This window comes from Apteryx mantelli, chromosome 3, assembly GCF_036417845.1.
Source record: "Apteryx mantelli isolate bAptMan1 chromosome 3, bAptMan1.hap1, whole genome shotgun sequence".
Taxonomy (NCBI): Eukaryota; Metazoa; Chordata; class Aves; order Apterygiformes; family Apterygidae; genus Apteryx; species Apteryx mantelli.
In genome coordinates, this window is record NC_089980.1 from 63,033,450 (window position 1) to 63,105,356 (window position 71,907).

The window sequence follows — 71,907 nt, forward strand, 5'->3', positions numbered from 1 at the left end:
TTTTTAAAGTACTATACTTACTAGTAAACTTAAGTCCAGTTTCAGCACTTGTACTTGAAAACCTCTTTATTATCTGATGACTAACAAAATTATTCTAGTGGTTTTATAGGAGAGACAAAAATTATAAGTAACTGCTTATAGCTTTGCAATTCACTCTGGAGGAGACATTGAGACTCCTGTTTGAAAGCTGTATTTAGTTCTAGGAGATATCTGGGTGTGTGTTAACTTTAAATTACAGTGTTGTAATAAATTCCTAGATGAAAAATGGTACTGTAGAAAACCTTTTATAAGCGGCATATTATATGAAAATTAGCATCTGCAGTAGTATTGTCCAAGACAAAGGGATGTAATTTACTATCAGTTGCTGTCTTGTATGTTAGAAACATGCTAGTCTATATACCACTGCTACTTTAATTTCATAGGGCTTATAAGTGTGTTAAAATTAGTTTGTATTTCTCACCAGAAGCATAAATCCCACTGGGAATACCTGGTGGTTTCCTGAACATTACTTTAGCCTCCACTCTCTGAAAAATGGCAGTTCCAAGTTGAATGCCTGAAAGGGAAGGTATTATCAGACTTTATCTGATAATACAGATAGTAACAAGCCTTGTAGTGAAATTTACGGTGGTGGTTCAAAACTCAGTTTGAAACTCATGCCAAGAAAAGGGTAAACCTCTTTTCACCTGCTATAAATACAGGGAATCATAAAATATCACCTGGGTTAGAGTAATTGCCATTAATTTGTTTTATGGTTAAAAATGCGTAGCTTTCAAGCAGTGACAACTTGCCACTTACATCTGTCAGTTACTATATTGGGACGTTCATGTTTTAAAACCTCATATAAAGATAATTTGAGTAGTTTATTTTCTCAGTAGGAAGTGGGGCAAAATTTTTAGACAGTGAACCATTTTAAAACAGATAAATATATTTATTTTTTAGTTACACTGTTCTTAGAATAAAAGCTGGCTTAAGCTCGTATAGGAAAATAATTGTAAGACAAGATAAGCCATTCCCCTTTTCATTTTCTACTCACATGGTGTCTTCTAAATAAGCTGGCTGGGGTGTTTTGTTTGCTTGATTTATCCAAAATGAAAGCAACCCAGCAATTCCATCAGTTAATAACCAAAAAAACCCCAACCAACCAACAACATACAACTGGCTTGCTTCCTGAACATTTGCTGCAAAGCATTAGGGAATTACAGTCTAACAGTGCATATAGAAATGCTAACTATAATGTTACTGTTCTTGGCTGTTCATCAATGAATACTTGCAGCTTATATTATGACATGTTTAATAATCCTAAAGGTAATTAGTTCATTTTAACAGAAGACCAAATTTAATCAATTACCTATAGATATAACATATTTCTCTTTAAAACTAGATACTGCATAATCTTGCTGTATAGGTCTTAAGCATTTGGGGGAAAATCCTATTTCCAAAACTCCTGTTGACTTCAGAGAATTCATCTTTTATCATATGTATTGGCAGAGCAATTCTTATTTTTACTGCTCAGATTTCCAGAGAGTACAGCTGGCTGATAAGAGATACAAAACTAAATTTACATGTTTTTTCTAGGATCATTAAAGAAGGGGACGGGTGGTTCCTACCAACCTATGCATGACAGTTGACTTCAATTCCCTGGATCTCTTCATGTGGATTTCCTGGCAAATACCAAGATGAGGTTTATTTTCAACAAGGTAGTTCAGACCTAATTCCTATTAATTTTTGTAATTTGTGTTTTTGTAGTCTGATAAACATGGGTTCTGTAGGAACTTAATATATACTTGTTAAAAAAAAAAAAAGAGGTTTTTGTGGTAGCCAAGAGGATCCTTCAGTACAATGTAAATTTTATCTGGTGTTTGTCTTGAGTCTGCAGAATGCTTCATAATTTTGAGGGAAGATCTCCCCTCAATGATCTTTCTGGAAAGCTAATTTTTAATGGGTCTTTTAACTCATTTGCCCTAACTATTCAATACTGATTCTTTTATCTGATGAGGTAAAGGTACAAGAATGAAGCTTTCTGGTGAGTGTTAAAGGCAGCTGAATTGCTACTTGGAGGAAAAGAGGTGTTGGGAAACAAGCAGTGAAGTGAGGAAAGGAACAGAAATGAACAGAAAAAAGACAACTTAGCTAAAAAGGTGTTAGGATCAGCAGCACTTGCTATCAGTAGATTGACAGAAACATTTGCTTTGCAAAGCAAGTTTTCATAGCTTAAAATGCTATTTTGTGCTGTTGTGGTATCCTATTTGGTGCAAAATAGCTGTAAAAGAAGCACCTAGTAGAGAATTCCTGGTGGCAGAGCCTTGCCTTATGTTAGTCCTCATACCCACCAACTGAGGTGGTAGGCCCTATGATGTTTGACTTTCTATGGGTATAAAGGATTGTTTGCATGCTGAAGTACAGGCTGTCTTCCTGTATCTGCTTGCAGTAATGAGGCCCTGAGTTTTAGGAAGCTGTTAATGGTTGGTTCCTCTACTGTATGTCTGGACATAACTTGGATGATGTGACAAATGAGGTCAAAGACTTACCTTCACTTTTGATTTAGAACAGTCTATCTAAGAAACTGACTTGCTTTACACAAAAACTGAAACCCATGAAACTGCAAACTGAAAGAGAAATACATGAATGAATTCCTTCCTCGCACCTCTACAAGTTTCTTTTAAGACCTAAAAGAGCAAGGCTATCTAATAGATGTTTATTTAGCCCCCCCATCACTGATTTGCAGCCCTAAAAACACATGACTCTGCATATGTCAGATTCTGTTAGGGATTTATGCAGTTGCAAGTTAGACAATATCTGATTATAAAGGGGAAAATACACCTAGGCACCTGAGGTCAAAAGGAACTGCTGTGGTGTGGACTGGCCTTTTGTACTCAGTGTCTGCTATGTCTGCTGCTGCTAAGCTACGCTCCAGTTGGTTCAAGGCTGAATTTGTCTAACTGCTCCTCCCAGTCATTACTGAGTGTATCACGGCTCTTCTCCAGCAATAAGATTTACATGCAGTAATTTGTTCAGCCTCCTTTTCAAAGAGCAAGGTTAAGCTCTTTAAACTTATGAAACTTTTTTTCACTCCTTTCTAGAATTTCCAGTTTCTACTGGAATGTTATGCTTATTGGTCTCAGCAGTGCTTGCATGGAAAGGTGATCTTGCTTTCCTATTCCTGCCTAATATTAACCTTTGAAACATCTAGTGACTGATCGACTTGTTTTACTGCGGGCATTGCGCTCTGAGTACATGTTGACATATTACATAAACGATTTTTCTTCTCTGAATCAGCTGTAAGCACACATCTATTTTGTGCACAACTTTCATTGTTTGTTCATATACTACCTTTTATTTCAATCAATTTTAATGCATTGATTATCAATCATAGTCCAATTCAGAAGTAGCCTATTCTTTTTTGCTTTCTCATTAGTCTTTGTGTCATCTGCCTACTAGAAAAAATATTCTCAAGGATATTGCTAGCAATTTGGATGTTGGGCCAACACTTGACCCTAAAGGGATAGAATGCTGTTAGTTCTGACCCTATTAGGAAACATCAGTGAACTGCTAGCCTGGTATCTCAGTGAGTTAATCTTTAATCCTATCCATCACGTGCCCTGTTAATGCCATACACAGCAAGTCCTTTAGTCCTCTTTCCAAATAGAAAGTACTAAGTCATTGCCCTGGAAATAGAGAAATCTAAATATGTCATATCAGCACAGTTGCTTTTGTTAACCAGACCTGCAGTCTTGCTAAAAGGATTGCTATGTCTGTCTGAAAAGATCTGCTTTCCATGAAGATGTCCTGCCTGATAATAATTTATGTTTTGCTTCTAATTCTTGGGTGATAAAATTCCTTACCTTAACCCCTTATTTTGTCTACAATTCACAAGAGGTTGATTGACCTTACAGCATTACAGAAGATTCTACTGCTTTTTAAAAATACCGGCATCATTTGGCAGTCCTCCAGTTCTTTGGGATTTTTTGCTTTTCAATAGCAAACTGTTACCAGTGGTTCAGATAATTCAGTTCCTTAATATTCCAGGAGTAAGTTTTAAAGACCTTTTCTGGAACAATTTTAATTAATTTAATTTTAGTGAAAGAAGCCTTATATTCTCCTTCATTACTTCTGCAAGACTTTGTTTTAATATCAATATCACATAAAAGAAATTCATCCTCCCACTTCCTTCTAAAAACAGAACATTAATGTGTTAAATGCTTCCTGACTTTCCTATAACCCTGGTTATGATTCTGCCATCTATATGTATATTTCATTCCTAATATATATTTTAATGACCTTCTATTGCTTTTAACCGCACAAGCAGGAGAGTGACATTAGCCTAAGAGTTAAGGAAGTAATAGCAAACCTTCCATATGTTGTGAGCCAGAAATATTCATTTCTGTCAGGAGCACATGCTATACCAGATCTGTAGTGAGAAGATTTAGCCTATTTGCTCCTTGGTGCAGCACTCTTGCTTACGCTCAGCTCCCGCAGTCTGTCTTGTGAGGTTGGGGCAGAGCAAGAGGTAGGACACTGACAGTGGCACCATCTACCAAATCTGGCATGCACACCAGAGATTCTCTTATCTCAAGATAAGGCACTGGTCTGCTGGGAAAAGCTGTTTTTTCTCCCTTGCTCCCAGGATTACTGTTTCTCAAGAACAATGGTTTTACAGCAGTTACTTCAGCAGAAGGAGCCATGCATGAGCTTCCTTATGAGGAAAAAGTGGTAAATAACCTGTCCTTAAACTTTAGCAGTTGAATGCTAATACCTACACATTCAAATTCACAATTATAATAGTAGCCAACATTATTCCAGCAATTCAGCAGGAAGACTGATTTGTATTTTTTGATCTCCTAGATGTATGTTTTCATACTGCAGTAACACTGAATCACCATCCTTATCCCCTTTACAGGAGTTGTGGGGGTTTGGGGTGGAGGTCACTTTCAAGTTAGGGTCCCACATTTGGTCTGTGTTCCAAAGACTTTTTGCCTGGTACTAAAAGAGTATTACACCTGTCTCCAATGTACTAGGTATTCCTTTTCCATACCTTGATTGTTAGTTGGCAAGAGGAATAGGGAAGGGAGTCTTCAGAAGGAGAAAGGTCCCATCCCTCTCTGAGCATGGTAGGCCTCAAGGTGACAGTTCAAATGCCAAACTTAAGGATACTGCAGGGGTGGAAGTTCTGGAGTGAACTTCCCAGTTCCCTAATGATGATTTCTTCCCCATTTCTCAAGATAGGTCCAGGTTAAAATTGCTTTAGCAATGATCTTCTGGCTACCTGGGAGGTTCCTCAAGGGGCCAGTGCCTGTTCTTCCTCTTGTACTTACGGTACACCTCTCACATGAAATTTTAGGTGTCTCAGGTGTCTCCATAAGTGACTGCATTTCCCAGGCACATTCCTTGGGTTGTGGTGGTTATGAAGCGGCGGGTGGTTGCCAATGCAGCCCTGGAACGGGCGCTGACATGGGGGCACAGTGGTGGCCAGCGAAAGCGCCCCACCGCGCTCCTGCTCAGCCCTTCCTGACCTTGGAAGCAGTCTTGACCCTAGCGGCATAGTCAGAAACAAGGGGCTGGTTTACTGTCCGGCTCCAGACGTGGTGATCACCGCAGGGCTGCCTGATAGCTACCCTACAAAGTACTGGGCACTGATCTGCACACCTTATCTCTTTTCCCATTTCTTGGCCTTCCTTTTCACTGCCCTTGCGTCTCCTTTCCTCCACCTGCCTACTCCCAAACAAGCTCATTTCCCCACTGTTTGCAGTTTTGCTGCATCTGGAATCAAATCTGGTATTTCTGTACTGTTACCTAGGTAATCTCAGCCTTACATGGTATTACTGATATGGTTAGCCAGGCACTTGGTGGCCTTGCAAGATGGTACTCCCCTAAAGGTCCTCAGTACTCCCATCCGCTTATCTGTGAGGCTTGGCTGTTTCTCACGTACCTCCCCCTCAGCCACCGGTGGGCTCCGGCCATCCCTAGGCGCTATCTGCAACTTCTGCCGGCTTCTCACGCTGTTTTATGTTGTTATGCCCCGCTATTTCTCACGTCACGTCGGGCCGTTTTCCACTGCCTCTTCAGTTAGCTTGACCTCAGGCCAGGGCCTAGCCGGCGCCCCACGCGTTTGCCCGCAGCCCCGCGGCGGCTCGCCCCGCACTGCGGTGCGGTGCTGGCACCGAGCAAACACGAGCGGGTGCCCCTGGGCCTCCCCTTCCTGAGCAAGGGGGTCGGGCACCTCCTCCGCCCGAACCAAGACGAGCCTCGCACCGCTGCTCTGAGCTACGCGCTACCCAAACGGCTCGCGCCGCCTCCCGGACCCAGCCCCGGGCGCAGCGCCTGCAGGCGGCGACCTCACACCGGGCGGGACGGCGGTGCCCGGCCGGCGGCGACTGCTGCCTGTGCCACCGGCGCCCAGGAGCCGGGGCTCCGCCGCGCACGGGAAATCCACCCGTCTACAAATCCGCTATCCCACATTTCTCTCCCCCTGCTCTTGCGCTTGCCCCCGTGTTTCCGCCCAGCGCCGCGGGGGGCGGGCGGCGCCGGGGCGGGCGCAGGCGCAGCGCGGAGGGCGGCGGGTAGCGAGCAGCGTTGCGCTGCGCTGTCGGGGGGGTGCTCAGCTGCGAGCCGCCGCCATGTTGTGCCACCTCGCCTCGGCGGGCAGGTGGGAGCCGCGCCGCGCCGCGCCGCGCCGCGGGGGAAGGGGGGAGAAGGCGGCGGCAGCGGCTGCAGCGGGAGCTCAGCGGCAGCCGCGGCGTGAGGCGGTGGCGATACCGCCCTCTTCCTCCATGGCCGGGAGGCGGCGGCGGCGGGGGGCAGCCCGCTCCGCTCCGCTCCCCTCACCGGGGGGGGCGTCGGCTCCCCCCGTCGCGGGGCTCGTCGCCATTTCGGGCGGGCGGAGGCCGCGCGGCTGCTGCCGCCGCTGGCGCCGGGAGTTTGCCGCGGCCTCGCCGGGCGCCTCTCGGCTCTGCCGGCTGTTGTCTTTCAACCGCCTGGGGCTCTGCCCTGCTTGCTGCCCCCAATAAGCCCACGCTCTCCGCGGGGGTGCCGCCGGGCTCCCTCATCTTTGTCAGGCCGCGTCACCCCTGTGTGGGGCCTCCTCCGCTGCGACAGCCGCGCGGATTTTGTTGCTGCAGGGTCTCCTGCTTTATGCCAAGGTCACCTGCGAAAATACAAAAGGGCCTTGGGACCTGAGCTTCCTCCCATCCCAGCAGTTCTCCTTTCATTGCAGTTGCCATGCCTCACCAAAAAGCAAGGGGGAAAAGGGGTAGAGGTTGCCTGAAACGTTGTTTTCTTTGGTGGGCTTCCCCTCCCGCTTTCTGGTCACATAGTGTGTAGTTTCAGGTACCAGCCTTAAGAGCAGTGGAGCACGTGTATTTCTGCTGAAATACGTGGGGCTGCTGGCAGAAGAAAAGTTAATGTTATAACAGTTCTGTCCCAGGACCCCAGTGTCTGTTTAATTTTTCAACTTGTTTATTTTTTTAGTGCAGGGACCACTTAACCATTTTGGATGGTGAGGGAGTGAGATTTACCAGGGACGTTCTGTCTGGCTTCTGTTTAACCCAGTCAGTAAAGACTGGGTGAAGCTTTGAATGTTAGTGAGCTACTGCTGGCTTCCCCTTGCTCCCCCCACCTTTGCCTTGCCTGTTCGCATGTGGGAGGCTGAGTCTTTGTGGTGGCTTTGTGCAACACAGGCTGAGAACTGCAGCTTTACACTGTGAAGCCCTCTGTCTGTGTCCTTCCGGTGAATTCATCTTTGTAGTTAAGCTATAGAGTGTGTAGCTTCCAGCTCTTGAAACAGGAAAATAGGACTTCTTTATCTAAGATACTGCTAAGATATTAAGATGCTTTATCTAAGATACGTGTACTTATAGCAGCTGATCATAACAGTCATGGTTTGTCTAGTTCAGTGTTAAAGCACAAGTACTGAATAAAACTACTTCCTTCTGGGTTTTTCTTTTTTTTTCTCTCTTCCAGGAGCAGTGCTAAGTTGGTAGCGCCATTGGGATGCTTGGTCTCTAGGCAAAAGCACACTCTTCCAGATTTGCCGTATGACTATGGGGCTCTTGAACCTCATATTAATGCAGAAATCATGCAGTTGCACCATAGCAAGCATCATGCTACTTACGTAAACAACCTGAATGTTGCAGAGGAGAAATACAAAGAGGCTCTTGCAAAAGGTTTGTATATTCACAATCAACAGATGAAAGGGAAGCTAGTCAAAATACATGCTATAGGAAAAACAGGTTAACTTTTCTTTCCAGGGGAAATACTTTATTTTAAAAGTTTTGAAATATCTAATTCAAGCTTGCTTTTCTCTTTTTTTACAAAGTGAAATGTTTTAAGGAAAAAAACTTTTACTGTGAGCTTCGGTGGTGCTGATACTTAGAAGCTAGGTGTAGCTAAAAGCATGAATTCTGCCCTCTTTAGTGCTGTAAACCTAGAAGAAACTGCAGTGATTCCTGTGGATTTAGTCTGTATTTGCAGAAGTAACTGGAACCAAAGGCAAGTCAGTAGGAACTTGCAGTCATTTTATGGAACAAATGCTTTGTAATGAAAATGTAGTAACAAAATTATATGAAGCAAAACTTGTGTAACTGGATGGTTTTCACATCAGATGTTCTGTTGATTCTTATAGAATAACCTTTCAGACAGAGGTAAGAGAAAGGTGGTTAATACATATGACATTCAATGAAGAGATCTTAATCTTGCTGCCAGCTATGCCACTGGGTCAAATTAAGGGGTTATCTAGCTCACATGCCAGTGTGAGATGCTAAAATACACAGCAAACCATCTTGGATTTGTTTCTTAACTTCTCAAATTCAATCTTGAGCAACACTGACTTCTCTGAAAACTGTTACAGTCATTCTAGCCAAGTTCTGCTGAAACAGTTAAATGCCTTTTTTTTAATCCTTTCGATGTTTATGGGACTGATGAAAATGAATGAAGAGTGTTATATCTTATTAACAACATGGAAATATTTCCTGTTTTTTTTTCCTATACTTATCTTTCTAAAGATTCTCTACATATATGTGAGAGGTAATCAGTTCATAAATTCAGCTCTGACTGGCTGCCATGTGGTTCCACAGTGTAATTTAATTGCTTGGATGACAGTGAGAATTATGAATATCTGAGTAAACTGGAACCCCGTAGCCCCTGAGAAATAACGGGTGTGCTTGAATAATGAATGTTGATTACTTATGAAAGATTAGAGATTTTCAAGCGTCTAAGTAAGCCTAAAAATATCTTGTGCAGTCTAAATTAAGGAACTAATGAGATTCCATTAAAAATTGTGACATCAAGATTGCTTGTTGCTTTGTCCTGCCATTGATGGATCTAGGAAAGTTGTATTCCAGCGATTAATTAGCGCAAATAGAACTGAGGAGGGAATCTAAACTTGAAGAAATTGGTATACCTGTTGCTGCTGTTATTAGTTATGTTTAGTGCCTAAGGTTTCAATCACTAGTGGTGGCAGAATTATTGGGTAGCAAAGATGTCTGCAGTGTTGTGGATCCTCTGACATATTTTTAACAAATACTACCCTTTGATGAGCTCTCGTAACTTGCTGCTGGACGTAGTGTACCTAGATGGAGAACTTAAATTTTCCTTAAGGATTTTTGTGGGCGTTACTTTGCAAGTGAATAATATATTGGTGGTTATCATGAACATGGTACATATTTGCTTACAGTATGTTTTTTTGTGTTTTGATTTGGCTCTGTTCCTAATTGACATTCCAATGTACTATACATATAATATTTTGACCTTCATTATAAAACCAGGCTTTAGGAAAGAGCAAAGTCTGAACTGCTGCCTAATTCTGTCAGTACTGTTCTTCCATACTTAAAAACTGAGCACAACCAAAATTTTCTGCACCAACGTTCAAAATTGTTTTACACAACGCATTTAATTGTCATTTAATACCTCTTTCAGATAACGCAACCTTGCTATTGGCTTTCGTTCAGCAGTAGAAAATAAATTATTCTTTTCTGATCATCTTTAGCATGTTCTTAATCTATCTACATCTACTTAGGTAACTCAGCTAAAACTCTGGGCTGAGTCCCACGAGCTTATGTTGTCAGCTCTTTTGAAAATCAGTATGCAATTCTGTGTCTGGGACCAACACAGGAAGTAATATCTTTGTTCCAGAAAGCTTTCGGCATAAGCTATTTTACTGAGTGTTGTGTGACACCTGACATCCTTAACTTGATACCTGAATTCAGCATCTACCATTTGTACCAGCTACAAGGGATGCTTTGTTCCCGTCCTGTTTCTGTCTGGTTTTGTTGCTCTGGGTATGATTGTGACTGCAGGTACAGAGACCACACACTAATAACAGCTTTTTTTAAACTCATAGGTTTATTTCTGAATGGGAAAAAATTCAACCTATATTGCACTTAAAAGTGAATTTTTGTAGAGACAAAGTTACTCTTAAGAAAGGTTTATAGAAAATTGTGCTTACCTTCTGTGTCTTAAGGAAACACTTTACTATAACAGTGATCATTTCCAGCAAAAATGAAAAGTCATGGGTGCTTGACTGAGCACTGCTGTGATTTATTTTAACAGAGCTCTGAATGCTGTTTTTTGGGACTTGTGAGTCATTGGAGCTTAACATCTTCAACCAGATGTTTTATTCATAGGAGGCCTACCAAGGCTGTTGTAGTTTCTTACGGGTACGAGGCAATACTGAGAACCTGTAATCCTATGTTAAAACCTTAGAAACAGGTGTGCTACTGCTGCACTCCCTGCCCTCATGTCTTTCTATGACTCATTCACTCCTATAGGAAGACTTCCAGCACTGATTCCTGAAAGTGAGTGGAAGAAACAGTTGTTTGCATTGATTTCGTGTGAGAGAATGTATTGTAGCAGTGGACAAAGCTTCAAAGAACTGCCAAAAAAGCAACAAATTCTTTTAAAGTCAAAATAGCATACAAAACAACGGTACTAAAGTTTCTCTCCTTTAGAGATATAAGGCACCAGTGAATGTTTTAAGGAATGTGACATGTGGAGGGGAAGAAGCACAGGGCTGTCTGATCTTGGGTGACATAAGGATTAGCTATATGCAGAGCTGGAAGCAAAGGTTGGGATTACATGTAAACTACTCGTATGGTCTGTGGAAGCTTCTAAATGGAGTCCTGATGTTTGTTTTTCTCTTGGAGTTAAAAGCCTGCTTGGACTGAGAATAGATGGGGAGTTCACCAATGTTTAACAGTGGTATTTGGAAGAGAGGTTTCTGATGCAAAATTCTGAATGAGGGGAGCTTTTTGTTCATGTATGTACTCACTGTACTCATCGACTTTCTGGAGCACAATCTATTTGCCCTGTGAATATTTTAAGAAGTTTTAAAATTCTTAACTTGCAAATCAATGAAGCTAATGGGCACGCAGTGGTGTTCTTTTGTAGTAATAATACTGGGAAGCTTACAGATGCTAGTCTTTAAAATGTTCTGGTTCCACTAGTTGCTTTATCCTGCTATGGAGTGGCAGTAGATACTTGCATACCCTGTGTGTAGTGTGGGTTGCCTGATAGGTGCAATATTGGCACATCACATATCATTATGGGATAAGAAAAGGTAGTTTGAAATCTTTAACATGGTTTATGACAGTGGCTATTTAAAATATTGATAATCACAACCTCTTTTTTTCCATAGACATGTTATAGGTTTGTAAGACTAATAGGTTTGGACTATAGGTTTGTAAGACAGATTTTGGAGAGCAGTGGGTGCCTAGTTGTTACTTAGTGACTACTGTAGTGATGTTGTTTTTATTAATTTTTTTTATCTTCTGCATCTTTAGGTGATGTTACAGCTCAGGTGTCTCTTCAGCCTGCGATTAAGTTCAATGGTGGGGGTCATATCAATCACACCATCTTCTGGACTAACCTTTCTCCTAATGGAGGAGGAGAGCCTAAAGGTTAGTGTTTGTTATTGTGGTTTATTGAGTCAATTTTAATTGACTGTTAGAACTGATGGTCTTTTCTCTCTTTGGAAGAGTCCAAAGGATCTTTATTTTTCAGAGTTAATTTGCCTTTCTGTGACAATTATCACCGTTCTGAGGAATTCAGGGTCTTTTGGATGAAAGGCAAAATACAAAAACCTGGTCCTGTGCTAAGTATTTTTAATTTCTAACGTTGATTACCTGTACGCTGCAAAATAATTGGCTATTGCTATAAATTATCCCTTCCGTCGTCTTAAGAGAAAATAGTTACCCAAAGCTGTGCTAATAAAGATACGACATACATGTACTCAGTTCACATGGAGATCCAGAGATCATGTACAACCCAGTGTAGTGGCTGGATTGAGTTGTATTAACTGACCACTCACTGCTTTCCATGGTAGCCTACACTCTGGTTTGGGGCATAAACTTTCAGCCCTCTACATTTGACAGCCTGAGGGCTGAGCGACAGATCTTCTGAAGGTTCATCTCAGTTGTTTCCGTGTCTTATTCAGCCATGCTAGCAGTGAAGTGATGCATGTGTTCTTGTGGAACTTTCCAGGAACAAGTTTTTTCGTGAAGCCTGGTGTAGTTAATCATCCCGAAATGTCATGATTGTTACTCTAAGAACAACTTTTTTTCATTATTCTTAACCTGATTAGTGTAGCTGTGCTAATAATTTGGCAAAGAATAGTCCTGCCACTGTAGTACAGTCTAATCCAATAGCAACAGAAAAATCTGAAAAAAACAGAAAAAACAAATGGATGAGCAAAACTGGCTTTGGCATAAATTCTCTGCTTAAGGCGATAATATACAAATGAAATCATGAAATGTAACTTTATGCTCTGTTTTGAGCAGTCAGTAAGCTTTATGTCAATAAAAAGTCAGCCTAAAATACCATCTTTTAGTTTGAACTGAATCATTCAGGGCTTTTGTAGGAGACCTGCTAAAGCCTCTCTGAGATGCACTGGCAGCTATCACCAAGAGACTGACTTTCAAAATCTTCTGTCTGAGGGTTGGAGGGATAAACAATGAGTTCTTCAGCATGGCACTGTATGAAGTATTCTTACGTTGTAATCTTACACAGCTAATGAGCAGCACAGACACCTTCAGGTCTAGAATAAACGTTTATGTATCTGAAAACCAAAAGTGCGCTAGGGTGTAGGGGAGAGGAAATAGTCTGAAAGACTTTGTGTACGTTCATTTATACAGATGTGAAGGACATCTAAATATTTCTTTGTACTAAGACAAAGAAATCACAGCTGTTCTGTGTTGCTCTTTTAGATATGCTGATCAAAAAAGCTTTCTTATCTTTTTTCCTAGACCTCCTCTGTGGTGTTTCCTTGTCTTTTAGACAAGAATGTAAACTCCTGCCTGCCCTGCTGATAGCACCATGGTGGTGTCTTTGACGATGTCATCTGACTACTGCACTAAATTCTTTCCTGTTATCTTGCTCTATTAAGCAGGTCAGGACAGAACTGTTAGTTAATGATGCAACTACCCTGTCTAGAGACTTCCTTCCTTCAGATCCCAAATGCTTCTACTTCTCTCTGTCTTTCATCCTATCTCCAGGAGATGTATGGAAATAGAAGAATGTTAAGTACCTGACGTTCTGCGATGTTCTTGTGTTTTTTTTAGGAGAATTGATGGAAGCCATCAAGCGTGACTTTGGTTCCTTTGCGAACTTCAAGGAGAAGCTGACAGCTGTATCAGTTGGTGTCCAAGGATCAGGCTGGGGATGGCTTGGGTATAACAAAGAGCAGGGACGCCTACAAATTGCAGCCTGTGCAAATCAAGATCCTCTGCAAGGAACAACAGGTCAGGTTTCTCTCCTTCCCCTTCACTTCTCTCTTTGTAGATTTCAGAGACAAGTGTATCTGATCTGAAAAGGCATTTTTAGACAACTGATGAGAAGAAATCACTGGATAAATAGGGCTGGAAACTGTCTGAATATCATTCTAGCAAAAATGAAAAACAGTTGCAGTTTTTAAAACAGCATCTCTACAAACTCTGTGGAGAGTAGTAGGGTTTACAGTCTGTCTAGTGAAAGGGAAAATAAGTGAGGTATATTGTGGAAGCTATCCCTTTTAGGCAATAGTTTTAGCTGAGACTCTTTCAAACTGTTCCTAAGTAACTGGAGTACCTCACCTATGAAGAGTATTGGGAAGATTAAGTTTCTTACCTTTAGATTGTTTCTTCTGACAGAGGAGCTACTCACAGAACCGTTTGCATTAGGCCAGACAACAGAAGAGAAGAAGGTGCATATAATAACTTTTGTTTTGAAATAGGCTAAATTTAAAATGGTAGGCTTATAACATGCTTCCTTTGTCAGTTAAATCAGCCTTGGATGGGGATAATTCTTATGGCTAAGCAAACACAATAATGCTGGCCGTACCCTTTTAAAGGTATTTTTACTTGTATAGAGACATGGGAATGATGATGACAGGCCAGACACTTTCCACAGACAGAAGATCTCATGTCCAATGAGAATCCTGTCCGTGGTGGCTGCTTGTTCAAATCCTATTGCAGATATCTTTAAAACATCCTCTGTGGAATTCACAGAGAATGCCTAGGAATACCATGTATTGTTCATATCTACTGTCAACATCTACAGCAGTCCATGTATTGCTTATTAGTAGGAGAAAAAAAATTTACTACAGGGAAGTACAGCATAAGGCAGGTACATTTCACTCCCCCACCCCTCCAAAAAAACCCCCTCTCAGTTAAACATATTTCTTGTTGACTTTTTTTATCACAAAAGCAAGGAAAGTAATTGGTCACTTAACTGGAAGCAAACTGTTAGGACATGAGACTCTTCTGTGGTGCAATGTTTAAGGAAAATGCTTGCATAACTGTGAAAGATGTAAACTTTTCAAAACAGACTTTATCTAGTTTCAGTCATGTCTTCAAGAAAGTTCTAAAGTACTCATAGGTGTTTATCTTAATCAGCTCATTTGATTCATACAGTGTATGTGCGTTTGGAGAACAAGCAATCTGTAAAATGTAGCAATGAGCACCTGTGTGCTGGAGAGTTCTTTGTCTCCTGCAGATAAAGACTCAGGAATCTAGTGCAACTTGGGGATGCAAAATAATATTTTACATGTAAAGAATGTTTTCATAAATTTACAAATTTTATCCTCCTTTTTTATAGGTCTTATTCCTTTGCTAGGAATTGATGTATGGGAACATGCTTATTATCTTCAGTATAAAAATGTTCGACCTGATTATTTGAAAGCCATCTGGAATGTGATCAACTGGGAGAATGTATCTTCAAGATATGCGTCCTGCAAAAAGTAGAGTGGAATTCTTGCACAGACTACTAAAATGGCACCACTTCTATTTTAATACCACTCTTGTAGTAGTGTCTGTGGCTTACAAATGAGTGGCTCTGCTGCAGAAAACACTTAGCTCATCCAGCAAAAGCATTTCATAATCAAGCAAAATGTGTGCTTGTCTATTCCTGAGAGAGGTATTTACTTAGATTTTTGAAGCTTTAAACTTGTGAGACAGAGAGAGAGACTTTAAATGATTTTTTCCACTGCGTATAGAAACATAACTGACCTTTTTTAAGGTTAATGAGGTAATGGATTTCCTTGTGGCACTTAAATATCAAAGTAGAAACATGTACTTGATGTTGCTATAAACAAATAAAACTCAAAAGAAGAATCTTACCTAACTGTTTAAAACTGACTCATTTTTGGTAATAGTTGGTCCAGTTACTTACTTGCTTTGAAGATGGTTGGAGGAGTGCCTTTTGTAATTTGTTGTATTACAGGCTGTGGAACTTTCCTAGACATTAAGATGGGCATAAGGGAAGGCAGTCATTGCTGTCCCTTCTGAACAGACGTGACTGTCTTCAGTCATCAGAAGAATCCATGTTTTGGACCCTCCCCTTTCCTCGATCTCTTACATGAGATCTTCATTTATTGCACTGATGTACTAACTTTTGAAGTGTTACTTTGAACAAGAGATTACAGTACTGGGTCGGACTAAATGGTTCGGGTAGAAACTTAATGGTGGCATGCAATACTCATTCCATACTAGTTGTTAAAGCATATCCTAAAACACCCTTTAACTTTAGAGACTGATTAGGTGCATCCATCAAGTATAAATTGTCCCCGCATAGCTTTCTTCCTGAAGCAGTTATAACAAGTTAAACTTAATGTTTGAGGCAGGAATGGAATACTGTCTGGTGCAAAGGAGCATGCCTGGATAGGTCTTCAAAAAATATGAGAAAAGGTTAGTGTGTTTGTTTACTCTGCTACTTCTGTCTTAAGTATTTCAGACTGGGTGCTACTGGACTTGCATAGTACCTTGTACATAAGTTTTTCTGAGCTTGCTCAGTATGCTGCTTTACGTTCAGGATGAATTCTGAGAGGAACAAGGAAAAGATTTACTTCATACTTCAAAATTGCAGTCTGGTAATGTAAGATTAAGGGAAGAAGTGTTTTTTAAAAAAAAGAAAATAAATGCCTTTCATCAGGTGATGCAGGAAAACTACCATAGAAGTAATCTCTTGGTCTCCATCCAAAGCTTTAACTAGTTGGATATCTCTGTTGTGAATAAAAGTGAGTTGTGTAAGATGACTTATTTCAAATTTAATGTGTTTTTTTCTACTATGTGATCTTCTTTCTGTATGCCTAGTTCTCATCTCGAATATGCAGTTTGAGCTTCTGCTTAAGTCTGCCTCAAAGCAGGATCTTGTTTAAAACTTAGATTCTTCAGGGCCCTCAGATCCTTCGTCTACTGCTGAGGGGGCATGTGCAGTGATGAAGAAAAGTAAGCCTGCTGGTAATCAATTTGGAAGCTTTCAGTTTCATTTAAAAAAAGCTCAGACTTCAGAAAGGTCCGTATTTACGCTGTCTGCAAAATCCTCTGAAAATCTGGGGAGTTGGTGTTGGAGTGTCTGTATCACAAAATATGCTCAGCTTTTCCTCTTAGAGAGGAGGCCTGGGTTTCTATGAGTAAAACACTAACATCACATACACTTTTTTCCCCTGATAGATGCTTCTGGCAGAAAGAGTTGTACATCCTATGTGGTGGTACTTATGAAGTAAAGCTAAATCTTTGCTGTAGTAGTCTACTGGGGTGATCAGTCTATGTTTTGAAATCCATCTTCCTAACTTAATGCTGCCAACTTCTGTTTTCATGCATTTCCTTCTAAGCATTCCAGAATGCTTAAATTCATGCAAAATACATCATGTAGCCCCTAATTCTCTTGCTGTGAGACCATTGAGGCAAATCCTTTTTAGCAACTTAATTAACTACAGAATTGAATAACACTGTTGATAATTAGAAGGTGGAGAAAGGAACAGTATTTACCATTGCTTGTAAATCTTATGTATTTCTAGGAAGCAACCAGTAGCCAGCTAGTATGTGAAACTTAATTGTGGCAAGTTAGTTGCTAAATGCATTGATATATGTGGATTATGCTTTTGTGGTGTTTGGGGTTTTTTGTTTGTTTTTTCTGTTGAGTTGGTATCTGGACAGATAAAGGCAGATACTTGGATTTCAGTTGTCAGACTTCAGCTATTGAAATTCTGCAGATAAAGAGGGTTGAATGGGATGGAGAGAGAGAAGCAGTGACATTTTTTCTAGAGAAGGAACAAGGACTTGAGATAAGAAGAGAATCCTTTGTTTCTCACTTTCCAGAAGTATCTTCAAAGTACAGAACAAGCAGGTTGTGTTTACTGTGGAATCTTCCTGGAGCTGAAGGAAACAGCAGCATCTTTTTTTTCCTTACTCAAGACTACATGGTACGGTGAAATAACATGTAGCAAAGGGGAGCCAAAACCCTAGCAGAGTGTTGTCCTCAAAGATGAGCGAACGCTGTAGCAGGGGTTTATTGGTGAGTGCCATAGCGCGTATATTGGGCATCTGCTTGGCAGCTACTGCATGCTCTTAAAGAGCTGAGAAGTGAACATGCTCATACACTGGCGCTCAGTGGAAGGGACTGCTTAAGCTATGGAGGAAGCTTGCATTAACCTCGGGGCATAACGAGGCAAACCTTGGAGAGCTCCTCAAGCAGACGTGGTGCTTGCTCAAGCTTTAAAACCTCGAGGGTGAGACTCAACCCATGCTGGGAGGGCTCAGTCTCTGCTATGCACGAGGTTAAGAAGCAGCTTCACTCATCTTCTTAGAGTCAGCTGGTGAGTTTGTCCTAATGGCATATATCCTGTCTTTAAGACTGAATGTAGAGAGTCCAAGGCTGTATATAAACATGAATGTTTGTGGATTAGGAAGAGGAAAACTTACAAAATGTTGAAGGCAAATACAAGGATACTGAAGCAATGAAAATGATTTAATGCATGTTCTAATGGACTGTTATAAAGGACTGAGGATTGTGTGTGCAGCTCTTCTGAGGAAAGGGTTTGATTAAACTATCCTAACTTCAAACTTCTGTGAAATTTGGAAGAAGTCCCAGTTGTTCTTGTGAAACTAGAATTGGAGTATGTGCCTGTAATTTAGCAAGTCTGTTAGCAAAACTGTCAACTGTCTGTGCAGTGAAAAGTGCATAAACTTGTTACTAATCTGTGTTAGAAAGTAAACTTTGAACCTTCTGTTGCTATTCAGAACTAGCACTTTGCATTACAAAAATTGCTTTGGAGAGGGGCAGGTGTATCCCTGTGTGAGCTGAGGTGAGGTAAGGTAAATAATCACAGCCAATCTCAAATGACCTGTCTGAATGTACAAGTCTAAGACATATTATTCAAAAAATAAACTACTAATGCATTTTTTTCCATCTAGAGCTTCCTGATCCTAATAGTGAAAACAGTAGCTCTGTGTGGAAAATGGAAGGGAAAGTTGTCTCCAACCTGAACTGTGCAAGGTATGTCACAGCACTGAGCATGAAAGTACTTGAGGACTTGAACTACTGGACAGGGACAATGGGTTTGATTCAATAAGCACTGAAGCTAAAAGTCTCCTGGGCCAAACAGCCGATGCAGAAGAATTGCATCCCAACAGTCCCCTTGAGCCTAGTTTTTGTCAGTCCTTGTTTAAATGTGTCGCTTGTAAAGATGCTTCATGTGTATATGCAGCTAAATTGTGTGTAGGTGTAGTGTCACTTTATGTTAAAATAAGAACTTGGTATCATTTTTAAATGGAAAAATAAGTGCAGTATCCAACCCAAATCCTCCTGAAAATGCTTATGTATTATGAATCAGAAGAAAGTGCATCTGGGTGATCCCATAAAAATATTTAATGGGAAGCAAAGCTGCTGTGTCTAATTAGAGTCATTGGTTTGCAGGCTACAAAAGAATTCTAGTGGCTGAACTTTTCAGAAATGCATCCACTCAGATCTCAGAAGGCAACATTCTGCTGTAAAATGTGAGTAAACATTTTTATTTTTTCTGACTTGTAAAAAGACACTTAAAGGCTAATGCCAGATGCAAAGCATATGTCTTTTGTTCTGAATTAGAAAAGATTAAAGTAATTTAAGATCACCCAAACCAAGCTATTGAAGTCTTTTTGCTGTCACTGTCTGTATTGGGTAGTACATCTTAATACTATTGGCCAGTCCCAGAAAGCCCGGAGGGTGGCGCCTTTATCCTGCTGTTGAAACAGGAAGAATCTATAGATGCCTATACTGAGAGTCAGAAATTGGACTAGATAAAAGATGCTTTTTTTTCCCCAGCTTCTGCTTTCCACATCACAATTATTTATTTCACCTTTATCTAGAGTATGTAATTAAAAAAAAAAAAAAGCAACCCCAAACTATTTGCATAAAACAGTAGCAGTGACTCAAGAAGAAATGAACATGCTATAAACTGTAGATTCAGCTACTTGGAAAAGGGAAGTACTCATTTGTTCAATGCAGGCTTCCTCCAACTAAGCTGGTAGGCTCATACAGATGTAATAACTCTTTATTTATAGAAGACTTACCTGACTTTTTATTTTTCATTCAGGAATTTAGTCCTTTCTAGAACAGCAAAAGCAGTATAAAATGCTGCTATTCTGTTTCTCTAACATTTTGTCCTACGTACCTATTACATTGGCTTTGCTAAAGTATATTGTTAAACTAATATAAGGCAAAAGACTGCTGTTTGTAGTTATGTCCCATATTGAGCAGATCACAGAACCACAGAATCGCTGAGGTTGGAAGGGACCTCTGGAGATCATCTAGTCCAACCCCCCTGCTCAAGCAGGGTCACCTAGAACACATTGCACAGGATCGCGTCCAGGTGGGTTTTGAAAATCTCCAGAGAAGGAGATTCCACAACCTCTCTGGGCAACCTGTTCCAGTGCTCTGTCACCCTCACAGTGAAAAAGTTTTTCCTCATGTTCAGATGGAACTGTCTGTGTTTCAGTTTGTGCCTGTTGCTTTGCGTCCTGTCACTGGGCACTACTGAAAAGAGTCTGGCTCCATCCTCTTGACACCTTCCCTTCAGATACTTGTACACATTGATAAGATCTCCTCTCAGCCTTCTCTTCTCCAGGCTAAACAGGCCCAGCTCTCTCGGTCTTTCCTCATAAGAGAGATGCTCCAGTCCCCTAATCATCTTTGTGGCCCTCCGCTGGACTTGCTCCAGTAGTGCCACATCCCTCTTGTACTGGGGAGCCCAGAACTGGACGCAGTACTCCAGATGTGGCCTCACCAGGGCTGAGCAGAGGGGGAGGATCACCTCCCTCGACCTGCTGGCAACACTCTTCCTGATGCAGCCCAGGATACCATTGGCCTTCTTGGCCACAAGGGCACATTGCTGCCTCATGCTTAACTTGGTGTCCACCAGCACTCCCAGGTCCTTTTCCGCAGAGCTGCTTTCCAGCAGGTCAACCCCCAACCTGTACTGGTGCGTGGGGTTATTCCTCCCCAGGTGCAGGACCCTGCACTTCCCGCTGTTGAACTTCATGAGGTTCCTCTCTGCCCACCTCTCCAGCCTGTCCAGGTCCCTCTGAATGGCAGCACAGCCCTCTGGTGTATCGGCCACTCCTCCCAGTTTTGTATCGTCAGCAAACTTGCTGAGGGTGCACTCTGTGCCTTCATCCAGGTCATTGATGAAGAAGTTGAACAAGACTGGACCCAGTCCTGACCCCTGGGGGACACCGCTAGCTACAGGCCTCCAACTAGACTCTGCGCCGCTGATCACAATTCTCTGAGCTCTGCCATTCAGCCAGTTCTCAGTCCACCTCACTGTCCACTCATCTAGCCCACACTTCCTGAGCTAGATAACTAGTTTTTATAAATTAATAGGCTTAATCTGTCTTTTCTTAAGCTGCTGTCTGATTAATGATTAAAAATAATGCATTCAGATTTCATCATACCTGTCATTATTACTCCTTTGATTTAAAAAGCAAAGATCCTTTTGGGGTCCGTGGTAGGTGTGTAGGTTTGACTACAGAACTGAAGCCATGACTGTCCCAGACAACCGGAGCTGTGAGTTTTCCACTAGATGGAGGTGTGTATCTGCTTTATGCTGTTGTCAGCAGGATTTTGGAACTGAATTTTGGAGAGGCAGATTAAGGAGTTTACATGCTCTCACTGCACATGAGGGGAACTGTTTGGGCTGTTGCTTCCACACCCTAAATAAACAGGGTAACCTCTGTCATCTCCAAGCATGTGGAGGAAAAGAAGGTGATCAGGAGTAGTCAGCATGGCTTCACCAAGGGAAAATCATGCTTAACCAATCTGATAGCCTTCTATGATGGAATGACTGGCTGGGTAGATGAAGGGAGAGCAGTGGATGTTGTCTCCCTTGACTTCAGCAAGGCTTTTGACACTGTCTCCCATAACATCCTCATAGGTAAGCTCAGAAAGGTATCCTGGGGTGCATCAGAGGTATCCTGGGGTGCATGAGGAAGAGTGTTGCCAGCAGGTTGAGGGAGGTGATTCTCCCCCTCTACTCAGCCCTGGTGAGGCCACATCTGGAGTACTGCATCCAGTTCTGGGCTCCCCAGTACAAGAGGGACGTGGCACTACTGGAGCAGGTCCAACGAAGGGCTACAAAGATGATTAGGGGACTGGAGCATCTCTCTTATGAGGAAAGACCGAGAGAGCTGGGCCTGTTTAGCCTAGAGAAGAGAAGGCTGAGAGGAGATCTTATTAACGTGTACAAGTATCTGAAGGGAGGGTGTCGAGAGGATGGAGCCAGACTCTTTTCAGTGGTGCTGAGCGACAGGACGCGAGGCAACAGGCACAAACTGAAACACAGACAGTTCCATCTGAACATGAGAAAAAACTTTTTCACTGTGAGGGTGACAGAGCACTGGAACAGGTTGCCCGGAGAGGTTGTGGAATCTCCTTCTCTGGAGATTTTCAAAACCCACCTGGACGCAATCCTGTGCAATGTGTTCTAGGTGACCCTGCTTGAGCAGGGGGGTTGGACTAGATGATCTCCAGAGGTCCCTTCCAACCTCAACCATTCTGTGATTCTGTGAAGCTACCTGTAAGTAAACACTATGTTGGGAGGAGGCAATGCTGCTGTGGAAAAGTTTACTTATTTTAATATATACAGTCAAACGTAGGATTTGCTATAACCAGAGACAGGCAGACAGAGGCTAGATGAGGGTGCTCCTAATTTAAATGAAGAAGCTGTCAGGGTTCCCACCAGGCTGCTTCATCAGGCTCTTTGTGGCCATGACAGAGGCACCCTGAATGGTCTTTCAAGCCCAGAGGTTAGAGGTTTAACAATAGAGGATGTAGTCTGTTACATTGCTATTATTAAGCCACAAAAAAGCTTGTTGGGAATATCCCCAGCAAGACTGCTGAGAGTACTTGGCAGGCTACCTGAGGCACCTGAGGAAGTGTACGGTTACTTATTGTGCTGCCTCAGAGGACTGTTGCTGCACCTGAGAAACTCCAGCTTTGTAGTCTTCTGTTGTATGGGGAGCAGGTGGAAACCCTGAATCTTCTTACCTGAAGAGATGGGTGGACGAACTGGCAAGAGGCGAGTCAGCTAATGTGCTGTCCTGAGTCCCATCTTAGTCTTGCCAGAGCTGCTGGTGTTCCCACATACCTTTGTGATACCACTGAAGCAGTGCTCTGACCTGTTCCACTGCAATGTTTTTAAGCATCCCTCCAGTCTAATGGAGGAATCTGTGGAACACAGATTCCTACATACAGCACTTGGGAAGTCTTGGCATTAAGGCTATGTGAAATGGCTGGCAGTCCTGTAGTTACAGGCTCTTGTCACACATAAATTTGCAGAGGAAATCACAAAAGTTCTGATATAAAGGTGTCCATAAAACTCTGGAGCAACAGTAGGTGTTTGCAGATTGGGGTCTTACAGAATCTGACTCCTCTGGGAGGTTTTGCTGTGCTAGAGGAGGTAGGTAACTTTGAAAATTTGAGATCTATCTTCAGCTGGACTCCGATTCCTTAGTTCTTTTTTGATTTCCCCACCTTTTTCTGGTGAATGACCAAGCCTACCTCCTTAGCTCCTCTCCACACCCACGGAGTGCTTCATCTAGGTCCCTTATGGATGGCTGCCTCCTTCATAGTTATCTTAGAAGTGCTTTTGTTCCTTGTAGCTGTGTTCATTCCTATCTGTTGCCTCCATAGTGCCTGCAGACATTAACCATGTCTATGCCACTTGGTTTAAAAAAAACCTAACAACTACTAAGGGTTTGTCCCTTACACTGTTGACAATAGAGCTGTAGTTCTAAATAGACTCATCTAGAAGCACGTAGCATTGGAATTCTGGTATTCTTATCAGTGAGTTTTGCAACACTGGAAGAATTGGAAGACACTTTTGTGCAGGAATTTCAGTTTTTCCTTACTTTTAAGAAAAGGTTACAAGTTTTCACACCTCTATTGCAAAGAAAATCATTACAGCTGTGGGATGCATGCATCAGAGGTCTGGAAACCAGAAGGCAAGGAAAAAGGACATCTGTTAATTTAAGTGTCATGATTTGAAGATAATCCCACAATTCTGAGACAGGCTTATTTGTACCATTCAGTATTTGGTCTTGTCAGGAACAGGCAGTACTGCAACCTCTGTTATGCCCTTAGAAATTCGGACCTGAGGTAGCTAAAAGCAAGTGCTTCCAGTTTACAGAAACTGTAATTTGGCTTTTGTCAAAACTGACCTGAATCAAAAACTTGACAAAATTTCCAGGAAACCAGAGGCTCCCCAGGCCCTACAGTTTCTGGGGGAGTCTGACCTTCCTGTCAGTTGCAGCAGCTGTAGTGGGCTTTAAGCTTTAGGCTTCTCCAAAAGTCATTCAAATAGGGCTGTTTCAAACAAGGCATTTTGGGCTCGCCAAAGTAGCATTAAAGAAAGCTATCTATGTATCTATCTGTCTATTTATGTATCTGTCTATTGACTAAATGTTTCACTGGGAAATTTCCAGCCACTCCTATCCCTTGAGAAGAATTCTATTGAGTAAGAGGCTGCAGGGAGGAGAGGAAATACAAGCTTTCAGAGGATGCATCAATGGACTGTTTTTGACTTCTTCCTTCCATAAAAGATGCTCACAGACACGGCCAGCCTCTCCCTCTGGCTGAGAATAGCTGGTCTCTTGGGTCCTTTGAGTGTTTGCAAGTACATTTTCCAAGCTGCCAAGTAATTTGAGATTTGAAGCATGTCAGAAATGATGTACCCTTTTCTTCCATCTGGGTTACCCACCTCTGCTTAAGATTTCAGGCTCTTTCAAAGTACCTGGAGTTTGATTACAGTAGTTATACTGATGTTTACAGGGAAGAAATACTCATGAATTTCTGCTTATTTACTTGCCTTACAAAAGAATAAGGATCACAAATCTAAATCTCTCACCTAGATTTTTTGGGGATGGAAGAGTATTATCTCTAAGTGTAATGTTTGGTGCTTGTTTTCATAACTGAATAAAATGGGAACAATGAACTGGAACTTGCCTGTCTGAGGGTCAAAAGCTCCTATGGCAGTTTTTCCCTTGCTTTCCTGGGATCTAGGTCAGTTGAAAGTAGATCAGAGCCGGAACTACTGCTTTGCTGTATTATCTAACTGGGAATTGGAGTTGTTCCTGGATTTTGTTTTATCTTAAGCATAACTTGTAGCAGTTAAGTGGTTGTTACTATCCATCTGCCAATATTCTTTGCTGTTCTAATTGCATTCTCTCCAGCTGTGGTAGGACTGTGCAGTGCACATTGTGTGTGACATCCGAAGATGTGTTTTGTATGGGAGAAAGTACATGATATTAAATGGAACTAAATGTTTTTGTTACTTCCAGATGTGGCTGTCTGTTATACAAACTGTGGGTCATATCCAGGTGTGGACTGGTGCTGAGTGTTCAGCTCTGAAATTGGTCCTTGAAAGTAACATCTGCATCTACTGATTCTGGGCTGACCTGCCCAGATTGCTGTCCAGTGAGCTCCAATGTCACCTTCATTTGACAAGGTGCGTGTCTGTAGCCTCAGTGAAGCATCCCAGGAGCTAGATTTTGATGGGATCTAGGACTGTCCCATCTAAGCCTTTTTCCTTTGACCAAGTCCTTTGCATCAGGAGATGGTGTGTCACAGCACTGCAGTGATTTTTCATGCTGTATTTGTTACTGTAAATCACAAACAGCTTGCTGTAAGGCAAGTTTGCATGGGTAGAAAAGAGCAAAGCTGTTCTTAGCCACCTGAGGATCTGACCCAATATGCTGCAACCTGGAGCATGCTTGTTTACTACTAGAGTCAGCTGCAGAGAGATCATGTGGGCTGGATCCCTGGGTCAGTTCCAGCATGGAGGCAATGACACAAAGAAGTCCTAATCTGGCTGTTGCTCACTTGGAGCTTCTTGCAGAATCTGATCAGGACCTTATATCCTTAGATCCTTAGGGATGACAAATTTGAAGGAGTAGTATGTGTATGCACCTGACTATGCAGATATGATCATGAGCTTATCTCTGCATGTGTGGTTCCATTAACCTCTTCTGGGTCTTAGGAGAAAAAACAGCAGAAAAATCAGCTGGCTATGCTCATCCTTGCAATCCAACATCTGGCTGCCAGAGACTGTGTAATCTCTGCTCATGTGGTTTCTATGCTTTGATTCCCCACTCTTGACCCAGTGCTGGAGAGGAACTGACCTCTTGTGACAGAACGCAAGCTGACAGCATGCTAGGCCATTTCAGAGGGGAAGGGCAGAAGGTATCCACCATTAGCATTTGTTTACATGTAAGTGTAGCCAGACTAATCAAAATGGCAGTAAATGCATGTGGTTCTTGTAATGCTTCATCACTAAAGCCTAAACCTCTAGAAGCTATTGCTTGGCCTGGAACTGCTCTTGCAGTTACCCAGATGTACTGTAGAGGTGGAACGCTGGTCTTTCACCATGAACATCATCAAAACTGAAGGCCAGGATTGTGTTACAGAGCAGGACAAAGGAAAGCTGTCTGCCCTTCACTTCAGGCATTTCTAGCTGGACTCTGCTTATGAATGATTTTCATTTTTTAGTCACTGAACTACAATTCAGGAAAAAAAAGTTTTAATTTCCTCCCCCCTTACTGAAATGAGACCTTCTGCCTTCCCCCCTTGATTTATTTTCTGGATGACTGAAAAAGGGTGGGATAAAAGCACCATTCATACTAGAAGGGAGTAGACTGGTGCTGCAGCTTTTCCTCTGCTCACTGTGTAGGCAGTTAGGATGCCCCTCCAAAATGAAGGAGACTAGCATTGAACTCTTCCTCTGCTTAAATGGACCTGAACTTACCCCTTTCACCAAAGTGCCCTACCTGCCATACCAAAAGCATCTGGGAGGTGGGGAATTCTCGGTTCCTGCAGCTGTGAACTTACTGAATGTTCATTAGCTGAGGCAGACAGACAGACATGACCACCTCCAGCCCAGTGCCTGAGCTACTTGCCTAAAGGGGAAACTCTTGATTTCTGAGTTCCTTTCAATAAATACTGCAGACAGGTATCCTGACTGCTTGAGGGGAACCATCTGCCCTTGCCATGGTCTCATTCTGTTAATTTAACCCCACGTCCTCTTTCTGGCTCCAACCATTTGGTGAATTGGGCTAATTAGCAAATTATTTTGAATCAGTCAACACCCCATATTCAATAAATAAGTTACTTGCTTTCCCCAGACCAACACCTGCCCAAGCTACCCATTGCCTCCATTGACCTAATCTGTCAAGTTCTCCACTTTCAGTCAAGGATTATCCAAAATCCTTCAGCCTTGCTAACAATATTTTTTTAAGAAAAATATGGTAAATATAAGACAGACCCTACCAAAGCTCTAGACCCAACAGTTTCCTATTGCTACAATAACCTTCACTCTCAACTTAGAAATAACTAACAGTAAACTGAGTGGCAGCAGAGTACCTGTGCACCCTCTGTTGTCCTCCAGAGGTAGTTCTTCCTTCTCACCAAAGAAAATGCTTGCTCCCAGGAGGGCCAGTAGCCTGAATCATGGCTTCCCTGCTCCACTGCCCAGACGGTCGTGCTCACACAGGAATATGAAACTAGAGGGCAGTGCTATGCAGTGTCAAGACCTGGTATATCATGTTGGTCATAAACCCTTCTAGTGATCTGTCCTTTGCAGAACTACAGAATAAGTTGGGAGGGACCAGAGGTCCGGCCAGTGTTCAAAGCAGGCCCACCTAGATCAGGTTGCCCAGAATCAAGGATGGAGATTCCCCCACCTCACTGCATACCTGTGCCAGGGTTTGACTACCTTCATGGTGAAATTTTATTCCTTATATTTAATAGGAATTTCCGCTGTTGCAACTTGTGTCTGAGTCTTGTTGTAGCACAGTGCATCTCTGAGGAGAGCCTGGCTCCATCTTCTCTCTACCCTTCCAATAGGTTGATGAACCCAACTCTCCCAGCCTCCCCTTCCTCACTGCTGAGTGACTGCCTCTCTTTCAACAAAGCTTTGCAGAAACAGCATGCCAGAGCACAGCACCGCTATTCCAGGGCAGCTTTCAAGGTTAGAAAGTTGAATTTTGTGTTGTGCTGGAATGAAAGCAGAAATTGTAACATGTTTTCTTGGAATGAAAATTGAGTCAAAACAGCTATTTACAAATCTGGGCCTCTTGATTTGGAAGGTGGCAACTGGTTTGGGGGTTTATTGTCTGATGTATAGACAGTCCAAATTCAAACATTCACCTTTCCTGATTCACAGCAATTTCACATCCCAGATCACCATGAACAAGGCAACAAATACATTTAGCACCAATTTATGTTAAATCAGTCACCTATGTATTGCCAGGAGTGACATGGAGTAAGAAGTTGACTATGTTTCAATGATAAGGCAAGTCTCAGTATTTCTTGCTGCTGGTCTTGTCCTTCGTCCCCAGCAGAACAAGGCTTCTACAGGAGTCACAGTGAAAAGCCTAACACGTCTTGCCTTAGGTGTTTGCTTAGGTGCTTGCTTGGTATGGCAGTAAGGACATGACTGCAAGGAGGAAAGTGAAGCCTTCCTAATTGCTGCTCTGTTGATAGCATTGGGCAGAATTTAGGCAGCCATCTAGGAGAATACCCACAAACAAACGGAAGTATAAATGTCATGGAGAACTGAACTTTTTGATGCTATCAATGAGTTCCTTCTTCAGTATTCGCAACACTGTGAGTATTGATGATGAATAGTGATGTGATGAATTGATGTAAATAGTGATGAAAGACCAGGGTTCAGAATATCAGATAAAAATTTCATTCTTCACAAGTCCTTCAGGCAATTTCAATTTTAATTTCCTTAAGAGACAGAATATTGATATACCTCAGAAGGGACTAAAGCAATGGAGACCAGAAAAACTCTGCTGTTCCTACTGCTTTTTGAAAACATCATATGTATTCGGAGAAGACTTGAATATCTTGAGAAATGTTTTGTATTTTTTTTCACTTTCAGGTCAATCAAAGCTAGTGAATGAAACAGGTAACAATGCAGACAGTAGAGCAGAGAGTTTTATATGTGAGAGTTTTATATATGTTTTATATGTGTAGTAGCTGGATGAATCAGGTCTGCCTGGGTGATAGATCTGACTGAAGCACTCCCACTGGTTTCACTGAGAACTGAAAGAGACCTTCGAGGCCCCATCCAAAATGGCAGTGGTCTGTGAATGTCTTATCAGTAGCACTGGGTTAGAACAGCTATGAGCAAATAGGCTGTGTGCTCTTCTTTAACAGATTAATGTTAGCTTGACATAAAATTTTGCCCAAGCAATTACTGCTGGGGCTGTGGTGGTGTCTAGAAGGTCATAGCCTGAACCCCTGGCATAAGATGAAATGGAAATTTATATTAAAAGAACATTCTTTATAAGTAGGTCCTGGAGACCATTTGATTTGCATAGGTCGGACTATTCTGTCTGCTTGCTCTCCCTAAGGCACAACCATAAATATCACTGTAGTAATGAGACCTCATTGAAAAATCTGAGGCAGTTCTTGCTCTGAGGGCTGTTGATTTAAAGGAAGTTTGAATAGCAGTATGTGTTCTCTCATTAAGAGGTCTGGTGCATCCCTTATTCTTCTGAGGTTGCCTAATTAATATATTGGCCAAGTATGAGGTATTTTTTGCACATACGGACAATAATTCACATCCAGTGTCTACAAAGGGGTATATGAATGTATTCCCAAAAGGTGAATGTGCTGTTGAGTGATGCTGGTAAAATACTGCTATATTGGCATACAAGTTAATACTCTTATTCTGAATATACCTGTAATTACAGTTGTAGAGAAACTAACCACCTCTTTGTTTGGATGAAATCAACCATATTATGCAGGATTATGCCTGGATTATGCAGGAGTTCATATGAAATGGGTGGTCCCAGTGGCTCTCTGTGTTTTAAAATCCGTGAATTTTGTATATTTTCTTTTCCTTTTTCAATTCCCACATTTTGCTTTAAACTTTTTACCTTTCTTCTTGGATAGGGATCCTGCAGAAGTTGAGGACTTGGATCAAATCCTTGTCTCCCTCTTATCAGTTTGTGTAATCCTGTCTTCCACATAAATTAATAGAATGCATGTGGCTATTCTGAGCCTCTGCATTGAAGCATATGGAAAAACTAGTTTTTCTTTCCCAAATAATATAAGACATCCTGAAAAAGCTGAGATGATCTCTGATCTGTAAACAGCAATGACTAATCCACAAAACAAACTGAACTGATGTAATGTAATTTCTTTTTTTCCGTAGAATAAGAAGCTTGGAAGAGAAGGTCAGCCTTGTTTTCAGACAGACACTTGACATGCTCCCATGAAACTCTCATGGAAAACCTAAGGAGCTGTAGTACTAATGTGAGCAGGAGAATCAGGTTGCCAAGAAGACAAGCTGTAGTAGTGGGTTTTTCTGTAGAGTAAAAACTGAATTAAGGTGTTCATAAGCCGGTTCATCCTCTCATGCTTTGCTTTATTTAACTGAGCTGCCTGATAGCATATCCTGTATGGTCTGGTTGCATGGACATGAACACCAACCAAAGATGAGATTTTTCTTTTAGCTAAACCTGCCATGAACCTGCTCCAGTTTTCCAACATGCCTTTATGCATGTGATCCTCAGCCTGGTACTTAAGGCCCTGCTTGTACTGACTTCACAAGTCCTGTGCGCAGAGAGTAAAAACATCCTCTGCTGTCACTTAATACTCCCCTGCTTACTTACCACAACATCCCATTAGCTCTTTGCAGAATCTCAAGCTGGTTTTTTTTAGAGGAATGAAATAAAGTTAAGAGAAATCGAGGCAGGATATATTACTACATACAAAGCATATACTAATAGATATGTAACATACTAGATGGAGCACAAAAAGAGTTTTTTGTGATTGTAGCATAACTTCAGCAAAGGATGAAGTGAAAGGCCCCAAGGTGGAGTTTTTAAAACAAGGAACGTATACTGTCTAGGGAACACCCCCCCACCCCTTCCCCCGCCCCAAAGGAAAAAAAAAAAGGAAAAACCTTCTTTTCTAATATGAAGAGTAATTCAGGTACTGGTTTCCCTTTGGAGCCTCCAAAGGGAAGTATATCCCATCAAAACGCTGTCCTCTTTCCACCACAGAGCATTGGAGTTGTTTACTTCCATCAACCTGCTGTTCAAGAAACCTGGATGCAGCTCTTCTCATGCATTTTAAACTAGGCCTTTTCTGTAGGCTCTTAGGCCAATTACAGATGCTACTGTTCCAGCTGACATTTGTATAGGATTCCATCAATGGGAAGTGTGCTGGTTATTATAAAAATGCAGGGATCTAGTCTGAGTATTTTCCTGCAAAACTAAGAAAATGTTATTAGCAACAGGTGACTTTTTCTTGTTATTTCTTGGGAACAATCCTGCACTGTTAAGTGTGGCCATACAACTTTGCAGCCTTTCAAGCTGCTTTCTCCCCCAGCTTCTATCATGGTGGTATTTGGTTGTTCCTTGTATCATGGCCTGTATTCAGATACCCTACAGCAGCTGCTTCACTTCAGAGTGAGGACTATTTGTCTCCACTGACTACGAAGAGAGCCAAGGTCTGGTAGCCCAGGCGAACATGTTGCCCAAGTTATTTGCCCTGGTTGGTTGCAGAGCAGGTACCTTGGGTACTTAGATCCTCCTGAGGTGCCCACACTTCCATAGCCCCAGGCTGCCATTACCGCTTGAGAGTCTTGACCCTTGCAGGATAGCAGGCGCATCCTTCCTAGCGAAGGCAGTGCCATTAAAATTCCTTATCTATGGGGGCATGTTTTCTAGCACTGTGGTTGTTTTTCTACTGTAAGAGAATCAAATTCCAGCCCTGCTTGTACCAAGTGACTCTTAGATACGTAGGATAGTTGTATGTGTATACAGGTATATGCATACTCTTAGATAAAGAGCAATGGGGTTCCTGATTCCAGCAAAGCCATGGTGTAGATATTGTGCTGGAGAGGAGTATGGTCAGAAATAAACCATGTATCAAGTGTTCTGCTAAATCAGAACTCAAAGCCCCAATCCAGCCAAACATTTCAGCAAGTGTTTGACTATAAGCAAAGGAACACTTACGAGCTTAAAGATTAAAAATAGTGAGTCACCTAACTGGAAACACTAAATAAGGGCAGCGTCTGGCCGGCTATAGCCCATAAGAACTATATAGTGTTCTCAGTGTAAAATTGCCTTTCTGACCAACGTTTTGTCATGGACTGCACTGATTCTTTTTGATAGCCAGAACTGTTTGGAAGGAAAACTCAAAAAACAGAAATGATATTAAGGGGAAGACTAGCACATGTAAGCCTAAATCTGTAGCCTGTGTAAATCTCTCAACTCTGCAATCACGTGTTTTTCAATAACAAGCCTTATGTGAAAAGCTGAAATTTAATTTTGGATTTGTCAGTGGACTTTCTCACTACTAAAAAAAGAAGAAAAGAAAATCACCCTCCCTTATGAATTGCCAAGTGAACACACAATAGCTGCGTTTATTTTATTAGCCTTCTGACCTTTCCCTTCTCTGGTGAGCTTTCTTTTTCCTATTTGCTCTATTAGAACGTCTACTGAGATGGCAACAAAACAATGACTGTTATTGTTGGCTAATTTGTCTTTGCTGTTTTAGCAGGGGACACAGATGCACAGACCATGAACAAATGCTTCCTTTGCCCCTCTGTGCCTCTGTGGCACGTGTGTGAACCACACTACATCTGTGACACCAGGTATCAGGAGGAAGCCCTCAACATGAACACCATTGTACTGAGGATGGTGCATCTGTTTTTGCAAAGCACTTCAGGACATGCTTTGAGCCTGGGAGTAATTTCTTTGCCCTCAATGGAGGAGTGTTGTTTTGTTTGGTACCCTTTATGTATTTTTGCGCAGATACTGTTTGGTTTTTTTTTCCTGCTTTCTTGCCCCACAGCACCCTTTTCTTTGGAGATGATTTATGCTAGAACATGTGGGGATGGCTTGAATACTTCCTGTTCCCATTGTTTCTGGGGGAGGTTGGTTTGCAACAAAATACTGCGGTTGCTGGAGAGATGGATGTAGTTATTGTGACAGCACTTGCCCAAAGTCCTGTGTGCATTTTATGTCCTTAATTTACTGATTGGTGTAATTGACATCTCAGCATCAGTGGAGCTGGGTGTTTCAAACACGTATACCAAGCAGTAAGGGTTGGCTGTCATTCTGCCACAGAGCAGGACTGTGGAATTTTTGGACTTATATGGAAGTCTGAGAAAACTTCAGAAATAATTCTGGAATTTGCCCAGCAGACTGCATTGTAACAGAGGAGCTGGCTGAGGAATTTATAGCTGTGGGGAGAAAATAATCATCTTTTTCTAAAGAAATTTTGGTCCAGGCAGGGGAAAAAACAACTCAGAAGACTAGTGGAGAATTTGTTGAGTAATTTTTCCTTGGTGCGTAACTTATCCGAGACCTATATGCATAAAACAGTAATAAAACGAACACAGCTGAAATTACCAGCAGCATTTAAGCATTACAGTTTGGAACTGGGGTCTCACTAGTTTTCCAGAATGCCAACATCATAGTGCTGTGTTATTCTAATATTAGTCACTTCTAGCAGATAAGATTGTATATAAACCTCAATCCTTCTGCAGTTTCAGAAGAATTAAATATACCCATTTAGGAACAATTAAATTGCTAGTTCTGGAACATAAGTGGCAGGATGATAAATGTGACCTGTTTGCTGTTAACTCCAGGAAAGTCCAGTGAATTTTTCTTTAGTTTAGCCTAAGGGAAAAAGCATGTTACATCTTTATATGCTGGCATTTGGAGTCTCCTCTTTTTAGAACAATGACACACCATTTTAGAATTTAAGGGGGAATGTTGAATCATTTGCTCTTATACATTTATTCCATTCGTTATAATTACTTAGTTCTATTAATTCATTTATTTATATTATTTTACTTAGGAACCTTAGTTACTTGCCATGACCCATTGTACTAGGCACCATTAAAACATGCACCAACAAAAAAAGACCTTTCCCTTTTTCTGTGATTGTTTAGATGCTAGGAAAAAAGATTACAGTAGTTGTATTTACTGTTGCACATAAAGTGTCTTTCAAGTACTGAGTCTGCCTGTAAGGAGGCTGCTGGAAGCATCTGTGACACCCCCCAAAAATATGCTGTACTCACTTTTAGAAAGAGATGGAGAAATTACTGACCTGCTCAGGGGAGTGGTACATCTAAAAGTGAACAAATGATTAACAACTGTGCTATTAGAGGAGACATGATAAAACAGGGGCACTTCAGACAGTGAGGAGAATAGAGAGGAATGAAGGCAGGACCCATCCAGTAATGGGATAGGCCTTTTCAGCACAGCTGTGGGATCATGTAATGCCTTAGATAAGGTTATGCTGAGGCTTTTGCTGAGAGTCATATCAAGATGATCTGGTAGCAAAGATTCCCATCTCAAGGACTCAGGAGTTGGGACTGTTATTGCAGGTAAAATAATAACAGTTGCAACATCACAAGAGTTTGCTTACCATCTCAGTAGTCATATTCACCTCTCTGTGTGAATTAAGATTGATCCCACCTCACCAGCCATTTGCATACCCTGTGATTTTTCAGAAAGTTGTTTGCAACATGCAGAACAACAGAGACCATGTGTTGCTCCTTTGGGTCCCATGGCACAAAGAGTTAAGCCAGGACTCAGGTGGCCAATGACTTTTCATTGGTTGTGGTTAAAGGTGCTTCAAGACCACTCTTAAAAGCTATTGCCCAGAAGGCTACAACAGTTAAAAATAGTTAAAACCATCTTTGGCTGGTTTTGCTTTCCTTTTCATTCATCTATTTCAGACACTCAGCACAGTATACCGAGGAGACTGTTTCCAAGCCTTGCATTTTTTTCACATCTGTACAGTGCCAGCCATGCTGGAGTCCTAGTTCATTATCAGGGTTCCTGTGGAGCACACCAGTACAAAAATACAGCTGTGAATAAATGATTGTCTTCTAGGTTAGCATCCTAGTACTTGTTTCCCCTTTCCTGTGCACAGATGTTCTTGCAAAATCTCAGTTAAAAGACAGACAGGATTAGGAATACAATTGTTCATATGCTTGCAAAGCCTAGGTTAGACCCAGGCAATACCTCTAGTTGCCTGATTTGATCCATAGAGTATGTCAAAAATGTGTGTGTGATTATACAGTGAAATGATATATGCTTCATAAACTCTGAAGCCTTGGTTAGCACAGCTAAAAATATTTCTAAATGAGAACTGCAAACCATTCTGTGTTTTTAAAATGCCAGTTCATCTCTTAATTTTTCTGAGCAGGATCAGTCAGGACAATAATACAGTCAAAGAAATTCCAACTCAATGGATTTATGGCTTCATACTGAATAACAGTGAAACAAATAATGCAAATTACCCTAGTGATCCCTTTCAATTTTATAGTTAGGCTACCCCTATATTTTTCAAATAACTGAGGTTGTAAAGTTTTCTATTTCTTAACTAGGTTTTTTTTTTTTGGTGTCAGTTAATGTTATTCTTTATTAAATCAATGTGGTGATTTCCTGCCAGTTTTATTTCATGTTTTACAGACAAGTCATCTCTATAGGGTACTGTTATAAAATATTTTATAGCATTTCATGTCTATTTGCAAACCACAAACAGTCTCTCTGGTGAAACAAAATGTGTTCAATTATATTCATTTTTACTAATTTCGCTCTTCTCCAAAATGTCCCTTCAGATGTGGAAAGCACAGCTGCAAAGATGTGGAAAGCACAGGCAGCCAAGAGCAGCCTGAAGAGAAAACAACAGTCTTGGCGGGAGCGGCAGGCCAGGGCCCCTGCTCCTCCTGGAAACCCTGCCTGAGGAGAGGGGCCTGGCCCGCTCAGCGAGCACCCCCTCTCTGCTTGGCCCGCTCCGATGGCAGGCAGGGTCCCTGCGCAGCACTCTGCATCACCGCTGCTCTGCTCTGCCACGGGCTCCACGCTCGTGTCTGAGAAAGGCCGGCATCACCTGCGGCCCCATTGCCTGGCAAAGGAGGTGGCCCTTGCACAGCCACGGGCCCTTGCGCCGCCCCAGCCCTGCCAGTCTAACTTTGCTGCAGGAACTGGGGGTGGTAGCCCCCAAAGCCCTTGGAGCAGCTGGATGACGTCCTGAGAGCTGCCACGTGCACAGTGGGCGCACCCCCTGTGTGGGACAGGAAAACAGCACCCGTCGGAAAGCAGAGTTAACAGCCTCAGAAGGACTCTGTGCCAAGGCCAAAACCATTGTAACTTCACCATTCGTACTGAGGAGCTGCTCCCATACATTTCGCTTTGTATGTTGAAGTGGAGAGAAACACTGAGGGCCCCAAGTGGCACCTCCCAAACTCCCAGGCAGTGCTGGAGCCCCGATGGGCAGCCAGTGTGGCTCTGCGAGCAAATCTCCTGTGCCCCGGGGCAGCGACACGGCTTGCCCAGTGGTTGAGCTCAACCTCCTTCAGCTTCGGTTGCTGGCTGCCCCAAAACTGCGTGCCCTGGGAAGGGCAAGGCAGTCCCACCAGCGGGTGACAAGGGCATGGATGGAGAGGCACAGTCGATGGGTAAAACCACTGGCCCTTGTTGGTGCTTTTGCCTTGGGATCACAAAACGCTTCCACAGCAGCCTGTCTGCAATTGCTGTGCTATTGCTCTGGAGCCGCAAATACTGAGGAGTGAGTTACACAAAGCAGTGCCAATAAAAACCGTGCTGCTACTCCACTTTCTCTTTTTTAATCATGTGGACTGGCACAACCTGGCTCTTCAGGGTCAGCCCAGAAGGTTTTTAATGCTTTCCTTTCTCAAGCACAAGGGCAGAATGAATGAGATTGACCCAGGAAAGCTGATTGCATTGACCTTGGGGTATATATTACTTGTAGCATTAGGAAGCTGGTTAACATCAAACAGGGATTGTGGAAGGTGTTGTCTTCAGTTTAGAGCTTTGTTTGGGATACCATGAGCCTTTACCAACTTCTGCTGCACTCTCCTTTAATAGAAGCCAGCTGCTCTAAATACTGTCTTACTTGAAGGTTCAAAATTCCCAGTATGGTTCTTTGTAATATATTATCCATACGATTTTGATTTAAACCCTGAGTATGGCCTTGTGGCCAAAAGACTTTCTCATCTCTGCAAGCATGTGGATATAAAATAACCCCTGCAAGGTAAAAGCTCTGAATTGTGTGCAAGGTTGAATCATTATGTTGGAACCAGGGACAGACAAATGGAAAGAACAATTTCAAGCACTTTTTGTCACTGCAAGGTACAAAGTATGTGTTGGGTATAATTCCTATTTATACTTGTATTCCAAAACAGTCCAAACTCCAAGCTTAAGTTTGCTCTTCTTACTGCAGTGGAACAAAGTGCTCATCCCACACTGGGCCTGGATGCCTTTAAGGCTTCCTGTTACTCCAGGCAGCCTTTCCAGGAAAGAGATGGCTCTTTACCTCCTCTAAGGCTTGAATGTGAACTCACTGGTGCTGTGTCAACACTGCTGGGTTTTGCTCCCCAAAGACAGGAGAGGGGCTTGCTGTCACTCTGACAGCCCACAGGGCCTAGCAGTACATCACCTCCATCTCTCCTCTCAAAAAGTAATTCACTTCTAGAGCAGCAGCAATTTCATGGTGCTGAGCAAAGCGTCCCCAAGGTCCAGCAGCAAAGGCCTACTTGACATGCAAAATGCCATGCATTAATTAACATTGTATATCATTTCTTAGCTGGTGTAGCTAGATAGGCCAATGTAGGTGTAGGCTAATAGGAGTCGAGTAGCTTATTTTGATTTGTTTTAATCTGTTGAAGAAAAAAGTGGTTTAAACAAAGCCAAAGCAAGTGGTTTAAACAAAGCATAGTTTTATGGTACTTGATTGTCTGCTCATGAACTCTCATTGGCTCAGTCAAAATTATTAAAACAGACTTGATAGCTACCCTCCTGCAAACTACTCTGTAGATAAGACCTGATATGCTCTTTCAGGGAAGGAAAATCTTAGAGGAGGCATGGGAACAATTTACCAATAAGCGAAAAACAGAAGCGGGAGGGAAAACTGCCTTCTTAGATAGGACAAAACATGAACTAAAATTACAAGATGGGGAGATCTGGGCTAGACACGAGTAGAAGTTCTCTGAAGGAGGATGGCAGGGAGGATGGCTTGCTGGGAGCCATGCAGGGGAGGCCCACAAGCAACTGGAGGGTCCCCAGGCACGCATGGTCAATGGGGAGATGAGCACAGCAGTTCAGGCCCAGAATCAGGGAGCAAAATGAGGGGGGATCCCTCCATACATTGTGCGACAGCAGCTGAGGAGACTGACAGCATTTATTTGACATCTGCTGCTGATGTTAGCCTCTGCGATGTACTAAATCATGTTTGTTCCTTGGATCCTGGCTCTGTTTAATAGCCAGTGGCTGCTGATGGTGAATGAGGGAGGAAGGGTAACACAGGAAATCCTCTGAGGTGGGATAGCAGCCAGTGCATTTGTCACACCTCTCTTTTTTTCTTTCTCTTTTCAATAATTCCCTTGACTTTGTGCAACCTGAAGCAAGAACTCCATGTTAGCTTGGTCAGTGTGTTTTCCACTGGGTGAATGCTCTTTTATTTCCAGAAGATGTGCAACTGAAAAGACAAGAAAAGCAATGACCGGTGTAAGAATCTTAACAAATAGCCATATTGATCAGACTTGCTATAAATGTATCTCAGGAACATAAGAGCAACCAAGTGAGTCAGAACAGAGGTTCATCTAGCTCAGCAAACTCTGCCCTACAATTGCTGACATTGGAAGCCTGGGAATGGTGTAAGACTGAAGCAAATGTGAAATGATGCTTTTCTATCCTCCAACAATTTGTGTCTGAGCCAAAAAGGAGTGCCTTTGTATTTAATAGCTCTTGATGTGTTTCTGGTCCATGAACTTGTAAAGTTGCCCCTCAAACCCAAGTAGACTTTTACATCTGCAGCATTCTGTGCCAAGCATATTTGGAGTGGAAAGATATTAATGCTGGAGTCCTCATGACATGAATCGAATTTAAGGTTTATCTGCCTTTTCACCATCGTCAGTAGTAAGATCCAGAGAGCTAATCAGTCTTTTTGCAGGGATATTTTTATAGCCAGATGTTCCAAGTGAGCTGAGATTAAATATCTATTTATGGTAGATATAATATATGCCATGGTTCTGATACACAGTGTCTGCACAATATCTGCCTTCTGAGTATACAGTATATACTGAGTATATATGTCTGAGTATACAGAAAGAGCCATAATTCCTATTGTAGTGATTCACACTGCATTTTTGTGTGGTGATTTTCCCATCTGGCATCCTTTATTCATAGCAGGAGCTCTTCTTTTCTTCCAAGGTCTTGTTTCTTTGTACTTTGTTCTTTTTCTTTTAAGGTTTCTCACCAGTTCAGAGAAGGTAAGTGGATACAGAGATGGTGTTACACTGTGTGATACAGAGTGCACACCTTCAAAGCAAGCAATCCATTGTCATCAGCTTTTCTGATTTCACTGGTGTTTTCATACTTTAGTCTTCTTTATGTAATAAAAGCACTGAGTATAAACAGAAACTGAGGTTCATCAGTTATACAGCAGGTGCTACGCCAATACAGATGCTGGGCTATACTCTGTGACAGTTTGTTACTCAGATTTCAGAATTTTCAGGCACTGAAAATTTGTGTTAGTAAAAAAGTTTGTGTTACTTCCTAAGGAAACTTGAATGTGTTGCAGCCACTGTCTGCCCACAGCTCATAAATTTAATAGAATTAAGTGCGCAAGTCAAAACGAGTCACTGCTTCCTATTGGCCTGCCTTTTCCCTCTTGCCTTACACTGTGGAGCTACGAGGAAACAGCTTCTCTGGCAAAAAAGCAAGAAAAAAACAAAACCCCAAACCCCCAAAAGTGAAGGAACAAAAAATAGCAAAGGGGAAACAAACAGGAATACAAGTTTTGTGACACAGTAGGTCTTTTGTTTACATTATAAATCACTCCATTATAATCATAAATAATAAATTTGAGGCCATAATTGGACTCCACTTATAAATCTATTGCCAATGATTACAGTCAAAACTCCCTGAGCAGTGGTTGCCTGCAAGCCAGCACTTGTGCGGTTTTGGGGTGAGGCCTTGGGGAGGGGGAAAGGGAGTTTTTGCATTCTCCAGGGTATTTTCCATGAGCAGTTCTGTAGCTAGAAACAGATGCTTTGTGTTGCAGTCCAGCCAGCAGAATAATGCAAAAAACGTTAAAAAGATACCCTTCAAAGCATTCTTTGCTTTACTCCTTGTCCGGCAATAGCTTGTGCTCTTCCTCATTCCCCACCAAAAAAGCCCCGTGTGGGTATAGTGATGGTCATCCCTTTAAGAAGAGTGAAATAAATCCCACCAAAGCCAGGACAGCTTTGTCCTTTTGTGGTCAAAGATGAATACCACTGCTGTTTTTTAGTCTCAGACCCTTCCTGAATGTCAGAACTATGGAAGAGCTTTTAGATCCCCTTGGCATTTTTTCCTGAGGAAATACGAATATTGTGCCTGCTGGAATGAAAGATTTAACTCATTTTCCAGCATCCTTGCCATGCCTTCCCTCCTGAGTGTCCCACCTGAGTACCACCTTTCCTTTCACTGTCCAGAAATGTGTTTGCCCTGTGCCATTCTCCGCTTTAGTTAGCTTACTTAACTAGTGATGTTATAAAGAATATAGTTATAAGCAATGATCAAGCCTGAGAATGTAAAAGCCCTGCCATGATTTTGTTTTCTACTCTTTCCCCACAGAGGAAAGCCTAGTTATGCAGAGGGGTATGGCCTAACAGTGTGCACCAGCTATTTTAAGTTAAGGTTCAGCAGCTGGGTGCCAGAACAAACTTGCTTAGCAGCACAGTTGTCCTTCAAAGTCAGGATGTCTCTGACACCACCCACAGAGACCCTGCTATTCCTACTAAGGGCAGGGTCCTGGAGTGCAGCACTTTCAAGCTCAATTTCAAGTTTTTTGAAAAAAACTTCTTAAGATTGAATGCTGCACTACTGTTTGCTACTTCTTACCTTGCACACGCTTCTGCACATTCTGCCCTTAACTGCGTGCTGATTCCCTAGAGAAGTATGTGCTGGACACAGTGACTACTGAAAAATAATTTAGATGGATTGCAGTTGTTTACTGCTGGCTACAATATAGGTAGACCATAATGTAACTTCTAGGTCTGAATGTGCCCTTAGGAGCACATTTCTGCTTTTCTCCTGGAATTGAAGTGAAAATGTGTGCCTGGGACCTTGCTAGTCACTTCCTAGCTTCCTTGCTTCTACTTCCCCTTCTCCCTGAATTCTTCCTGACAGTTTGAAATTGTATTTTGGGTTTACTTCCTTACAAAGCTCCTTTGCTCCCAGCTGCCAGCAGTAACCTAGCTCCTTCCCACAACAGCGCTTGGCTTTTTACTGCCTCTGCCTCATGGTCTAGTTTTCCTGTTGAACACCAAGGACAGTGACCTGAGCCTGCCCTGAGAAGACCTGCACTGGCTTTGGAAAGAAGGATGTTTCAAAGACTCTGTTTGGCTCCTTTTTATATTGCCTTCGGCTCCAGCACCTTCCCTGGCAGCGTTCCCGCATCCTGCGCAGCATGTGCCTCCCTGGGGCCAGTGCCCGCACTCTGCCTGCTGCTGGCAATGGCTATTTTGCTGGGAAATCAGTTTTTAGCCAAGCTGGGATTAGAAGTGCTGGCTGAAACTGGATCCACTTCCAGACAGCTGACACTGTCTTTCTCATTTTAATTTCTGGCAGTGCAGATGCAGATTTCAGCAGGCTCTGAAGAAAGAGAACTTCATTCATTTCTACTTTCTGCTCTTCCATGTCCAATTACCAGCTTACTCTGTGGCTGTGGGATGGTGGCTACCTGAGCTCTCAATATATACCAGTGAGTACTAATGAGCGATACACTACCTTCGTTGCTCCAACCATTACAAGGGTTCTTCTGTTTTACCCTTGAATGTTTTACCATTTCAGCCATGCTTGATCCTTCTCTGAGAGGTCGTACTACTAGCTCAGCAGGCTCCACTGGGGATCTCCTGCGGGTGCTTGTGCCACGTTGTCTCTGTTCCCTCTGAGCATGGCCCACTGGCATATGGAACGAGATGTCCCAAGAAGTACCCTCGGTGCAGGTGTTGCAGTGCCAGAGGATCTTTCTCTTCTCTCCAGCAGGTTGATTCATGGAGTTAGAAGTGAAGGGTCCCTATGTAAAGAGAGCCTGACATCTCTGAGGGCTGGTTTGGACAAAATTCATGGGCTGATTGAGGAGTTATCTAGAGCTATTAATTAGTAAAGGCTATGTCCGAACTCTCACCTCTCTCTGGGTTTTTTGGGCCTGAGTCCCTGTGAACAAATAAAAGTCTTCACTCACTTGGGACTGCATGGCTGGAGCATGTTTAACTTATCAGGACTTGTTCCTCCTAGCCCTTGGGATACAGACGTGGGACGAGTGATGCTCTCTGCCTTTTTGTTATTGTTTGAGCAATTAGTTCCTGTGGCCAGGAAGCTGGAAGGCTATGCTTGCTTCTCTTTTCCCCTTTCAGGGATTCAAATCCACTCCTTCATCTTGCCTCTGAAGGTGGGCCTTTGTACCAGAGTCTTTGCAGTTGCCAGGGTATTTTCCATGCGCAAGACAAAACGAGTCACTTCAGTTGTCCTAAAGAAAAAGCTCTTATTTTTGAGGAAACCTGGTTGATTTAGTACAAGTAATAGGGTTTTTTTTTTCTTTTTTCCAACTATTTTTTTTTAAATTATTTCTCTTCTTCTTAGGCTTGCTTCTCTTCTACAGCAGATGCTTAATTGTGATGTTTCAAATATTTCACCCTAAAAACAGTGTGGCTACTTTTCTAGCTCAAAAAAGAAATGCTGTGCTTTCCTGTTCTTGGTCTCTATGTAGCCACCACCTGCTGCCTACATTCTGGTGACATTTTTCTTGTTCCATACTGTTTCTTTAAATGCAATGTGTTGAGCATCTGGGGTTTATTTGAAGCATAAACTCTGTGTTCCCCAGTCACATAGCCCATCAGCATGGGTTGTGGGACAGATTTTTGGAGTTCTGAGAAAGCATTCCCAGTGTAGACTTTTGGGTTTCAAACTATGAAATGACTCCTTTCTTCCTCCCCCTCATGTGGCATAACCTGCTCCACCAGTAACATATTTCAGGAGCTTCCATGTCTGCCTCTTACATGGAAGAAAAGATATTTTTCTACATGAAAAGTTGCATTTCAGCTTGTCTGTTGTTTTTCCATTTTGAATCACTATCTTAAAAGTGAGGGCATATGCTAGGTTTTCTTAAGTATCACTTCTTTCAAAGTCACTTCTGCCCTGCCCATGATACCCTACAGTATGCTTATGTTTCAAATAGCTTTTTATTAAATCCACGTAACACAGTAATTTTCTTTTACGGAACATGCATTTCCCTCTATTAATACAATATTTCCAGCCAACATTAAACTTCCCCCATCTCTAACAAGCCTTCTGGGGATATAAAACATTTTTCTGGCAGCAGTATAAACAATTCTAATCCTATCTATGCAACTTTTGTTGCCACTTGGCTTATTGCTTTAGAGTCTCTACCATGCTAACCACTCATTTTAGCCAGACGGCTGGTCCTTGTTTTCCTTAGCTCTCACTAGCATATGGCACTGTGCTTAACATGGCTACAGTTTGGGTGGTGTGTTGTATCTACATGACAACAGTCTAAAGTTACATTACAGCTTCAGTCAAAGATCCATGTTCAGATCCTGGTCACAGTGTTTTCTCTGCTTGGGGAGGGGTAAGCACCATCATCAAGGATGTAAAGGCAGAAAATTGTTGGATTCTGGATCCAGCTAAGCTGCTGCAAGTGGCAATCATCAGCCCTTTGAAAATGCCTTATATACAGTCATTTTCCTGTTTGGTTAGGGGAGACCACCCCTCCCTGGCTTCTGGAAGAGGGAAATGAACTAGAAGAAAACAGGCTGCAAAAACAGAAGAGATATATTCACAGGGAGATGGGGGAAAGACAGGTGGACTGGGGGGACTTAGGGAGACAGGTTGGACTTACTCAAAAGATTCTTGAACACTGAAAAGCCACCACGATTTTTTTAAGGGAACTCTTAAAGCATTAGGACTTATTTCAACTGCTCTCAGAAAATGGGGGAAAAAATGAGAGAATTAAAAAACAAACCAGATCATGTGTCCCTCTAAATTGCATTGTAGTACATGGGGCACAATTCATGCCTCTCAAAACTGGGGTCTCTGCAGACTCACAACAGCATCCTACAAGTCAGCCATGAGTTATCTCTGGGGGGTTCTTGATGTGAGCACTCACCGGAAATCCAGTTCCATTTGGGGTGAGAATATCACAAAATCTTTAAATATTGGTAGGAGGGGACCTCTGAAGGTTACTTAGTCCAACTCCCCTTGAAACAGTGCTGTCACAAACACCAGACCTCGTCTGTTGTGGCTTTGTCTGGTGACATCTCAAAGGCCTCTAAGGAGGAGAAGTGCACCACATCCCTGGGGAGCTGCTCCAGTGCTGCAGTGGCTCCTGGGGAGAAGGCTTTTCCTAATGTTGAAGTGAAGTCTTCCAAGTTGCAATTTGTGGTTGTTGCCCTTTGTTATATCATTTCATACTACCGAGAACAGTTTGCCTCTGTTGTCTTTGTAGCTCCCCTTCAAGCAGCTGTAGGCTGCTGTCGGACCTCCCCTTCCACTCCTCAGCCAGACATGACAAGCTCGGCTCTCTCAGCCTCTCCTTGTGGGCCATCTGCTCTAGGTACCTACTCCCTCAGTACCCTCCACTGGACCATACCGTGTTTCTTCACATCCTTATTGAACTGGGGGGCCCATACAGGGCACAGCATACCATGTATACCAACAGCACCAAGCAGACAAGAATAGCAACCTGTGCAAAGAATCCCGGGCCAGGGCCTTGAGACTGTCACTGCTTAGGTGCACCCTGGACATGGCACCCCTTCCCCATTGCCCATCAGAAGGCCAAGGTGGCACTAGTGTTGTAATTAGAAACTATAAGCAAACAAGAATTTCAGAACTGGCCCTGCGATCTCTTTCTGCAAAAATGTCGTCCCAGTACAAGGCAGCTGTGCTGAGCAGTGCAGAGCAGAAAACACGAATGGAAATGAGGTGGGTATGGCAGTGCCATCCCTGTGCTGTCCCCAACAGACACGTGGCTCTGGAGCAACGTGGATGTGAGACTGGCCTGGGACTGCTGCTCGGCTGCCTCAGTATGCCTGCAGAGCCACAAGTCTGAGACCCCTGACAGAGGGGACTCTATGTAATGTTTCCTTCCTTGCTGAATAGACACACTTGTGTATTCTCCAGCACATGGAGGAAACATCTGTGGGGTTTACAAGAGGCAGAGTATGTTGCATTCAGATGATGAGCAACAGAGTTCATTCAACTCTGATAAGCTGTAATCTTTGGTTTGTGATTAATCATATAGATCACAATTAAATACTACCCCTGATGCCTTTTCCTTCTATATAGTCTGGTTTCCTGCCTCTTCAATGATCTGTAATCTGTGTCAGAGAAAAAGAAAATGCCTGTAATACACTTTCCCCATCGTTCTAGGAGACACTGTACGGTGTTATTTCTGTAACATTCATGTACCCTGACATTCCTCCCTGGTGCCATGGGATGGTTGATTTTTGTCCAGAAACTTGTGGATTGATCAACAGTGCAGTTTTGTAGCTATACTAACATATGTAGAGATTATTTGCTTTAAATGTCTGATCCTACCCTCATATCTCACAAGGATGTTTTGCTCACTGATTTCCTGGTAAGATCCAGTGGTAAATTTTGATATTGTTTTCTAAGTGGTTTCTTTTAAACATCACTTTTCAGGTTTTCCACATGTGGTACTTCAGTGGAATGACACTCTGTCCTCATGAACAAAACACATTGTTCTTCTCCCCGCCTTTCTCACTGAGGTGGGCTGTCACCAAACCGCACATCTTGGTACCTGCCTTTAGGCTTTGCAGCCCCTTTCTTACCCGATGGCAGAGGTGCAACCTCATTCTGCAGTGGGACCTGGCTCAGGGTGAATGTGACCTTTTGTATTTGCTTCTTTTTCATTCCATCTTCTTTCTTTGCTTTCTGCTTTCCATAAGGATAGCTGACACTTTTTGCAGCTCAGGCTGAAACTCAGCACCACCTGGGGTATTCTGGCTAAAACTAGCTGTCAGAGAGCTAATGCTGGATTGCTGGTGCTGATGGGGCCACACAGATGCCTCTCCCTCCTGCCCAGGCACTTTCCACTGATGCTTGTAGCTCTGCTCACTGTTACAGTAACTAGTTGTCCTAATTATACTGCAGCTCAACTTCCCAGAAGTCATCAGCTGCAACCACCCTCCTTCAATCTCCTTGGGTTGGTCTTGTTGGCCGAAAGCTCTCCACTTTCCTCTGCTGGATTAGTTTTCACTCACTTTCATGAGCTGAATCAAGTCGCTGGGGAGTCAAAGAAGGGCAGCGCTGGTGTAACGGAGGATGTGGGACCACACGACCTGGAAGAGGGGAGGAAGAGCAGCCCTGTCCTTTTCCACATCAGAGAGCTATTATACCAGCTTGGCTCATGTCACCAGTGGGGCCAGGGAGGACAGGTTATTTCTTCGGGTATACGAGTTGCTCTCATTGAATATAGAGCAAACTGGATGACCTGCTTAGACTAGAGGTCTAAGTTTCAGAGAGTAAAACTAGATGAGATGACACCCATGTTTTGCCAGGCTTTTCTAACTATGTGTGTTAGAAACACAGTGTTTTTGAATGAAATGAAAGTTGAGATTTTTATCTAATCCAGATACTCTCAGGATGGGGACTTGATTAAAATGTTCGGTATCAGCAACTCATGATACAATTGCAAAAGCTGGCAATGCTGAATTTCTATTAGCCAATATTTTTAGAAGACAAGTTGTGCAGCGAACAGTGGCAAGAATTGCAACATTTCCCCCATTTTAGACATGGTTGTAACTCTCTGTAATACCCACCTGCTGCCATTCTTTGGTAACATTTTCTGATAGATTATTTTATACAGCACTTACTTGCTTTCTCTGGATGAGCTCTAGTTAATTGATGACAAATTCAGAGCAGAAAACAAGTATCAGTGCCCACAGAAGAACAACAAAAGAAGCCAAATTATATGCAAATTGCAATAAGAAGATATATTTAGCCCTGTTTAACATATGTTAGAGATGAGGGCAGTGAATGCTAGATTTACTTGGATCCAGAAAAATGATGAGGATCAGCCCCTCTGGAATTGTTCCTGGTGAATCTCCAGGAAAATTCATGAGAATTTTAATAAACTAGATGCAAATGGAAAGAGGAAAGAAAAAAATCAACTGATTTCTTCTTTTCGTCTCAAAGATTACAATTTCTGACACCCGTGGTCCCACAGCTGATGTTCTAGGATGCTGTATTCAAATAGCACCTGCACTGTCCTAACATAGTTATGCCCAGCAAACAGTCTCCTCCTGAGGCGTGGTTTAACAGCAGATAAACTTAATCAACAAATTTTGTTTCTAATTCAAAGTCAGGAAGCTGTTCAAGCCTGTTGCTGTTCCTATGCTGTCTCTGAGGCCCAAACACTGTCCAGGAGTGCTAATATCTCCTATGTGTCAATATACAACACAGCATGCTGTAGAGACAAGAATAAATCCCAATTTTGGAAAGCAGCACTTACACATGCACCTTATGTGTAAACACACTTAGATTTAAGTGTGCATTTAAATAATATCCAAAGAAAAGAGTTACTTTCTCTGGGTCTCTAAGATGCTAAAGGGTATCTCTAATATGCTACAATGCTTTCCTTAATCAGGGCCAGATGACTCGCAGGGACAGGGCTCTCAGATGCAGAAAGACACTTCTCCTGCCACAGATCAGCCCTAGACTTCTGCTGAGCAATGTCAACATGGCCGTGTGCCCACAGCTGCCAGAGCAGACAGCTGTTCCAAGCAACACATCCTGACCTCAAAATACGCTCTTTTTGGTGCTTCTGCCATAAGACAAATCCTGGGGGCTTTGTCACATATTTTCTTGCAGGGGGAGGCAGCCTGTGAGACCATGTTTGGAGAGGGTGGACCACAGCCATCAATCTCACCTGTGGGATAGCAGGCTGTACCATGGAGAAAGGAATATGTATGGGAAAGCTGGGGAGTGACGTGGGCACAGGCCATGTCTTTGCATACAAAATGGATCATTTAGCACTCACTATAGCGTATGTTTTGACAGCTGCTGGGCAAGGTTTATTCTTGGTCCCCTGCTTTAGGTGGTAGCAAGACAGATTTCCATTCCTCTCAGACCTTTGGAAAAAGTGGTTTTGTTTCTTTATGTTGGCAGTCTGGATCCAAAATGTTAACAGTTTGCTCAGCAGTTGTGACAGTCTTGGTGGCTGTCCTCATGAGAGATGAGAAAATCTGGACACAAAGCTGAGCTGTGGAGGAGACCTGGGAATAAGTATTCTTCCTTTTCAAGCAGATGAATCCTTGGTAAACAGGGCTGGTATTAATATTAACTGTTCTTATCAGGAGCTGGCTGTAACATAACAGTAAGGTATTTGTGCATGTGGAAATAGCTTTCACAATCCATTTTAATAATCTTTTTCTCTTCAGTGTATGGAATCACTGGTGGTATGAAATATGCAGGGGCATACAAAGCATCAGCCACTCTCTGATGTCCAAACTATGTGTCAGGCCATGCATTTTGCCAGGAGTCCAGAGGGAGGCAGGTGCGAGAGGAGCAGGCGCTGACCATGCTTCACTGCTTAGCCTGGGTACCCCCTGCATGTGGCATAAGCAGCTGGTAAGGTGGACATGGCAGAAGTTCAGTGATGTCAAGTCATCATCTGCAAAGCAGCCTGACAGTGTAAAGTACCACTGATAAGTTTAATATCTCCTGTGCTTCCATTTGATGGGTAAAGTAGATGCACTGGTGGCTCCTGCTTTGTTCAACTGTGAGCTGAGTATCCTGGAGGCAAAGGCTTTTACTAAGCTCAAGCTAGCAATATAGCCCTAATAACCTGGTTTCCCTTGAAGAGCCTCCAGCAGAGGTTGATATACACCCACCTTCTCCTGGTGGGGATTAGGCTGTGGCTCCACCATCATTGCTGCTGTGAGCATATCTGTGAACTGCCAGAACAAACAGCAGTACAAAATGGATCATCACCTCGTGTGCATATGGGCCTGCTTCTGGAGAGTTATGCAGCGTTCCCTCTACAGCAGTTACACAAGCTCTGTGCTTTGTGCAGAATCACGCTGATGCTGCCTGCCTGCAGGATCCTGGGCAGCACCAGTTCTAGCACGGACTAGAGCTGCGTAACCACTTGATACCTGATTCAGTATGAAGTCTGCCATGATAAAACCATTTTGAACATATTTGAATGCACTTAATGAGGGGCAGTTTGCATCATAAGAATGATGAGAACGGTCCACACCAAAGGTCCAGTAAAGCCATTCTGAAACTGGCCATAGCAGGTGCCTTGGGAAGGGTATCAGAGCAATCATACAAAGCCTCCCAAGTGCTCAGGAGTGTTTTTGCTCCTGTATAAGATATTCTCCCACAGAATCACAGCCTCTGTGTTATCCCAACGCTGGGGGCTCATCCCCCGGGGAAGTAGCTGCAGACAAATGGCCGTGGATTACAGACTATCCCACGGTGTTAGATGTCTAAACTTCCTTGTTTAGGGAAAGAGACACTGCAAGTGTGGAATTCATCAAATCTTAAAGTAGATGCCTGAAATACATCAGGTGGATATGTGGCTTTAAGGGACCTTTTTCTCTCCAAGACCATCTGTGGCTGCAAGCCCAGCTGCAGCTGCCTCCCCTGCAGAAGCTAAAAAGCAAGAGAGTTGAGGCTCATCCTGTGTGCCTGAAATGGCCGGGGATGTGCGTTTGCTGTCTGTGAGAGCAGCAGCACCACAAGCTGCTGGTCGTGCAAGTCCCCTTCGTTGTGCTATACAGAGTATGCCGAGGGGGAGTCTCTGCTGACTTGGATGTGAGGCCCTCGGCATCCTCTGCTGCCAGGGCAAGCTGTGTGCTGCCGAGGAAAAGGGGGAAAGAGAGCTGAACAGCATGTGCCAAAATCAGTGGAGCCTGCCAGGAAAGAGAGGATCAGTGCTCTGCCTCCAGGGAAAGCATCACTGGCTTAGTAGGACTGCAGTAAATCTGGACTTCCGCTCTTGCTTTGCCCTGAGGGCAGCATGTCCCCAAATGCAATGTCTTTGTGTAGTGGCCCATCACTAATTAGGAAGAAGACATCAAGAAAGACATTTGAGGATAAACGAGCTCTTTGGACCAGACAAATGCTGAACACAGGCAGAGGAGATAAGCAGTCTACAGAGTAGGGTCCTCCCAGGGGTCTTGTCGGGATCCCAAATCCATGTCAGAGATATTCAGGATGTTTAAAGCCATGTTTGGTCATTAAGGGAAAAGCTGCTTAGCCTGGAGGAAAGCAAAGAAGTGAAATCTATTATAGAATGATTCTTGAAGCATTTGATATATTACATCATCCACACACTGCTTTAATCAAAACCACCATGCCAAGTACTACAGATAGCTTACCTCCACTTACAACTATTTCGGTTCAGCTTTTCATTCAAATGTATCTGACAATATACAAATTTCTGTTGCCCAGGCCATGGCTCGAAACCCAAGTTATTTTTAAAAGAATCTTCTTGGAAGCAAGAAGCCATCTCTATAGATGGGGCTTCCCAGGGTGAGCAGGGCAGCAGTGACCACTCCTGTCTCTTTTTGGACCTGTTTTTCATGTCACTAACATTTGACTGAGAATATTCCCTCTCATCTTTGAGTACATAATGCAAAGTAAAATTACACAATAATGTGGCTAAAATAGCAAGAAGGGAGAGAGGAGCTAAGAGGCATGAGCAAATGAGACAATATTTTCAGAGAGATGTGAAAACTGCTGGCACACTGGTGTGAGGAATAACTTCCCCTTGGAGTAGACTGACAGAAAATGCAGTCATCCAAATGGAAACAAGACTCTACAGATACAGAGAGGAGAGTGGTGTCAAGTGAGAGCAAGGAGCAAAGATGAAGACTGATTGAGCCAAATGAGGCTGAAATGGAGCAAAGTAAATGGAGACAGCATATCGCGAAGTATCACTCAGAGCAGCAAAAGAAACATGGCATGTACCCAGCAGAAAAGGCGTTTTAAAAAAAGGAAGGTGACAAAGGGGAAAAGCAGATAGTGAACATTCAAGAGTGGTTATGTCTGGGTGTTTGGTGCAGGTGGGCTTTGGGGCAGAAGAGAAAATGGTTTGTTAGGATGCAAGAACTCAAGGACTGTAAGCCTAGAGATGGACCAGTGCAGGGAAGGAAAGTCTGCAGGAATGTTTTCAAAGACTGTACAAATGCCAAGAAGCAGTGTTCAACAGCAAAGAGAAGAGGCATTTGCTAAAGGAGAGGCGTTTCTCTGCTGTAGATAGAGCAGACCCCTGGATCAAAACAGTTCAGGATACTGTGTTATGAGAAGCAAAGGAATGAATGACCCTCCTCAAGCATCTTCTTAAGAAATGGGAGGTCATTGAGAGGACAGTCAGTGATGGGATCAAGGAAGAGATTTTAAGAAAGAGCAGATGGTGACATATTTTAAAGAGGATATAATAGGGAGAATTCTTAGGGCAGATGTTTTCTTGAAGACATCAGAACAAAGCACCAGCAATGACAAGAAAATATGCTGAAAATGTGTGGCTGTTGTTAGAAGATGGCAGCAGCCAGATGGTTCAGATTAACTTGGCAGTGGCTGCAAAGATGAAGTGCAGCAGCAGGTGGGTCTGGCATCGGTCGACCTGTAGCTGTGAAACAAGCTGTGGGTCCACTGTCATCTTTACAATGGTGGAAACCTCTGGTGAGGGGACTTCAGACCTCACTCACCTTACCTTACATGTTAAACTCCACACAAAGCTCTGCTTGTTGAACCCTTTGGATGAGTTCAAGCCAGGCTGTGAGAAAACCTGGTTCTGGTTACACAAGGAAGCAAGGAGAAACTTGTACTTTCACCTGCTTCATGAAAACAGATGCAACTTGGCAGTTCCGACATGTGCTGTCCCATGGGATGAACAGGAAGACGTAAGCTTGCCAGAGACCAGACTAGGACCGGGATCAGAGGTAGTGAAGTGAAGTGTTTAAGTGCAGCATTTGCGACCAGGGCAGATGTTTGGACTCCTACAGTCACCAGGAGAGTGGAAGTGAGGTCTGTGAAGGAAGCTAGGAGAGAAGGTGGAGACTCACTGGAAGGGTTGGCAAGATGGTGACCTTGAGGGTTTTTTTTTAATTTGAAGGGATATAAGGAAGTAGAAGGACAGTAGGCAAGGAAAGAAATTGGCCAGAGAAAGCACATTAGAGATTTTAGAAATAAAAAGAGAGCGCACTTTCTTTTTCTTGTGGCTTAGTATGTGAAGATTAAAAATCTAAAAAGTGCTTGTAGAGACCTCAAGATAGATCTTCCTGGTGAGAACTGTGACTTGAAATCATCTGTGTGAAGGGCACAGAGGGAAAGCTTCTCACCGGCAGAGGGAGTGACATGTGGCCTATCCTTCCAGGGAGCTCAGGGGGGCATAGTGCTGCTTGCCCCACAGCTTGGCGCAGAGGCCATGACACCTTTGCTTCTCCCATACTCGGCCTATGTGTCTGACAGTGACCGAACTCATGAAGCTCTTCTGTGCTTGAGCGCCCTCCCTCCTCCTCCTCTCACACAGTTCCTTGCGTTTTGCCCCTTATTTAGCAGGACGCCTGGGACTCATCTTACAGGGGAGGGTGCATAGGAGGAGTGATGGGTACTGAGGTACATAGTTCAGGTACTATCTGCACGGCATGGCATATGCTGGTGACAGCATTTACTAGCCCTGAGGGGTTCCTCACATGGCATCTGCTGAAGCCCTTGGCAGGACAGGAGCTGAAACCCCGTTTGGAGAGTAAGCCGCATACGAATCTGCAAGTAGATGTGGTGCTCCAGAGACAAAGCCATACAATGGAGGCAGTGTCAGTACTTGTCCTAGAAAAAGGCAATGGTGCTGGCTACCAAGCACATCTGAAATGTTTCAGGTTTTCAGCTTAACCGTTCGGGGTTTTGTCAAGCGCAGCATCATCCTGCGGTTTGGGCAATGGGAGCTGAAACAGGGCAGGTTCCTGAAGAGTGTTAGATGCATTTAGCTTGGCTCCTCTCTGCAAGATCTGTTTTATTAGTTTTCCTCTTGGTACAGTACAATTTTTATGGTTCATTTTTACTGTATAGGAATTATCCACACATTTTGAAGAGCATACTTGCCAAACAATTATTTCTGTTGCCTCAACACATAAGAGTCTTAAAAAAACCTGACAGGTTTCTTTAAGCTCTAGTGCTGAAAACGTGGCACTTTTGAACAGATGATGCCCTCTCTAGAGATATGGCAGTGTGGGGATATGAAGATATCAAGCACTGGACTTCTAGGGCATTCTGTTTGCGGTATAGTAAACAGGACCCGTTTTGTCTTAAATGCTGTCTAGCTGACAGAAAGCTATTCATTATTAACATTTCGACAATAACTTTTTTTTTTATTGGGTTGTCTGAAGCCTGGCTAAAAGGTCAATCAGGCATTAGACTTATGAATGTGTTTCTAAGAAAAGATTTTACTGAAGTAAAGTGGTCACACTTTAATCCCTATTTGTGGGGGGAAAAAAAGATCTTTAAACTAAATAAAACATTTGAATACAAATAAATGTCAGTTACATAACAAACATACTAATGACTCGCTGCCAAACTGTTGGAATGAGATCTTTTCTGACATAGGGTATCTGCTGACTGATAGCTTGCACCTCTCCTTAGTGACTGAAAGGGAAATTCAAAACCATCAGCCTGAATACTGAGAAATCCTGATACAGAATCTTTGAGGTACTGTTATTAGGATGTTCCAGCTGTGTTTCCTCAGAAGAAAGTGCCCGTATGTCTCTTTAAAGTGTCAGCATGGAGCATTGGCATGGACTGCCCCATTTCAACCACTGCCCACACTAAAATTTGATGGTATTCAACACTTGCTCTTACCATGTGTCTGCTGCTCCTAAAGTATGTTCTTTTCATCTCTGTGCATTTATTGCAATGCCTACTAAGTGCTTTTCTCAGGTCTTTTCTAGTAATATCTCACAGCGTGTCCACTGGTCCTCAGCAACTTATTTCAACTTTTTTTTTCCTATCTCTTTACGCATTTCAAGATTTATATTGCAGTGATCAACATGGCATATTCATGTCTCAATATGACATCTACATTTATTGCATTGATGATGTTTTCTAAGGGGAATTTTGTTCCCACCTTTTAATGGGATCGTGACTTAAGATTTGGGTTGCAACAGTTGAACACGTTAAAAAAGCACTGGTGAACTATGCTGTAAGGTATGACATTGAATTACCCAAGAGGAAATGCATGTTTGGTATGTTTCATCATTATCAGCAATGAACTCTTCCCTGGCTCATAGAGCAAACATGAAACATGAGAAAATATTCTGACTAGGGTTGATTAGCTGCAATAGATGGACAGTTTTAATACAAAAAATTGTGGTCATTGCACTGAAATCAGGGCATTCAGGAACATGTTTCAAGGTCTCTGACTGTCGTCTTAATTCAAAGACCTGACTTTCATCTCCTATCAACCCAGGTCAGTGGTGACTTGGAGAAAGAGGCAAAAGCTCTACCAGTGTGACTCAAAGGAACTGAGACCACCAGGAAGGGCAAATTTGAACTCGAAGCAATGGTTTCTGCAAAGTTTCTCCATTTTTACCTCTGGCAGGCTTGCACTCACTGAAAGTAAACTGAAAGAGCTGGCAGAGCTTGTCTGGGTCCAGGCTCTAAGTCACTCTAGAAAGCACTTTGCATTTGTCACTGGGCTCTTTTGAGGACATGTCAGATTCCTGCCCTTGCTGGGCTCTCTGAGCAACCCTTCCACAGGAAGAGGCAAAGGCAAGACACTTACTGATATTTCTGTTTATTCCATTAAGGGAAAAGTTCACCTCTGGACGAAAGTGTTTTCAGGCTGATGCTGTGGTAATGATTAAGGAAGTTAGTGGAATTGGCATATTTATACTTCATGTGGGACCTCTGAAAATTTCAATATTCTTCCACTGAAGGAAGAAAACCAGCCAGTCACCTCAAACTACAGGTTGGAAAAATAATGTTCAACTTCTTTATAGATACTATGATCTGAGCCAAGGTCTTGGTCTTAGTATGCTCATCTTTAACAGTATCCCATGGGAGGCAGCAAATGCTTTAACACTAAGGACTGCTCACTGATGGATTTGCCATATATAGGGATCTTTTATATATACATATATGTATATGTATGTGTGTGTGTGTGTACATATACAGTTATACTCATATATATGTATATATTTTCTGTATAATCAAAAGTATGTGCCCATTCTTCTAGCTCTATACCTGACTAATAAATCCTAAAGAGAACTCTCTTCAGCCCACTGATGCTATACTCATCCCATCCTGCTCACTGTCATCTCATATCCCACTTTGAAAAGAGGTCTTGGTAAGGACTGGTTTAAAGCAGAGAGCCATGAACAAGAGCTCTGGATTCAGGTACCTTTGCCTGAGCCTGCCACTTGTCTGTGTAGTCATGGGGCAAATGCTGTTTCCTGCATCTAACTGCCTCAGCTGCACTTTCTGCAGATGCAGGCTTGTTGCAGGGCAGGGGAAGGGAAGCAGAGGGTGCTGAAATGTTGTCTGGGTAAATCAGAGTGATTTTGCAAAGAGAACTTGAGCACTAATGTACTGCAAGCCAAGCACATAGTAGCCTATTTGGACAACCACAGCAAAGTGCTGGGATGGTTACTGCGGTCATAGTCCACATAGTGCTTTATAATCTCATGGCTGTAGTTTCTGGTCTAAGACAAAGGGTTCCAGTGGCTCACATCCACAGTGGTCATGACTTTGTGATGTTCCCCTTGAGGGATGGAGCCAGGCACAAGTAATTTGCTGTGTTTTCCTGCAGGCCACCAAATCGCAAAAGCTGGGGGTAGGTGACTATCTGCCAGGACATCCCCCCCCTTAACAGTGCAGCACTGCACAGTGAGCAGGAGCAGGGGAAATTCCTTGCTGACCCCTGCAGGAAATCAGCTCCTTTTCCTGCCTCCTGGGACAGCAATAACCTCCTGATTATAGAGATCTGTATAATTAGTGAGGATCATCTCAGCCAGCCCATTTACTGTAGCCACAAGTATCCAAGCCATTAGTCTGCTTGCAGATAGGTAGCAATTGTGCTGCTCCTACCAAACCCCCAAGCAGTCAGACCTTGAGCCAAACATTTTGGAGGGATCCTTTCAGCAGATTTCTCAGCTAATGAGGTGCTCAGGCCTAGGGAGAGGAGACTGGTTACTGTCATGGAAATTGCTATTGCTATTTATGAGCTGCCTGCACTTAAGCACAGGGTACGGGGTCATGTCACTCCTGAGCAGCCTGGAAGAGATTATACTGCTGGCCAGGGCCCTCTCTGCAGTGCTTCTTGATGCTCAGCAGGAGTGAGGGAACAGCTGTTTTATCCATTGAGAGGGCCCCACTCCCCTTCTGCCCACAATGAGGCGCATGGCCGAGGGCTGCTGTACCAGGGAGGCCAGTGGAGAGTCACCCCAGAAGCTAATGGGAATACAGGGAAAGGGTTGTTGTGAGGAAACTTGCTGGTTTGGTTTCTTCTGCTCATTATGGTGGAGGTTATCCATGCTGGCATTCTGCTTGCAAACTAGTATGGCCAGGGCAGGAGCAGTTCTGCCAGGCAACCTGCAGATTGGTCCTATAGACATGCATCCTGTTCACTCCATTTGAGACATTTAAGCAAGAAATTCAAAGCAAAAGCAGAATGTCTGCAGAGAAAATGCTTGAAAGCATGCAAAAATAACATAAATATGAACATTTTTTACCAAATGATAGTCCATCAGGCTTACAAGCAGCTGCTGCTCAAGATATGATCCCAAAAGGAAAGTCTAATGCCGATCGTTCCTGACCAAGCACCTGGCAGAACTCAAGTCCACTTGCTGGTGATGGGCATCCTGGATTTGTTCAAGCAAGGGACCCTGACTGCCTGTGTGTACAAAATAGTGCTGGTATTCCTGGGGTCTGGGCAGAGCCCAGAGGAGGCTGGTGATTGAATCTCTGAGAGAAAGGCAGAATTGGCACGTGGTAGCAACAAGATCTGAAAAAACAAAGCAGGAGATAGGAGGTCTTGAAAATGCCTGGCCCTTGGGAAACCTGTAGCATGAAAGGAAGCGAGAACCTGCGTCCCTGAGGAGTGTTATAACTGTTAAACTCCTCTGCCTGCTCCTGACTGTGATGAGTGGCCAAATGTGCATGACAGAGTCTAACCAGGATCCAGCTGTAAGCATCTGAGAACAGGGAGCTGTCTTTGGAAGCTGTAAGGCTCAAAGTGTGAAAGAACAGTGTCATTTTAGGACATGGTAAGAAGGTGCTACAGCTAAAGACGTGTCTTGTGCTGCAAGTGAAGAGAATTAGTCTGTTTTGATAGAATTTAGTGAAATTGAAAAATGATGTTTACAGCAGCCTTGTGCCACGTAGTGCATTCAGGTTTTTCAAGTGGATATCTTAAGCCACAGCTAGCAAATTCTCATTGCTTTACAGAATGTAACCTGAGACTATACCTTGCACCAAAACTTGACCCAGTAGTGCTTTAGTTGAATTGCCACATAGAAATCCCCTCCACAGAAACTGAAGGCAGGCTTCTGGTTTGCAGGGAGGTGAAGCTGGAAGAGACACTAGAACGTGAACCATGGAGTGATGACTGCCAGCATTAAAAAGCTCTGGGCACCACTGCTTAAAAAGAGGTGGTTAGTTCAGTGAATGCCATTTCCTCATGGTAGTATCCAATGCTCTCATCATCAGACAACGGTGGCAAAGGTTTGTTTAGGAGGATCTGCAAAGGAGACAAGAATAGGAGCAGAAGGAGGAAAAATAAGTATCTACAAACATGAAACAGGCAGCTTGGAAAGATGCTGGCCATTAGAAAAAGCACGTTTTCCAGAGGAAGCAGTCTGGAACAAGCCAAGAAGCAAGAAATGAGCATGTATGCGTAGCATCTTTCCAAATGCCTGAAAGAAAAGACAGGGTTTTCACTGAGTCTGGAGATCCACAAACAAAGAGGTGGAAGCAGGTGACAAAACCTCAAGAGAGCACCCAGCCAGCAATCCCTTCTTTTGAAGCATCTCAGAGTCCAGCTTCCCCTTGGTAATTCCAGAATAGACAACACAGTTGCCCAGGAAGTCTTTGTAGTAACCTCAGTATGAAACTTGGTAGAGCTAAACCAGCGCCTTGAGCAGCACTCAAAATCTGCCAGGCAGCAAGTCCAGGCCAGCAGGACTTTGGGGATCTCCCTCCCACATTCTGCACCTCTCTTTTATGAGCACCTTTTTTTCCAGAGGCTCAACAGTGATTTTGAGACCCCGCAGCGGCCAGCAGGCAAAACACACCATCCTCAGGCTGGTCCTTGAAGGCCAGTACAGTACACAGGTCATTCATCTTGGTGTCCCTGAACCTCTCAGCACAGGAACCTGAGATGTAGCCAACTGAGAAATAATTCCACCTAGTCCAGATTTTCTTGAAAACAGTCCAGAAGAGGTAATAGGAATTCCAGTTTCAGTGGCTTAAATTCCATCTTGGCCTGTCTTTTTTCTTGTAATTTCTTTTGGGTGCTATGCCAGTGACTACAGTCCAGTTTCTAACATCCAGGATTTTCTTTTTTCTTTGCACAGCTTTTTTATTTAGGTGATTTAATGAAAACTTGTCCAAGGCAGAAAGACACAGGAGCTTATGAGAGGTCTGGGACATATCTTCCTGCTGAGTAGCAAGAAATGGTGCTCTAAGTGAGATGTATTCTCTGCCCTCACCGCTCCATCAGGCAAACTTCTTTTTAGTTTGAGATTGATGTCTTTCAGCTATAAAAGGGAAACAACTCTACTGAAGAGGTTAAATGCCAAGCTTTAAGGTGTATAAAAGATGCAGGGCAGCTATTGAGGAAGAAGTGGACCCCTACCTTTTCCCAGCTTGCAGAATGTGAGAGATCCATATTCCCAGCCATCTCTGTCTCCAGAGCCGTGAACCTTCATCATCTGGGAGAATACCCAGAAGCATTTTGTCCAGGAGGTACCCAGACATTTTGCACCCAGAAGTGTTGTTAGATTCTCCTCCTGACAGTGTTGACTTTGTATAAAACCCATCAGCTTCAGTAGAGTTCAAAGACATCACAGAAAGAAGAATTAGGCCTCAGATGTCTCAGACTGATGATATTACGGTATGTTTAAGTATTGCTCATAGCTGTAGGTGAATGGAAAGATTTTTCAATAAACCATTATTACGTGTATCAGATTTTCCTGGTATTTAAGAAGAGGGAACAATATCATCATTTTCAAGAGGCTCTGTTAATTTTTGGACTCCTTTAGAAGGGGAAAGCAAAAGTAATGCCAAACTAAAGACAGACCAAAAATTAGATTTTTGGTCTGAAAGAGCAGCTAGTGTGTACACATAGGCAGAAATGCACATTTGCATCTATACACTTCTGCATGTGTATCTTTATGGAAGTGAAGCAGCGTTACAGGGTTAGTATTCCCTCTACGCTATTTAAATTCCCTGATTAAAGCTAATGAGCCAAGAGATATTTAAGAGAGACACCAGTAACAGCTTAAATAATTACAGATTCCAGGATCCAGTTCTTTAACAGCGTACGCTTATTATTTAAGAACATGGGATCGGACCTTGCAAATCTACTGAAACTAGGTGGGATAAAGGGTGAGACAAAGGGTAAGATGTTGCTGTAACAGAGCAGGCATAGGGGGCTGACTAGTGTCAGGCACAGGGATGCTTGTGGATCACGTCACTTGGGTTTGGTCCTCGGCTGAGGACCTTGTCTTGCTGTGCCACACAGGTAGCTCCAGTTCCACCCTTGCTAAAAGAGGAAGGAGAGATGATGCACATCTTTTCAATTGCAGGTTGCATAATGTTGTCCACATTATGTTATCTTCCAAAGAGAAGCCTAATTTTAGTGCTCAGGAGATAGAGTTCATATGGGGGACAAGAGAATGAACTTTCTGATCATTGTATTGAACAATGTTCAGCACAGCTCTTCAGAAAAAGTCTTAATTCCTTTTCTGCAAAGTCTGGACCACCACTATAGATTGTCACACTGATTTTAAACAAAATGGAAATCAAATGTATTTGCGCCTGGTGGGAGGAGGGTCTGAGGTGAAGACCCCTTTTCTAAGCAGATCTGAGGAGAGGAAGGGAGTGTAATTTTGCTAAGGAGTACACTTTACATACTCTTATGGGTTTATACCAATGTACAGATCTCTTGACTCAGAGACACAACTTCTCAAGTATATGAGAGTCCAGCTTAGCTCCAGTTTTTCCAGTTGAAAGTCCCACATTGATGTTTCACTACATGTTTTTTCTTTCAGACACTCTTGCTGCTGGTCCAGAAGTGCTTCTGCCTCAAAAGGTGTTTGAGACATGGCTTTTTCTCATTTTAATATGATAAGCCAAATGTTTCCTTTCAATGATCCTCATGAATATCACAGACTGAGTCTTGCCAGAGCCAAAACTGTTGCATATTCTGATTGTATCTCAGTATAGGTGCATACTCAACATCACACACAATAAAAAAAAAAAAAATGCTTCCTTCCCCAGAAATTCACTATTTTAAGCTCACACAAAGCCCATAAAGCTTCTTCGGGTTTAATTCGTGGCTGAGCAGACTGTCCACGTTTTAATATACAATGATTTCAGGATCCTATGAGATATTTACATGGAATGGTGCTTTATGCATTAACTGTTGGGCTGACCTTTACAATGAGCCCTCCAAGAATGTTATATTGTCCGCTCTCTGCCAATTTAGAGAAGGGGCAATTGTATGAAGTCCATGGTGTTGATAACAGAAGAGTGTAACAGCATGCACTAAATGTTTGCCATTTTGTGTGCATACATTGCAGCATGCTGTTGCAGCATGCAAATGTATGCCAGCTCTGCCATGCACAGAAATCTAGCTGACATTTAAAATTTTAGATGTCTCTTACATCCTACTGGTATCTTTTCAAAATCCTAAAGGTAGTGAAGTCAAATGTCCTTGGAGACTGTAATCTTGTGTATGCTACAGCAGGCACATGTAAGCAGAGCAGCAGTGTCTGCTTCCCGGCCAAGCCTCTCACCAGTGCACACAAAACCTGGCAGTCTCAGTGGGAGGTGGTAGCCCTGTTTCCACGCATAGACAATCCTTTCCTCACTCAGTGAGTGTGGATGGTGAACATGCTGGTATGTTCTGAGCAGGGGAAGGGGACAACCAAATTCACTTCCTATAGAAAACCAAGAAGTCCCCTCAGATAGCAAATATGTTCTCAAGGATGCAGTCTGGCTTTCAGCTTTGATTCAGTAGAAGTAAGACCACCATACACTTTTGTTCCCTTTTTAAGTCCTGTCCTGAAAGATCTTTGACAAGTGTCCAGTGTTTTTAAATCTGTACTAGAAGATGAAGAACAGAGATAAACTCAAACTCGTCAACAGTAAACAGCAGTGGGGACTGGTGTCCACAGGAGCCATGGGATAGGAGGGAATCTGGGGCAGAGATGACTAGGGAGAGGAGAGGAGAGGGGAGAGGAGGGAGTTTGGGGCTGGGAGCTGAGAAGGTGGGCATATCAAGAGGATATGGGACTTGGGAGATTGGGGATGGAAGAGGTGAGGGAAAAGGTTGCAAGATTTGAGCTCTGGGGCAAGAAAGGTGAGAGCCTGTCCCTTCTGGGTAGTGTAGTGTGTGGAAGCAGGCTGCTGAAGGCCTCTGCAGGTCCTGGAGTAATCCCCTAACGAACTGGGATTACCAAAGGTAGCACACTCCCCACCCGCCATTTCTAATCAGGGCTCAGTTTGGAGAGGGAGATGTACATGCAGGGTTTTCTCTTTTTACCACCCTTTCTCTCCAGTCCAGGATTATGGGGTACTTGGCTCCTCTGTCCTCCTTTTCATGTCAAAAACACTGTAACCTTAAGAAGGCACAGGAACTGGCCAGTCCTTCCTGATCAAAACACAGCTGTGTTTCTGACTGTACTTTGTCTCCTTCCTGCTAACATCTGCATGAGAGCGCTGGGATGTGTTTCACTCTTTAATGTAAAATACATTTTCCTGAAAAATGTCTGAAATAAGAAGTGCGAATGCCTCCAGTGATGTTGCACTTCTTGACAGCCCTTGAGTTGCTCCCGTTCATCCTCTGGCTGTGTATGTATTGTGTATTCTGCCTAGAAGCGAAACAAATGCTGTGACTGTTTATCACACATAATTTCATACTGCTCAGCCCTTCATGTAGTACGTACCAGGCTTGGCTACACCTTACAGAGCGCAGTTGCTCCTGAGAGTCAGCTCCCAAGAGGAGATGTGGCTCGCAGTGCTGCCTGCTGCCCTTCATATATTGTACAACATCTCTCTGAGGAACATCAGACGTCCCTCGACTCTGCTGCCCGTACCCTCCAGCCTCAGGCTGCCCTGCAGGAACACAGAGGTGGGATCATGCCTCCTCCTCCCTTTCCCCCTACTACCTTTCTGCTGAGTTTTTCCTCAGAGGAAAAAAAGAGACCACTGGCTGAGCGGCATCTCCTGCAGTCTCCTTACCGCAGTGCCTGCAGCCCTGGCTGAGCCAAGGTAGTGGAGAGACTCTTGCCTGCAGTCCCACACAGCCTCCCTAACTGGATGGACCTCCTGTCTTGCACACTGTGTTGCACACTGTAGTCTCGTGAGCTAGAAATTAAAATGCCTCCTGTCATACATGCTCTCTAGCCAGGACTGTGAGGCGTCTACAAGGAAGGATTTGCCAATTTAGCTTGGTCAGGCTAGCAGAGTAGTTTCTGGGGCTACTTAATGAACATTCATGACACTGAGGATGGTAAGTGATAAGTATTAGCTGCTCTGCCTCGCCTGCACCTTTACCTTTTCCTACTGTGACAAAGACTCAGAACAAGTGTAATATTCTAAGGGAGGAAAGGGAAAGGTTCAGTCCAGTTAATCACTTTAATATTACCATGAGCCAGGGATCTATGTATCCTGGGCCATTTCTGAATCATATTAAAACTGAAGTCTTGTAATATCTTATATTTAGGGCTCCTTGAGAACAAGCCAAGGAGTCTCTTAGCAAGGCTACTAGGAGCAATATGCACATTGAATAATAGGAAGTTTTGGGAGCCCTAGCATTTCCTGGAGAAGTTTTCTATGATGAATACATTAGGCAGGAGATTAAGTAGGTCTCCTTGGCTGGTTTCCTTTGGACCCTCCAAAGACACTTCCTCTTCACTTGACAGAAGGCCACAGACAGTAGAAATGGAGTTGGGCATGGCTCTCTGATAGCAATTTCAAGTCTGAAAACATCCCTTGTTTTTTTCCCATGCAAAGATATTTATGGAATGTCAGGGAATGTAGGTCCAGGCTTTTCCTCAGACAAACGCCTGCCTCTCCACCCGAGGATGGTGCCTTTGATGGGGCGGATGCTTTGCACTAGGAATGCTGTCAAGGGTTGTCACATTTGTTTTGAAGGGTTCAAAACCTCCCAGCTCACCAACATCTTTTGCATGTATATTAGAAGTCATGTGTTTCTTTTAATTCCTTGGTCAAACTGAGGTAATACATTGCAAGGGAGAAAAATGTGCGTTTGAGGGATATTTTTTAATGTAATAGTCAATTGCTCTTTGACTTTGGCAAGATCTAGCTTTCACTGTTTCCTATAAGGCTTGAATAATTAAATTACTTATGGACCCATCTTATCTTTCTCCTCCTACACGTCTCCTGAATTGTTCTATCCTGGTGTGCTCTGCACTGCTGCATTTACATGAAAACAGCCCTAAAACTCAAGACTGGCACTTCTATCCCTATTATGCCTATCCAGCTACAATGGATATTTGCCTGTTTGCTGACTTTACCAGAGTTAAAGACTCAAGTGTTCAGTGAACTTATTTATATGAAGAAAAGGAGATGTTCCATGGCACCTGTTTCTCAAAACTTGCAAATGCTGTCTCTTCTGGGCAAAATTATTTCTCTTGCAGCATATGTAATGGAGCTACAGTGAAGGTACATTCCAGTTCCACATTAAATCTTATGACCTTTATAGATTTGGATAAACAATGTTTAATATCCCTTGTGGCAGTCTCTAAGGATTTTTCATATGGAATAACAAGGGGGTTCCTGTGCTTTCTCCAGCAAAGTTTGATCCCTGTCATCATAGATTTGGCTGGGAGTACTGAAAGCTGGAAATTTACGGCTGACAAAGAGGATGACATCATGTATCTGGCCTGACCTCCAGGTTGCTACTGCCTGCAAAAAAGCGTGTATAAGGTAGGACTGCCGTTCTGCCCATTTCAATGCCTTTGCCTGCATGCAGAAAGCAGCTGGATCGTGACCAAGACTGAGCCCTGCGCCATCCTCCTCCCCTGCATGCGACTATTCCCTCTGTGCCAGTAGGGGTAGGCACCGGGACTACTGCTCCTCCAGTTTTAATGTAACGAAGTACAGTGCTTTTGGGAAGGGCATCAGGCTTTAAGGATTAGCTGAGATAGCTGATACACAGTACACAGCAAGTTCAGATAAGCCTTCCTGTAGCTGGACATTGTGTTCTAGCGTTGTTGGCACTGACAGCGAGATAGGGGTATTTACAGACATATGAGGTAGAAATATCAATTATCTCACCCTGCCCTGGTGGATAGCACTTATCTGGCAAGAGGGTCATGTCTGAAAGTGTCTTTTAGGACTGTGTGCTTCCCTTGTCCAGCTAAGGGACTTGAAGTGACTGAGTAGTGGAAGAGGAAGAAAAAGGAAGGCCCTAATGCTCCTGTTGGACCACGGAGAAGTGCTCCCACTGGCCTTCTTGCACAGAATCGCCACAGCAATGTAATTGAGACAAGGATCAGGCCCACCGCCCCCAAGGGGAGCATCAGCTTGGTAGCACACACTGTGCAGGAAATCAGACACAGACTTGTACTATTATTTTACATTTAGCAGTTTCTTGCTGCTAATTCTCACTAACACTTCCAGTAACCACTGAAGTCTGGGTAATAGGCTTTTAAAAATGACCATAGAGATTTAGGAGCAGAAATCAAACAAAAAGTCACTTTAGAATCCCAGTACTCAAGTAACACTGGCAGGTAGGAGAAGGGAACCAAGATCCCTTTATGATCTGAATATCTCCATGTGCCCAGCTTATGATAAGGGGCACTGGGAAACTGCTCCTGTGATTGTTGTTACTGTCAGAAATGCCGCCACCACGTCTGTTCTGCTAATGCAGAGAGGTTTTTCTGGTGTAAGTAGGAGTATCATAGCCTGTGAAGACTTGAAGCTGGGGGAAATTGGTGGTCACCAGGGGTTGGGATTTTCAGGTGAGCATAGAAAATTGGCACCTAGCTCCCATGAACTCTCCTTTCTAAATGAATGACTAACTTGTTTAGACTGCTCTGAGTATCTCAGCCTTTGGGAAATTATGATATTGTTACCTCACTCTTCTTTCGCCTGTTCTAACCCTTCTCCTTTCCCAGTGTTTTTCTTACCATGATGCCCGCTTTAAAATATTTGTGGTAGCAAAGAAATAAATCTCTCCTGGGAAATACACTTAGAAGCTTGGATTTCACATATATCAATTTCAGACAATCAAACCTTGGGAATGAAAGGTTCCCTAGGAAAAATGAACCCTTAGTTATGGAAAATGAATTTTCTTCCAGCTCCCATAAGGTCTGCAGCAATCCCTGAAAATCTGCGGACTCCTTTGTGGATGACTGTGGAAAGTCCCTGAAAAGGTTTGCAGTAGAAATTCCAGGCATTTCTGAAAGAACTGAATAAAAAGCATCTGTCTGAGCTAGTGCATAATTTCTTTTGATCTGAGTTCAGATATGAGGTTTTATAGCAGTTTATCTCAATCAGGGTATGAAACTATCATAAAATGTGACAGCAGATAACACTAAATTTATTACACCAAAGTCAATAGTGTATAATGACTTTGCTCTGTGGAACTGCATCAAACGATTCCCATATATTTTTAGCACATATTAGAGAAACAGACTTCAGGGTGGATCCCTTCTTTGCTGCGTATTAATGTCTGCTTTTATATTTTTGAAGCAAAAATGATGAACTTTGTCCTCTTGCAGAACAATTATAACACTAATAGGACTAGACAAGAATTTTTTAATCGGATATCATTGTATCACTGCAGGATACTATAACTATCAACACAGTTTGGAAAAGGACATGCATTTTTTGTCTTGCAATGCTTTTGATCACTCAGAATCTGAGCTGCTCAGGAGAAGAAGCAACAGTGCCTGTCCCTCAGCAGTATAGATCAGCATCTCTCCAGAGCTTCACAGGTCCCTCTTACCTTAGCAGAGGGATGTCAGATGGTGATCTGTCCTGTGCTTCTAATAGCAGTGGGTCAGTTGTTCCTTCTAGAGATGTACTGTAGCTGTCATATTATTAAAATTCCTTGGTGAATCTTAGCCTTCATACTATCTCATATTTATCCCTTGGCCCCCGTCTCCCTAATCATGAGATGGTGCTACCTGTACAGGCCTCTCTAGAGAGGTGGGCCGTGCTCCCATTCCAACTTCCAGGGCCGGCATCACTCCTTCCTCATCCCAAGAAACTGCCTGAGCACATCAGAACTGAAGCTGGTGTGAGAGGGGAAGAACAGGAGGAATCAGCTCCCACACCACCTGTGTTACAGCCACCTCCACACAGGAAGGTTTGCCAGGGCTGGCTCCAGTCCTCAGTGAGCTCAGACCTGCTGGGAAGAGGGGTGTAATAAGAGGAGAGCCACTCAGACTCTGCAAGATCTGAACAGTGTCACTCACCACTATGTGGAGGCTTGGTCACTGTTAAGCACAAAGGAAAATAGCAACTGATGGTTAACTCCTGGCTTAGTGGTTTCATCCCACTTACCAATTTTGTCCACAAACATTTGTTACATCTGGAATACCTGACCAAAGGCAGACCCAAAGCAGAATGGGGAAGGACATTCATTTATAGGTTTGCTGTGTTCATCTGTAGGGTGGATTATACTTAAAGAATGCTGATGCACATTGCAGAAGTGCCTTGAAACAGTTTCCACAGCTGCTGCTTTTCCAACACTGTTAGGTCAGTGGAAGACTTGAAGAATCAATGCTATCAATTGTTTTTCAGGGTAAACAACTTACAACATTTCCTACAAGAGGCATATGTTTTTAGCTCAATGTGTCTGGTACTTGTAAAGGTTTACGTTGTTTTTCTATTGTTTACATGATTTCTTGTTAAGAAAGAAAAGGTTATTATACACACATTTGCTTATTTGACTGAATACCAAAGGGGAAGGAATTTACAAACAACCATGATGCAATGTAATTTCAACAAGCTGCAGGTCTTTCTAACTGAAAATAAAGACCTTTGAGCAGGCCAGCAAATGGGATAGGCACTGGAAGCAAAGCCTCATGCCTCAGGAGTTTAGGAAAAGAAGTAACTTACACTATAGAAGAAAGTTTCTGGTTGAGCCTGAAGTCAGTTTACTGCTCTGGAAAAGGCATGCTTTCATACATTCCTGACTATGATATAAATTTCAGGTTTTTAAAATGATGTGATATGTGGGCTGGGAGCTATGCTTTTTGGGAATATTTCTTTGTGCATGACATCTTTGGCAGCTGAATTATTTTCTTTCTGCTGTAGCAGCAATGCATTTGGACTGAGAATATGCATGAAAGATACCTCGCCCAGACAGGTGTGATAGCAGCATGACTATGGTTGTAGATCCAGAGGTGTGAGTTTGATGTGGGGTTGCAGCAGAGACTGCTTTTTATTGACCCAGCTGCAAATGCATATTTCCTCGTTTGAGCAGAGAGTGAAGGGTGGGGGATATAAACTGATATAGACAGGTAGACTGATTGATTGATTGGTTGATTTCTCTGTCTCTGCCTCTCTATATACATGCAAGATATTGCCTGTATATAGGATCTGTATATTTATTTTGGAAGAGAGGCCCCAGGGTATTAAATCTATTTGCATTACATAAAATCTTGTTCTAACTGGTGTGGAGAATGTGACATGACTGGATGTTAAGCTCAGGCTTCTTCTTAGGAGCTTTGCCAGCACAGCCATTTTGGGGGGAATCTGAGAAAGGACCACACCCTGCAGCAATAGTTGCTGGCTGGCAGAAACTCCTTTGCAGACACAGACACAGACATACCAGAAGAGCACCCATTTGGCAGCACAGCTTGCTCCATCCCAACAGAAAGGTTCAGCTGTCCCAGCAACAGGGCTCCTTCGCTGTGTCTCTGTGGAGTGACTTGCCAGAATAGCTCAGCCCAGATGGCAAAATCTTTGAAGAGCAAGAAAGGGCCTTTACATGGCTCCACCATCACTTGCTGGTCTTTGCAGGCCAATGCCTGATGTAGTTGGTAGGGGTGGGATCCTCCTCCACTTGGTTGTGGCCATCTGAAATGTAGATACTTCATTTGAGTGATTTACTTCTCAAGGTTTTCTGTTCTTCAGACTTTCTTGTCCATCCCAGGTGAGCTCCAGCCACCTGGATATATGAGGCAGTCTTCCACACCAACTGCCTGTGCCAGCTGTTTATGCCCATTTGATTCAGGCTGTCCATAGCTGTCAAATTGCAGCATTCATAGTTACAGTCACAGAGATAATGCAACATGGAGCTGACAGTGATCTAGCTGATACTGTGGTATCCTTAACAGCAGGTTGCTGAGCCTGTCTGCTCGCCAGTGGAGTGTCCTGGACGTGGTATGGGTGCCTCATTGCCCCCAGCGCGCCTTTGTGGGGGTCGGCAGCAGCAGCAGCCTGGGTGGGCCAGGGGTGGCCACCACTGTCCATGGTCCTGACGGGAGCCCCCCACCCCACAGAGGCTCTCCTGTTGCCCCATTGCGGCTCTCCTGCTGCTTCACAGTGGCTCTCCTACCCCCAGCAGCAGCTGCCTTGGGTTAATACTGAGCAATCCTGAGCCTGATCCCAGTGCTGCCAAGACCGTTAAAGCCTCACATCTACTAACAGGGGCAGTAAGCCTTATGAGGGTTTTACAAGGGCATCCAGAGATGTGACTGACAACTGACCTCTATTGCTTGCACAGAAGAGGCCTGATGCATTAGGCAGCTGATGGCTAGGCCTTCATTTTACCCATTTGCTGGGAAAATCTAAAATGCTGCATTTGGATGGCAGCTTCTGCCGGTTTTGGAGTATCAGTAGAGGGTGCAATTGCCAAACAGTGTTAAAGGTCCCTCACACAGACCAGCAGAATGTGTTTTAGAGGAATAGCCTGTATTATTCATGGGTGTTATCAGCTTTATTAGTATAGCTGTGTTTGTATTAACAGTGCTTTGCATCCTTATGTTGGCAAGCATTCCTAGGGCAGGCATAATCTGAAAGGACATTTCTTTATCCTGCTGTAATAATTTGAGATTGTATAGCTACAGAAGTCTGCTGAGGAGAAGTAGGGAGTAAAGGATATATTTAATGATGGCCACATGCTGTAGTTAGATACGACCCAGAAGGCAGAGACTTCTTGTTAGTAGTCAAGCTTAACAGACCTTAGCTCTGCAGTTCTCTTCTTTCCAGTTCCTATATTTCCTATTGTTCCCTCCGTCGCCTGATGAGAAGACCCAGAAAAAAAAGAAAAAAGAATAAGGAGAGCTCTAAAATGAAGATGTTTACTGAATTCAAAAGGCATTTCAAATGGGAATGCTACTAAGAGTATCCAGGGAACTTCTGCTCTGGTGTACACCCAAAAGCAGATCTCTGCTAGGTGCTCAGAAAGTCTGCAAGGTCACTGGGTGAGCCATGGTAGTGTAAATGAAAACTCACTTAGAGAATGACTATGTCCAGTAATTGCTTTCATCATGAATTTGTACAATTGTTTCTGCTATTATTGCTGTTATTATAGAAAATCTAGAACTTTTTCTACGGCTAGTGCTTATTCTATATTTTTCTTCCTCTGCAAGACTGTGGGGAATACATTATTCCTGTTTTGATTCGGCTTGCTCTGAACAAACGGAGGGTTTTTGATTTGGAAGGAATACTTCATCTTCTGTTTTCTTTAACTGCTAACACTAGAATTAATTCTGCAAGAAGGCTGTTTTTCATTAATCCCAGAATTTTCTTCCTTGTCTTTTATATGTGCTGGTGACTCACCCAAAGTAGAGACATAATGAAGGTGAATTGCAGAGATATTTATAAAATGTGTACGGAGAATTCCTAAACGTATCCAGCCTTTTCCTTCCATTTACAATTGATTGGCTGAAATGCAAATCACTTCCTTACAAAATAAAATAAAATAAAAATAAATCCCAGATGAGTTTTAAATCTCAGGTTTCCCTCAAAAAGCCTTTGAAGAGATATGGTATTCAGGGTTGCTTATTCTATTTGCATGAGGCATACTTAAAAGCTTGATCTATCACTGTAAGTTCGCTATCCTTACCTTTTTCCTATCATTTTCAGGTATTTCTAGCCATAGCTGGTTCTGTTTTTGCCTTCCTTATGCCATCCCTGAAATGCCCTTTTGCTTTCTCTTGAACTCGCCCAGCACGTGCAGCTTTCTTCTCCCATCCTCCCTGTTCCTTCCAAGCATTCCTTTCAGGCACTCTTTCATTTTCTGCTCCAGCCAAAACCAAAGTCATAAGTTTTGGGTGTGGTTTGAAAAACTTGAACAGCTGGCTTGGGTGGGGTTGGAAGCCAGTGACCTTTACAGTGAAATAAGAGATGCAGTTCAGAGGTAATTTTTTTCCTGCTGCATCTGAATTGTTCAATCCAGGCAGCTCTGGTCTTAAGTTCACACAGTTTGGGACCTTCCCTTCCCTTCCCTTCCCTTCCCTTCCCTTCCCTTCCCTTCCCTTCCCTTCCCTTCCCTTCCCTTCCCTTCCCTTCCCTTCCCTTCCCTTCCCTTCCCTTCCCTTCCCCCCTCCACCTTCCCCTTCCCCTTCTCCTTCCCCTTCCCTTCCCTTCCCCCCTCCACCTTCCCTTTCTCCTTCCCTTCCATTCCCTTCCCCCCTCCACGTTACCCTTCTCCTTCCCAAAAGGCTTCTGAGCTCAACAATGCTTTTCTGGCAAATCACACTCATGTTTTGGAAAACAAATCTAAAACACTGAAAACTGGATGGGGGGAATTGGCAAAGAGTAGCTTTGTGGATTTTTAGAGTTCAAAGCAAAGTAAGAAATGTTTCAGTTAAGTGAAAAGAATATATGAAGTGTTGTGAGTACAGTACCTTATTGTTTTCACAAAATGTGTAAATATGAGTTCATGGAGGAACATGAAGGATTTTTTTTTAACTAACAAAAAGTATATGAAGTGCTTTTGAGCCGCAAGATGCCTAGCTTCAGAAATTATAAGAGGAAGGTACAGCTAAAACTTCTCTTTCCCCCCTGTTTGTGCACCTCAGCATCTTCCCAACCTTCTTATTCCTCTTTAGTACACATCTCCTCTCTTTTATCTCTCTGCCTCCTTTTGTCCCCTCTCTGTCTCACTTTCCACCATGTTCCACTCTTTTTCACTCCCTGTGAAGTTCCCACTGGAGATGGCCCTGTGGACATGATTTGGTCCATGAGCATTTCACACCACCACATCATAGGACTGGAAATGATCCCTTGAACTATCAAGCTCTATCTACTGCTACTGAAAGTAATCATTTTGATAAGTGGATCAAGCTCTATTCTAAGCCTATGTAGCTGTCCCAAATCTTGTTTCATAGATGGCTGCAGTATTCATGTGCACAACTGCCCTTTAGTCTAAAAAATTCTTTTACATCTCTGGTGTGTTCCCACTGAATTATTTTTAGACAGCAATTGTACATACTCAGCCTTGTTTTTCTATGCTTCTCATGTAAAATAACTCCTCCAGTCACTTGATCTCCCTGGTAGCCCTTCTTCACACAGCTATAATTTTGTTTATTCTGCTTAGAGGAGAGATGACAAGAATTGTGCGCAACATTACAAAAAAGGTATCACTAGGATTTTACACAATCTCACCGATTCATTGCCTCTTGTATTGGAAATACCTGATTCATCTTATGATCTTGTCTGCCTTATGGATATAACACATTTGTGGCTTGACATCACCCTAACTAATTCACTTAAGTCCTTCTTTTCAGTTGTTTCACACAGATGAACTCCCAGCCTATAGCAGATATCCTTCCTGTTGGTCCCTAAGTAAATGACCCTGCACTTCGTATTTTGTTCCATTTCTACTGCTCCAAACTTCATGGTCATCCAGTTCTTCCTGAACGATACTGCAATCCTTCTCTCTTTTGGC

At 43.1% G+C, this 71,907-nt stretch overlaps 1 protein-coding gene and 1 long non-coding RNA gene across 2 annotated transcripts; both read left to right on the forward strand.

The window, feature by feature from the left end:
- The first annotated feature begins 6,535 nt into the window (after positions 1-6,535).
- Positions 6,536-15,580, forward strand: SOD2 (superoxide dismutase 2). The gene is made up of 5 exons (XM_067293527.1): positions 6,536-6,643; positions 7,957-8,159; positions 11,772-11,888; positions 13,548-13,727; positions 15,061-15,580. Exons 1-5 carry the CDS (start codon positions 6,615-6,617, stop codon positions 15,204-15,206), a joined length of 675 nt encoding a protein of 224 aa, XP_067149628.1. The 5' UTR covers positions 6,536-6,614; the 3' UTR covers positions 15,207-15,580.
- Positions 15,581-19,162: 3,582 nt separating this feature from the next.
- Positions 19,163-36,737, forward strand: LOC136991672 (uncharacterized). The gene is made up of 4 exons (XR_010883884.1): positions 19,163-19,238; positions 25,056-25,222; positions 27,616-27,739; positions 35,375-36,737. It is a non-coding gene; the product is annotated as an uncharacterized lncRNA (long non-coding RNA).
- Positions 36,738-71,907: the final 35,170 nt, after the last annotated feature.

Coding starts and splice junctions, on each gene's coding strand:
- SOD2 (XM_067293527.1), top strand. CDS start 6,615: ATGTTGTGCCACCTCGCCTCGGCGGGCAG. Junction 11,889..13,547: donor TGGAGGAGGAGAGCCTAAAG/GTTAGTGTTTGT, acceptor TGTTTTTTTTAG/GAGAATTGATGGAAGCCATC. Junction 13,728..15,060: donor TCCTCTGCAAGGAACAACAG/GTCAGGTTTCTC, acceptor CCTTTTTTATAG/GTCTTATTCCTTTGCTAGGA.